At 35.0% G+C, this 72,089-nt stretch overlaps 4 protein-coding genes and 1 long non-coding RNA gene across 12 annotated transcripts in view; all 5 read left to right on the top strand.

Annotated features, from left to right (window-relative positions):
• The window catches only part of hpn (hepsin), a 40,566-nt gene extending 33,386 nt beyond the window's left edge, over positions 1-7,180 (top strand). Inside the window, 2 exon segments of one of the 2 annotated variants that reach the window (NM_001098187.2) lie at positions 824-988; positions 2,992-7,180. In NM_001098187.2, coding sequence (NP_001091657.2) covers positions 824-988; positions 2,992-3,045 — 219 coding nt within the window. In that variant the 3' untranslated portion in view covers positions 3,046-7,180. 2 annotated transcript variants of the gene reach the window in all.
• Positions 7,181-10,134: 2,954 nt separating this feature from the next.
• Positions 10,135-16,449, top strand: LOC147833486 (uncharacterized). Its single transcript, XM_087288264.1, has 5 exons — positions 10,135-10,497; positions 10,903-11,078; positions 14,761-14,905; positions 14,986-15,108; positions 16,311-16,449. The coding sequence occupies exons 1-5, from the start codon at positions 10,386-10,388 to the stop codon at positions 16,346-16,348; spliced, it is 594 nt and encodes a 197-aa protein (XP_087144390.1). The 5' UTR covers positions 10,135-10,385; the 3' UTR covers positions 16,349-16,449.
• A 5,855-nt stretch (positions 16,450-22,304) lies between these two features.
• On the top strand, positions 22,305-29,837 carry fxyd11 (FXYD domain containing ion transport regulator 11). 2 transcript variants are annotated; one of them, NM_001282018.1, is given in 7 exon segments: positions 22,305-22,364; positions 27,185-27,228; positions 27,923-27,955; positions 28,412-28,426; positions 29,096-29,170; positions 29,275-29,299; positions 29,428-29,837. In NM_001282018.1, coding segments are annotated over 6 exon segments (210 nt in total). In that variant the 5' UTR covers positions 22,305-22,364; positions 27,185-27,194; the 3' UTR covers positions 29,456-29,837.
• A 2,601-nt stretch (positions 29,838-32,438) lies between these two features.
• Positions 32,439-56,580, top strand: fxyd3 (FXYD domain containing ion transport regulator 3). 4 transcript variants are annotated; one of them, XM_087285698.1, is made up of 9 exons: positions 32,439-32,580; positions 34,524-34,558; positions 48,983-49,033; positions 49,123-49,158; positions 49,254-49,277; positions 49,423-49,497; positions 50,351-50,387; positions 51,012-51,055; positions 55,934-56,580. In XM_087285698.1, exons 3-9 carry the CDS (start codon positions 49,000-49,002, stop codon positions 55,951-55,953), a joined length of 270 nt encoding a protein of 89 aa, XP_087141824.1. In that variant the 5' UTR covers positions 32,439-32,580; positions 34,524-34,558; positions 48,983-48,999; the 3' UTR covers positions 55,954-56,580.
• A 10,294-nt stretch (positions 56,581-66,874) lies between these two features.
• On the top strand, positions 66,875-71,880 carry LOC147840411 (uncharacterized). Of its 3 annotated transcripts, none has more exons than XR_015512216.2 (7): positions 66,875-68,351; positions 68,655-68,710; positions 69,275-69,334; positions 69,441-69,508; positions 70,133-70,247; positions 70,512-70,623; positions 71,641-71,880. It is a non-coding gene; the product is annotated as an uncharacterized LOC147840411 (long non-coding RNA). The 3 variants fall into 3 exon arrangements; XR_015512215.2 differs by having other exon boundaries at positions 69,438-69,508; XR_015512217.2 differs by lacking the exon at positions 69,441-69,508.
• The last annotated feature ends 209 nt before the right edge of the window (positions 71,881-72,089 follow it).

Here is a 72,089-nt window from a genome sequence, read left to right as displayed (position 1 = left end):
GTCAGTCAGTCAGCACGTAACCTTAAAGGGTTAAACAAATGACGCACAGCACTACTACTGTTACAGAAAATTTCGCGTTGTTATAATTCACTTACCTTTTAAAAAGTCTTGGTGCAAATATCCTATAAAAAAATTAAAATTCGCTATTAAAATAAAAAAACAGAACTGAAAAATTTGAATAAAAAGCTGTTATGTAGCCGTGGCGGGATCAATTTTGGCATGGCGCAACGCCAATCGAAGAATAAACGTAGCGGAAACTATAGTAGTTCATGTGATTTTTGTGTAGGTCACCAGCGATCTAGGGATCTAGTGGTGATAGTTACAGCCATGATGACAGCACATAATATTTAACTAGATATTTCTCAAGATACTAGTATTCAGCTTGAAGTGACATTTAAAGGCTTAAATTAAAGGCAAATCATTCTATATAAAGCTGGTATGTTCTGTAGACAAAAAAAAAATATTATTGACCTTAACATGGTTTAAAAAAAATTAAAACTGCTTTTATTCTTGCTGAAATAAAACAAATAAGACTTTCTCCAGAAGAAAAAAATATTATAGGAAATACTGGGAAAAATCCCTTGCCCTGTTAAACATCACTTGGGAAAATTTTGACAAAAATATATATATATGCACAGGAGGGTGAATCATTTTGACTTCAACTGTATATGTATATTTTAATTCTTTTATTATATGTATCTTTGTCCTATCACTGTCATTCTGTTGCACTGTGGAAACTTATGTCATGAAAACCAATTCCTGGTATGTGTAAACATACATGGCATTAAAGCTCTGTCTGTTTCTGGGTCTGCTATAAATTCAGGGGGACAGCGGTGGACCTTTCGTAGCAGCAGATGTGCTCTCTAAGACCAGCCGCTATCGTCTGCTGGGAGTTGTAAGCTGGGGCACAGGCTGTGCTATGGCCAAGAAGCCTGGCGTTTACACACGTGTGTCTCGCTTTCTGCCGTGGATTTCAACTGCTATGAGGGTGAGTGATGCAGATGACCAATCATCATAACAGCACATCTTTCAGTAATGCAGTTATCAGATGCAATTTTTTCAGTTGCAGCAGATTTTCCACAGATTTTCAGTAGGCTTAGCAAGATCATATGACATTACCAGGCTTTAAATAACCTATTACTTTATTTATACAGAGGGTAAAATGACAGTAGCAACCATCCTTGACCAATCAACTAAACAAGTTTACTTTTATCTGGTGCATGTTAATTTAATTGCATGACCAGACCATGCAAGAACGGTGTATCAGTGGTTGGGGCTGTCGCCTCATAGCAAGAAGATCACTGGTTCAAGTCTTGGCAGAGTCAGTTGGCATTTCTGTGTGGAGTTTGCATGTTTTCCCCGTGTTGGTTTCCTCCCGGTGCTCCAATTTCCCCCACAATCCAAAGACATGTGCTAAAGGTGCACTGAATAAACTAAATTGGTCATTGTGTATACGTGTGTGTGTGTGTGTGTGTGTGTGTGTGTGTGTGTGTGTGTGTGTGTGTGTGTGTGTGTGTGTGAATATGAGAGTGTATGGATAATTCCCAGTACTGGGTTGCGATTGGAAGGGCATCCACTGCATAAAACATATGGCAGAATAGTAGGTGGTTCATTCTGCTGTGGCCACCTCTGTAATAGAGACTAAGCCAAAAGAAAATTAATGAATGAATAAAAGCATGATAAAACACAGTATCAGTTAATATATATAAAAGATATTTTACATCTAAATGAGACTTAATAAGGAAATGTATTTATTTGTTTTTTAAATAAACATTTAATGCCGGCAGCTATGTCTCTGCAACTCTCACACGGTTGCCCACTGAAGCTAAGCAGGGCTGTGCCCGGTCAGTACCTGGATGGGAGACCACATGGGAAAGCTAGGTTGCTGCTGGAAGTGTTGTTAGTGAGGCCAGCAGGGGGCACTCAACCTGTGGTCTGTGTGGGTCCTAATGCCCCAGTATAGTGAAAGGGTCTCTATACTGCTCAGTGAATCTTTTAAAAGAGACGTTAACAGAGGTCCCGACTCTCTGTGGTTTTTAAAAAATCCCAGGATGTCCTTTAAAAAAAAAGTAGGGGTTTAACCCCGACATTCTGGCCAAATTTGCCCACTGGCTTCTGTCCATCATGGCCTCCTAACCATTGGCTTCATCATTCTGTCTCCTCTCCACTAACTAGCTGGTGTGTGGTCTGGTGCAATATGGCTTCCAATACGTCATTCAGGTGGATGCTGCACACTGGTGGTGCATAAGGAGATTCCCACAAATATGTAAAGCGCTTCGAGTGTCTAGAAAAGTGCTGTATAAATGTAAAGAAATCATTATTAATATTATTATTATTAATGTATGGTGAGAATACAGAGGAAAAAACAACTTAGTGACTGAAATTGGGTAAAATATTCTATTTAGTAAATTTATGAATTGTTCGGACAGGAATGTTTATAAATCATGAGGTGTAACGTCATGAATGTTAATTAATTATTTTGCACAGTAGTACAGGAGACATGCATATAAAAACTATTTACTGCTCTTAATGTCTTAATAACCTATTTTTATGACACGTATGCTTCGTTTTATAATAAATGCTCTCTCATTTTAATTGTAGTGGGTAAAACACCAATGCTCATTTACTGAAAAGGAAATTACATCATATTTCATATATGTACTTTGATATTCTAATGCAAACAATTTAAATAATAAAATAAAATAAATAAAATAATTTTATTTTCTTAATTTAGAGTAAGTTGTGTATAAAATAGGCCTATGATATAGCAGGAATTATACAATGTAAACTTAAGTTTCTCTCGTGTTTCCTTTTTTAATGAATCACAGAACCTAATGATTCTGTCTGTCCATATTTATACAGCAAAAACACAATTTATTGGTGCAAATATTAAGAACATCACCACAAAAATCTGTCAAATTTTAAATTTTATAAATTGTCCTATGAAATGGAGGGACTGATTTATGTATAAACAAACTTTTCTCTCCATAGATGTATGAGAATTCCCCAGGAGTGCACAAAATGGCACGAGCCGCCACACCATAGTAATTCACAACGGAACATGTTGTATTTGAGACTGAAGTATTGATGTGTTGCTGGGATCGGTCTGAGATCAGACGTCTGCTGTGGATCAGATGTTTTGAGATGATCAAACTGGCTCAAGGACATTTGGCTAATAACTTTCGCTTGGTCTGACCCAAGGAGGGCCTTGATGATGATGAAGATGCTGTACTTTGGGTTTAATATGTTTATGAACACCTCATTTGTACAAGACCTAAAACCTTTTCCTGACATCAAAATGTGGCAGATACAGTATGGAAATTACTCATTGAAACTTAAAAAAAACTTGCTTTATATAGAGATGGTACTGTTTAAAGGTTTAGTATTGGTTTGTTTTTGATAGAAGTCTCTCTCGCTCGCCAAAGCTGCATTTATTTGCTCAGAGTACAAAAACACAGTAATATAGAAAAATTTGTAAAAGATGTGAATATGTTGAAAATGTTAAAATGATCGTCCAGTTTGATACTTGTTTCAGCTTCAAATTGTTGTGGAAACTATTACTTTTTAGGATTCGTTGATGAATCCAAAGTTCAAAATAATAGCACTTATTTGAAATGCATTTTCAACATGAAGCTTTTTTACTGTAACTTTTGATTGATTCATCGTGTTCTTGATGATAAAAATAACATTTTAAAAATCCTTTACAATATTTCAGTAATTTATTTTAAATAAAAATGTAATTTTCACTAAAGAAAGTTTTGAATATTGATAATAAGCAAAAAAAATCTTAATAATCAATAAACCAGCAAAAAACAAGAAAAAAAAATCTTCAAAATAAATAAATCGGCATATTATAACTTCTGAAAGATCCTGTGATACTGAAGACTACAATAATGATGCACTAAATTCAACTTTGCATCACAAGAATTTAAAGTTTAAAATGTTCACATAGAAAATAGCTGCGATAGGATTTATACATATATAATATTCTGTTTTATTACATTTTTGTTATTAAATATATTAATTCTTGCTGAGCAGTGGACTCTTTTTTTAACTCAAACATTCAAAAATAACCAATATCAAACTGTTTGAATGGTAGTTTATATGAAAAAACATTCAAGGATATTTTTATCCTATTTGTCCTGTAGGTTTGTACAGACTGTAAGGTAGCAAGACGGATTAAATCTGTGATCAGTTTCAGCTCTAGTTAGATCTAAATTTCTGTTTTTCGTTCATGCATCTGAAAAAATACAATTAATATTTAAGAAATAGAATGCTCCAGAAATTAAATAAAGTACAATGTGTTTTAGCACATTCGGAGATCTAAGAAGTAGGGGTGTGCGATATTGCCAAAATCTAAGTATATCTAAATATTTTTTTGTAATGATTAAATTATATTTTGTTGAATATGTGTGTTGCACTACAACCTTTTAGGCCTCTCATTGAGAAACAAATATGACACTAAAACCATCAATAGGTGATTGCAACTCCAATGCTGAGCCCAAATTCACTTACTTAAACTTAGTCTTAAAACCATCAACCTTATTTGTAAAGAAAAACATACTTTGAGTGGGTAACAAAAGAGTATGCAAGCATTGAGACATACTACCTGCTCATTCTTAGATCATTTTGTTGTTTAGTAACATGCACTGTCAATCATAATGAAACATCATCCACATTCTTTCATATAAAATGTCCTAGCATATACTAAAGCAGCAGCAGCAGATTGATCTGCCATTCATGAGTCTTTCATGTAGAGAAATCTCCTCAGGTGTTTGCTTATTTGCGCATTTAGAAGTTAATGGCCAAACACGCCTGAACAAAGTTCACATTGTTGCAGATGAAATATGAAGAATACGAAGAGCGATTTAAATATTTTCCAGCTTAGATATTAATTAGCATGTAGTCCTTCAAGCAGCTTTACCAAAGCCTCTCCACTTAACAGTCAGTCTCATGCATCCACCATGTTTGTAGTTCAACACTTTTTTACCCACATTTGTAGTTCTAATTGAATTCATGTCTGATGCGCAATGTATTGTTGGCAATATTAGCCATAAGAGTAAGCACAGATCTACATTTCCAATTTCTACCAGAAATAGTAGACCATCCAAGTAACTTTGAAATACTCAAAACATCATACTACGAATTGGGACATACCAATTCTATTTTCGAATACTATTTAGGAAATAGTATGTGAATTTGGATGCAGCACTTGTCATAATGAGTGATTTAATTGATGACTCTTTTTACGAGCTCAATTAATTAAAAAGCAGAATCATTCAGCAGCGAAACACTACAGTGTTCTTCTGAGACGCACAAATGTTCTGCACCACCTTTAAAGGACAGTTTTCTTGTGCAAAACAGAAAAAAAGAAGAAAATAAGTATCACATTTGTGATCACACATGCTATGACTACGTAAGTGTGATATTACTATGATATATTGTAAATATATATTACAATAAACAACATCGAAGAATATTTTTGGTTCTCGTAACTTTAAATATAGTCATTCTAACAGGCTTCATGTTGCAGTGAATGCTTTTGATCTTCGTTTATTTGTTTGCTAGTTTTTTTGCAAAGTAAGTGACATATTCAATAATGTCTTACACTGTTAAGAAGTACAATTTTAATATCATAGACCAGTGGTTCTTAAACTTCTTTCACCAAGTACCACCTCAGAAAAAAAATTGTCTCTCCAAGTACCACCATAATCAGTGGTATTGAAATAAAGTAGGGTAGTTGGCCGAATTAAGCAGCTACAGCACTGCACAGTTCGAAAACGATGCAGAGTCATATTCATTCAACGACATTATATTCCATACAAAATATGAAGCTGATCAGTCAGTTCTTGTCAAGTGACTCGCGGTGCAGCATTCTGAAAAGGTAGGATGTTTTCAACTGTGCACGCCTGGAATACACAAATGCGTCATGCTGCAGTACTCATTTTGCTAGCCTGTGGGTTGAATTGTGGCACTCAAGTGACCGAGATGTAACGAGAGAATACGGTCATTTTTGAAAATAAAATATTTTTTTTTTAAATGAACGATCGTTCAGACTTAGATTATAAATAAAACGGAAATAATTAATGATTTTTTGTGCGACCCGGTACCAATTGAACTATAGACCATTGCTTGTTTGTGGCCCGAGGGTTTGAGACCACTGCTCTATCAAGTATCTGCTCTGCAAGCACCACACACCTCTTTCTCTAGTTCTGCACCAATTAAATAGATTTATAGCAGCTGATGATGCGATGCACTAAAGTAAACATTTTACGCACATCGCTTTGATCGTAGGCTTTAGAGAACAGCTAATGCTGATCACATTGGTGTTATTGTACGAATCAAATTCATTGCTCAGTGATTCCTCCGCTCACCACTAGAAGTAAGCTTTGAGAACCTCAGTCATAGACAATAAATATCACACACCCCTACTGACAATAACTCTCGCCTTTATCTCACTCTTCAGTATTTATCTCAATTTTGTTTACTAGCGGTACACCTACAGTATAATAATATTATTAATAATATTAATAATAATAATGAAGCATATAAATCAAATCTTTATGACAAACAGAAGTTTACTGAATAATACAGGCCTTTGTCAAATGTGCCATGATGTACTTCAATAGGTTTTATAAAAGTAAAATGGCCAGAACGCTGACATTTATAAATGTTCGTTGAAAATGTTCGTTTTTTTTTTTCTTAAAAGGAATAAAAAGCAATAAAAACCAAAGACTGGTTCAGAGAGCAGTATGCATAAACTCTTTGCTGTGGCAGTCAGTATTGTTGCATTTATTGTTGTCACTGTTGTACATATAATGGCTTCTTTGCTATGCAATGCACTGTTTAATTCAATTGTATGTCTAATTTTATGTTCAGCTGCTACAGTGTGTGTTTATCCAGATGTTGTATCATAACATTGAGAGTAACATTTGTAGTAATTTGGTAATGCTTTAGGTCAAATATTACGACAATAAAACATACAACTTAGCTTTTATTCTGTGTTTATGCTTCTTTTTCTGTTGATGAAACTAACCGAGATGAATGTGTGTACAATATTGAAATCCTGATCAGCGATTTGTTCAAATTTTTTTTTTTTCAACAAAATCTAAATGTTGCACCCATAATATATGACTCTTAATAAACACTTAATCTTTAAAATAAAATTTTACAGTACTAATGTTTGTGCTTTTTAATTTAGAATATAAATACAATATTGATTAAATGATTGGGTGCACACAGCCGCCCTGCGAAGAAAACTCATTTCAGCCGCTTGCATTTGAGATTTTGTTCTTCTGGTTATGAGTTTTGAGTGAGAGAAGGTAGAATTAATGGTAAGTAGATCAAGAAAGGTAGATTAAATGGTAAATTAAGAGCTTTGACTTTTGGCTTATCACCTTCTTTACCACAATGGGCCGGTACATTGATCACATTACACTAACCATTATATTCCATCCTTCCCTCAATTGTGAACACAAACCAAAGATACTTGAACTCCCTCACTTGGGGCAAGGACTCTCTTCCAACCTGAAAACGGCAAGCCACCATTTCCAGGTGGAGCACCATGGCCTTGGACTTGGGAGGTGCTGATTGTCAACCCTGCTGCATCCCTCTCAGCAGAAAACAGTCCCAATGCAGGATGAAGCTCCAGGCCAGATTAAGGCAACAAGACAAAAACTCTGCAAATAGCAGAGATTAAATCCTGTAGCCCCTGAACCAGACACCCTCCAGCCCAAGAATAATGAACAGTACCAGTGACAAAGGAAAGTGCTGTCAGAGTACAACATTCACAAGGAACAAGTCTGACTTGGCAATGCAAACTGAAGGACACCTTCTCCGAGACCACAAAGCACATGTGGACAGGGAACACCCAAGAAACCTCAACAACACTAGAAAGGGCCTAGAGCTGGTCCAGTGTTCCACAGCCCAAACAAATACTACATTGTTCATCCTGAATTCATTGTTTTAATATTGGGCGAATTCTCCTGTCAGATAGATTGAAGAGATCCTCAAAGTATTCCTTTTAAGATCTGACAACATCTTCAGTCGAGGTCAAAAGCTCTCCACTTCAACTGTAAACAGTTATGGTGAAGCACTGGCCACCAGGTTATTGGGTCGTTGATGTGACTAGCACAAGAATAGCTACGCCAATAATGGAGTTGGAGACCATGGACCACTCAGTGCAATGGCTGTTTCTCAATTCCAAGAACGCAGAGAATGGACTTGCGTTCTTGTGGAGAGCGGTCTTGCCAGGTGTCCTCGGAAGAATGAACTCAGGAGACCGCGAGGGCAGAGAACGCGTCCTTTGAGAAATGGGATGCTGCGTTCTTCCTGATGGTCACATGACCTTCACATGTTTTAAATGGTAAATTATTTAAACATTACAGCATTCATACAACGATTTATTGTTTTTCCCCTTTTCAAAATATATACTTTGCATAAAAACATTATAAATATATGTTGCACAATATAAATAAAACTGATTTTAATACGAATTTCAGCAAACAAACAACCCTTAATGTGTTTATTCCTTTACTAAGATATCCATGTTAATGTTTATTTTCACAGTTTTATTTAGGGAAACTCCTGAGGTAAATAAATGATATCCCTGAACTTTAATAATAAATCTAAATAAAATTCTGCGCTTCCCACCTCCAGTCGCAATGACTTCTGGGACTTCCAGAGCGAGTTCGCTGCTCAAGTCTGCATCAGTGCGTCCTCGATATCAATAACACATCCGGGAAGTTTCACGCGTCCTCCGTACTTGCGGTCTTGAGTATTGGAACTGAACTTAGGCAGCTGATGATGACGTTGCACGAGAACACGAGGATGCAAGACCGCTGAAGAACGAATATTGAGAAACAGCCAATGTCTCCAGCCTCCATAAGTATTGGGTCAAATTTCATCCAGAGGTGAGAGTTGAATTGCGGCCAATTACAGGGATATCCTGGTCGAAAATAGTCTCTAGGGTGCTCAGGACCTCAGACTGAGCTGAAAGCTTATCTTCCAACAAGACAGTGACCCTAAGCACACAGCTAAAATAACGAAGGAGTGCCTTCACAACAATTCTGTGACTGTTCTTGAATGACCCAGCCAGAGCCCTGACTTAAACCTAATTGAGCATCTTTGGAGAGACCTAAAAATGGATATTGGTTTACCATCAAACCTGACAGAATTGGAGAGGATCTGCAAGGAGGAAAGGTAGAGGATCCCCAAATCCAAGTGTGAAAGGCTTGTTGCATCTTTCCCAAAAAGACTCATGGCTTTATTAGACTGAAAGGGCGCTTCTACTAAATACTGAGCAAAGGGTCTGAATACTAAGGACAATGTGATATTTCAGTTTTTCCTTTTTTAATAAATCTGTAAAAATGGTCAACAATTCTTAGTTTTTCTGTCAATATGGTGTGCTGTGTGTACATTAATGAGGAAAAAATTTATCTAAATGATTTTAGCAAATGGCTGCAATATAGCAAGAGGAAAAAATCTTAAAGGGTATGAATTAGGGCCAAATTTAAAGGTAATATGTAATTTAATGTATAGTATAATACAACTTATAGAATGTTAATTACAGTATTCATTTTTTATTAGCATTATTAGCATTATATTGCTTTATCAGGTTCCCAGAGATGGGTTGCGGCTGGAAGGGCATCCACTGCGTAAAAACTTGCTGGATAAGTTGGCGGTTCATTCTGCTGTGGCGACCCCGGATTAATAAAGGGACTAAGCCAACAAGAAAATGAATGAATGAATGCTTTATCACGTTACAATGTGGATTTATATTAACACGTATATGGGCATGACGACACAATCATGTTAACACATTTTGCTTCTTATTTTCGTAATCTATCTTTTGCATTCTCCCATTAAACCTTCATTAAAGGTTTGTGCAAATGATCCCACCACAAATCAAATTCAAATGCATCTAAGAGAAGTCTTTCATTCACACACACATACACACACACACACACACACACACACACACACACACACACACACACACACACACACACACACACACACACAAAAGGTTCAACAGGACTAGTGCTGTGTGGAAAAAATGTGTCTTTCTGGCTGATGTAAATTTCCATCTTCACTGTTTTGGCAGTAAAATGCCTTATACTCAAATAGGAGTTTGGTAATGCATGGAGGAAGGGAAAGCATAAAGAAATCAGTGCTAAGCACCAGGAAGTGTAAAGAGAGCAGTGCTCACTGCTGTAAAACCTGGAAAAGGGTATGTCCCAACCCAGACTTAAAACTTTCTTGGAAAAGCTCCTTGCAAATGAGCATCCTCCAGGGTGGTTTACATCGCAGTGTCTGGTAAGAAACAGCACAGCTTTTATTTGCTCCCTTGGTGAGCCATCGCTCGACAGACTGGACCAGCTCAAATGGCTTTTCGTGGTCCTGCGACTGATCAAATGGGAAGGATGAAGATCCAAACCATCGTCCGTCTGACGTGCCTTCTGCTTTTAGTGGTTCAATTAGCTTCAATTACTAAAGGTGAGCTTCATTTCAATGTTTACAATGAAAAGAGTGTCTTATATTCAACTTTCAATCAGTTTATGATCATTGACACTTAAACATTTTAAAAGTTAAATAATCTGTTGAATTAATAGAACAACAATATATATATATATATATATATATATATATATATATATATATATATATATATATATATATATATATATATATATATATAATATTAAGACGTTTGTGTTGCTCAGTGGCTTAAAATGAGATTATTTTGTATATTTTTTCACATCATTTAATGCTTTGTATTGTATTTTAGAGTATTTCGTGTATAGGTGTAGTCCTTGGAATAGTCAAAAAGATCACGATTTCTTAGTCAAATGAGCAGCACTCCTCCTTACGCTGTGATTATTGCTTCTCTCTTTTCAATAGGACAAACACCCATTGTACTTCCCAAAACTTTGACCTCAGAGAGTGGGAAAACTGTCATCTTTGAATGTGGCTACAGTGGACTAAACAATGAAAAAATCTTGTTTTACATGATGGATTCAAAGCTTAATGCATCCGTGTCTTGCCCAGGAGACAAAACCAAATACATACCAGAAGAGGTGACAAACTGACTTTAAATCACTCACATTCATGGCAGAAATTTAGACATGTCTGCTGAAATTATGATGAACTTACTAAGTTGCTATTTACATCTTTGGTCTACTTTACATTTCTGAACATTCATGTGCTGCATACTGAAAACCACATTTCATGTTCGAAATATGTCCAAAATGCTTTATTGTGGATTGATTGATTATAAATAACCTTTAAATCAAAAGTCTAAATTAACTACATTTGGAAAATTCTCAAAAATTCTTCTCATGTTGAAAAATAATTGGCTTAAATGTTTAAGTAACTCTGCATTTTGTGTTAAAAATGTTTAAGTCAACAGTGTGTGTGTGCGTGTGTGTGTGTGTGTGGAGTTTCGGTGCAAAAACCTCTAAATGCCATTTGAAAATTTCACTTTCAGAGGTTTTTGCATCTGAACTCTTTATATATAGTGCATCCAGAAAGTTCTCATAGCGCTTCACTTTTTCCACATTTTTAATGTCACAGTCTTATTCCAAAATGGAATAAATTCATTTATTTCCTTGAAATTCTACACACAATAAACCATAATGACAATGTGAAAAAGAGTTTTTGAAATTGTTGCAAATATAATAAAAATAAAATAGCGGAAAAATTACATGTACAGAAGTATTTACAGCCTTTGCCATGAAGCTCTAAATTGAGCTCAGGTACATTCTGTTTCCGCTGATCATTCTTGAGATGTTTCAGCAGCTTAATTGGAGTTTACCTGTGGTAAATTCAGCTGATTGGACATTATTTGAAAAGGCATAAACCTGTCTATATAAGTTTCCAGGGTTGACAGTGCATGTCAAAGCACAAACCAAGCATGAAGACAAAGGAATTCTCTGAAGACCTCCGATACAGGATTGTCTCAAGGCACAAGGCTGGGGAAGGTTACAGAAAAATTTCTGCAGCTCTGACAGTTCCACTGAGCACAGTGGCCTCCATCATCTGTAAGTGGAAGATGTTTGGAACCACCAGGACTCTTCCTAAAGTAGGCCAGCCATCTAAGCTGAGTGATTGGGGTAGAAGGGCCTTAGTCAGGGAGATAATCAATAACCCGATGGTCACTCTGTCTGAACTTCAGTGTTCTTCTGTGGAAAGAGGAGAACCTAACAGAAGGACAACCATCTGTGCAGCAATCCACCAATCAGGCCTGTATGGCAGAGTGGCCAAACGGAAGCCACTCCTTGGTAAAGGGCAAATAGCAGCCTTCCTGGAATTTGCCAAAAGGCATCAGAAGGACTCTCAGACCATAGGAAACAAAATTCTCTGGTCTACTGAGACTAAAATTGAACTCTTTGGAGTGAATGCCTGGTGTTGCGTTTGGAAAGAACCAGGCTAATAGCATCCCTACAGTGAAGCATGGTGGTGGCAGCATCATGCTGTGGGGATGTTTTTCAGCAGCAGGAACAGAAAGACTAGTCAGGATAGAGGGGAAGAGGAATGCAGCGATGTACAGAGACATCCTGAATGAAAACCTGATTCAGGGTGCTCTTGACCTCAGACTGGGGGGACGGTTCATCTTCCAATGACCCAAAGCACACTGCCAAAATTTCAATGGGGTGGCTTCACAACAACTCGTTAAAGGGCCATGAAACCCCCTCGTTTCAGCAGGGTGTTTTCACACCTCCACTTTGGAAAAAGTCAGAAAAGTGGGGGTGTCCAGCTCTGTTTAGGGGGGAGTGTCGGAGGAACTAAAGTGGGAGGGTGTGGGAGTGTCTATTTGGGCACGCGCGAGTTTCAGTCAAAATACACACAGGAGAAAGAGATGGTGTTTAACCTACATGGACATCTGTAGTGGAATTATTTGCCAAATTATTAACTGGTGGACTTTAACTGCAGTTTGGCTCTTTCATTCAGGGAATTCATTCATGTCCCTCGCGACAAACACGATATTTGATTCGAGGATCTGCTCTAAGCGTGTATTTTTCATGCAATGTTTTATACCGCACGGTGAATGAGAGAAAAAAAAACCTCAGCATTTCCCGGAAACTTAGACGCACACGGCAGGTAACGTCAGAAAGCCGCGTGTGTTATTCCGGTCACAAAATGCGGTGCTAACATGTTTGCCCTCAGTGCAATAGTTAACTTAATTCGATACGAACAAACTGAATAAACAAAGAGCACTGGTCGCTCACTTACCAAATCTGTAGAGACAGAACAATCACCAGCAACTAGAGCCGCGTCTGAAGAGAAGACTACATCCGGAATCCGGATCTCAGCGTTTGCAGATGAGAACAGCTCTCAGGTAAACAATAATCCTCCTTAGACACGTAAGTTATTGTTGTCGCGCGTCGCGTACACTGTTAATCCACACGTGAGTCTGAGCTCTCACAGAGAGAAAATGAAAACGAAACTTAACTGCAGCAAAATTTAAAAGCAACACTTCACGCTTGTTTTGCCAACACAACGTGGCGTCTCTGTGGTGTAAAGACGGTGACAGTAATGAATATTAATGAAGTTGCACAATAGAGCGCGCTGATTGGTTTGAACCAAGGCTTACTCATGCATTAATGCATCACACTGTAAGACGTAATAAGGCACACTCTGGCACAGACGTCCAGTCTGCACGCTGGAATACAACGCTATTATGTCATGACCGTGACGCAGCTTCAAAAATTCGTTTCAAACAGGAAGTACGAATTTGCTTGAAATAACGCAAAAACAACCAATTTACACTTTTTAGTGAAATATAGGTGTCCTAATAGTGTTTTTAGCAGTGTGGGACACATATACGACTGTCAATAGCTCAAAAAATGTGTTTTGGTGTTTCGTGACCCTTTAAATGTCTTTGAGTGTCCCAGCCAGAGCCCAGATATAAATCCTATTAAACATCTCTGGAGAGACCTGAAAAATGGCTGTACACCGCCGCTTCCCATCCAACCTGATAGAGCTCGAGAGGTAATGCAAAGAGGAATGGGCAAAAATTCCCAAAGACAGGCGTGCCAAGCTTGTGGCATCATATTCAAAAAGACTTGAGGCTGTAATTGCTGCCAAAGGTGCAAAAACTCTTTTTTCACATTGTCATTATGGGGTATTGTGTGTAGAATTTTGAGGAAATAAATGAATTTAATCCTTTTTGAAATAAGGGTCTAACATAAAAAATGTGGAAAAAGTGAAGCGCTATGAATATTTGCCAGATGCACTGTACTTGCCGTATATACAGAGTATTGAAAGTTTAAAGCAATGTGTTTGCTACTTTTGTACTATTTGTTTTCAGTAAAATCACTGTCCATTGAGACGATTCTCTTTTCTTTTCTTCGATGCGTTCAAAATAATGAACACATTCTCTCATTCTCACATTCTCTCATTGACTGCGTGATTCATTGTGACTACTTTAGTTTTAACTTTACTTTAGTTTTTTTAAAGCTAATTAAACTAGACTGTAACTTTCGCTAAATAAAAAAAATAATGATGTCAGACAATTAAATACACAAATTAAAAAACAAGTATATACAACTTTAGCACACTTTTTTATTTTGGAAATAAGCTGTAATTTTTCTATAATGTTTCCCTTTAAATATTTTACTGGGTGTCTTCTGTAAAGCATGGTAAACATGATCAACATTTTGCCATCATTTATCATTGGTCTGGAAATAAAATACTAAAAGAAATATTTAGCAGTTTTCCTTTGTAAACATTAAATTTTACTAATTCTTTTGTCCTCAGTCAATGAGAGCCTACTGTACGGCCCGAACAGTTGGAGTGATAGCTACTTGGGAGCTTGCAGGGATAACAAAAGATGACAACGGCACAGTTTTTTTGTGCAGAGTCAATGGTCAGAATGACACAGTGGCATACCTTTATGTATATGGTAAGTGAGCTCCAATTAAAAATCTCTGTGAGCAAGAGAACAGACGGTTTCATTAATGTTTCTCTGTGTTTGTGTCTTAGAAAATGACTCCTACTATGCTAGACTCATCGGCTACGTGATTGGAGGATTTTTAGCTGCCCTCATTACCATTGTTGTGGCTTATATCCTGTTAAAAAGATCTGAGAAAGCACAGCGATGCTTCAGTAAGTTTACGTCTTGTACAGTAAAGCTCCACCTTTCATTTAATCAGACATACAGTGCTCAGCATACAAGTACACCCCTCATTTAGGTTAATATTTTCTATAGGAAGCTCATTCATTCATTTTCTTTTTGGCTTAGTCTCTTTATTAATCCGGGGTCACCACAGCTGAATGAACCGGCGACTAATCCAGCACGTTTTTTTGCAGTGGATGCCCTTCCAGCCGCTCTACTGACAGACGCTGGCGGTTGTGGTCTTTATCCTCCTTGTTAGAGTAACTGATTCCCATGCAAAGAATCACTAGTTCGATCCCAGGTCAGACCGGGTTGGGTGCAGTAAGACCTTTGGGTTTCACATGGGGGCTCATCCGAGATAGGAGTGAGGTTTAAGGGGGTGAGTGTAAAGGAGGCCAGCTAGCAAAGTGCTAGCAAACTCACTCCTCTGACGTCAAGAGGTACTCTAGCAACAGACGCTAGAGGCCGTGCACTTTTTCCTTCTCATTAAAGCAACCGACTCCCATGCAAAGCATTGATCAATAAAAGACCACTGGGTTAAAATTATCTACATTCGCTGAGAAATGTTTGTTTTCAAAATGGGGTGTATTTATGTGGACCACTGTATATGTCATATTGATCAGTACTAAACATTTAAATATGCAAACCACCCAAAAATGATACTAGATGATCATTTACTCACTGTTTTTTTTATGTATTCATATATATATTTATTTTTGTTTTTAATTGTTGACTTCTATAAGTAATTTACACGATGCAGTTAAAAGTCAGTCATGGCCATAAAATCTACACGTAGAAACTCACAGCGTCTATCATCTTTGTTTGATTAAAATGTGTACATTTAGACACATTATAGTGTAAAACATTCCATAAGGTTCCTAAAAAATAATACTTTTACATTTTTTAAATTATTTCAATTGAGCATTAAACAGACAGGCCTTTTGTTGTGATCTCTTTAAGATTAAATTGAAAATATTCAGAAAACAATTAAATGAAAAAATAAGTGGAAAAATAAACAGAATTCCATGTTTCCTTCATTAATTGCATTTTATGAATGAGTAAAGACCAGGTTTCATTTTTGGGTAAACCATGCCCTTTAATTGCATCAATTCATAACAGTAAATCCCTAACATAATTTACAGTGACGTGTTGGTCGGTTGTTTCTAAAATGTGTACTTGTTTTGCATTTTAGGGTCTGTGGGTGGAATTCAAGATGATGCTACAAAATAACACTCTCACCCCTTTCATGCTTTAGTTCAACAACTACAGATGTAAATGGGTAATAATAGTCATATACTGAACCTCACATAATGTATATAAATCTCTGCAGGCAGTTACTTTCTGTTATGTAATTTTAAAGAGAACGCTCTATTCCTGCAGATCTCATTATGATCCACTAGAGGGCGCCTTTCTTTCTTTCTTTCTTTCTTTCTTTCTTTCTTTCTTTCTTTCTTTGTCAGATTAGTTGCATCCTTCATTTGGTCACTGTTTATATTTCTTGTAACCTTTACATTTATCTAAAATAAGAGTATAAGAGGGACTTTTTTTGTTTGCTAATACACTTCTATGCAACAAACCACTAATGTTTATCCTAGATAAAAAAGTTCAGGTTATTATTAATCTGCCAATTAAAGAATGGTCAAGCTGTAATGGTCATACTGTTTACAATTGGGTGCTTCCTTTGATTAATGTCTTAACATAAGTAACACAGAACTGTAAGCTAGCTTTTTACTAACTGGCGAAAATCAGCAGGACACAAACTGCGTTTTTGGTTTGTAGCGAGTAGATCAATAGTAGACGGGTCAATATTGACACAGGTGCGTTCTGCACCCTGGAATGAGTGTTTCCTTTCTCCTACAGTACGCTTCCCATTGTAAATATCAGTCAGTCCATGAGCATTTATGTTCTTCTTTTTTTTCGGAAACTGTGTTTAGCCATGTTTTACAGCTTTTGTAAACAGACAAAAGGTCACATTACAACACGTCTCATTCGGTCAGATTTAAGTTGGATTTTGAAAGTAAATGTCAGTGTGTTTATAACTATTAAATGTATTAAATAACTATTAAATAATTTATTAAATAACTATTAAATAATACTATTAAATGTATTTAGAGGAGGAAAATGATCAGTACTTCATTACAAATTTAAGTTACACTGTAAAAACAAATTGCTGCCTTATATTGTTTAGTTGAATCAAATTAACGTTTTCTAATCATCTGAACTGACAGCAATCAAACTATAATATATAATATATAACTATAATATATAGGCTATATTAAGCTTTGGATAATGAAGCCTGATTAACTTATTAAAATAAAGTTAAAGCAGCATAAAACTGTAAAAAAAAAAAAAATGTTTAGAGTGTGTATTCAAATTTAAAATATTTGTCATTTTTATTTAGACCCTTGTTGTTCTGTTGTCCTGCACTTCGTTTTATTTTCTAATAGACCCCAATTGATGTTTGAGTAAACTTGTTGATTTCTCTTTTATAATTTCACTTTTTAAAATGATTGTAATATTAGTTCTCTGATTTAATCAGTGGATGGATATTATCGGCTGGTACTCTCTGTTCTTTCAGCTTGTACTTTCGTGAAGGTGATTATCTTGTAAAGAGATTTTTCTCTGAGGTCAGTCTGACTTCAGTATGAACATTTTAATTATTAAAATAAAAAAAAACTAAAAATGGAAATGGAAGAGTGTTTTTTACTCATCAAAAGTCAGAGTGTAAAAACAGAGTGAAATTTGTCCTGGTGGTTTTATTTTTTATTTTTACACATTAAATTTGGTATTTAAAGTGTTTGGCAAAACATCTCATATTCATCTCAAATTTGGCTTAGTTTTAATATTAATTACCATATTTGCACTCATACACTGTAAAAATGCTGGGTTCCACATAATTGATACATATTGTCTCACTTCAGGTTGATTAAGTTAACTTAATCGCTTTTAAAAATTTAAGTAGACTGAACATTAAGTTGTCCCAAAAACACAAAAGAATTGTGTTGTTTCAACTTATTTTAAATAGTTTGAAAAAGCTGCAAAATATTGTGTTTGTGTGTATTGCAAGATTAATATGGGGATCAAGTTTTTCCAAGATACCAAAATATACACAACAAAATAAATTAGTAAATAATCCATTTTGAGAAATGTCACCTTATAATACCAAACAACAATTTTAACATGATTTTTTTAATAATGAAAAAAAAAGCCTGGCCATTTTGCCATTTAATTTTCCTAAAATTATAATTATCTTTATCATGAATAGGATGTAATAAGCTTCTGAGTGTTTCTGTGGAATATCAGATGACTGTTCCTCTGCTCTGTGTGTTTGCTGAGGGCTCCAGAGAGCTGCTCCTCCCTGACTCTTAAATACTGCGGTTAGCAGATAGTACTTCTTTTTGAATGGTCTAGGAGGGCAGATTTTTGTTCTTTGTGTGATGGAAATATTGTAAAACATCTTTCTGAACTTTATTGGAACTTATTGCAATATGTATTTACACTGCTCAAATTATGTTTTTTTTTATATAGGTAAATGCAAAAATATCAGACTTTTTGTATTATTTTAAAAATATTTCCCAAGTGATGTTAATTTAATTGTTTTCTTGCTTCTTTTAATTTGCCTGGAATAAATGCAGTAAAAAACAGCTGCAACTATTTTTAAGCTCAATATTATTTAGCCACCTTAAGAAATTATAATGTTTTTGATTTTCTAAAGAACAAACCACTCTTGTCCAATGACTTTTAAGTGTTTAAATTGCAGTTTAAGCTGAATACTAGTGTCTCGGAAAATAACTTGTAAATATTACAAAATAACTAATATAAAAAATTACTTGTAAAATATTATAATATACTGCCATAATAGCAAAGACAAAAAAGATAGTTATTAGACATTCCTCCGGTTGCACAGACAATGCTTAAGGATAGTCTTAGATTAAATTGCATGTTTGAGCTGTTTTAACTGAAAATAACTTGCAGTTAGATACCTTAAAATACCTTAGTGGCATTGTTCTGTCTCTAGAAATCACACCAATAATGTGTTTGTCTGTTTTTTTACAGCATCTTTATAAAAGTGGCTTTAATAGGATAATTTAAATAAGTTCTTAAGAAAAAAAACTTAAGAAAAGTCATGAGAAACTGTACCAATAATTATTAAAACTATTGTTTATAAATGTGTTGAAACTATATTTATTAATCAGAACTTGGAGGGCGACACGGCAAGAAGGTCGCTGGGTCGAACCTCGGCTCAGTTGGCGTTTCTGTGTGGAGTTTGCATGTTCTCCCTGTGTTCGCGTGGGTTTCCTCCAGGTGCTCCGCTTTCCCCCACAGTCCAAAGACATTTGGGACAGGTGAATTGGGTTGGCTAAATTGCTAAAGTGTGTGTGTGTGGATGTTTCCCAGAGATGGGTTGCGGCTGGAAGGGCATCCGCTGCATAAAAACGTGCTGGATAAGTTGTCTGTTCATTCCGCTGTGGCGATGAAACTGAATGAATGAATGAATCAGAACTTGGAAAATAATTGAAAAAATGTAAATTTCACAGGAGGGCTAATAATATTGACTAAATATTGTGTTATACAATTAATAATATACATTTTTTTAAATATATATCTCTTTTAAACAATCTCTCAAAACATACTCTGCAAAAAAAAATCACTTACTTAAAGTTTTTGTCTTAATTTCTAATCCAAATATCTAAAACTTCTTAATCAAGAAACCGTTAATAGACGAGACAAAAATGTGTCTTGTTTTTAGAAATAAAAAGTCAAAATTAAGTTTTTTTTTCATAAAGTAATGTAGGGAAGTAAGAAATAATATTAAAATAATATTATTTTGCTTGTCATGTTGGCAGATTACTTGGCTTGTTTACTTAGGAAAAACTCACTGAATTTTGACTCATTGCTGAAAACAAGACTATCTTTCTTTACTTGTCTAGAAAATTCTTCTTGATTTAGGAATTTGTAGATATTTGGACTAAAAACAAGACAAAAACTAAATTAGAAATACATTTTTGTAGTAATGGGAAGTTCGGATCATTTTACTGACTCGGATCTGAACGAGATGAACAAATCTTTTTTTCCCAGTCATTTCGTTAATTTGGTTAAATTTTCCAAAATATTATTAAAATGTTGCGAATTGCTTCCAAACACATCTACAACTAGCCCAAAAGGTTGATCACACAACAAATCAGTCACAATTATAATACTATAAGAAAGATAAAATAATAATTCAATATTTACCTGCTCTTTTGTCTATGAAGGTATTTTTATTTCTTTGCTCAGCTCACCTCTTCATGTCTTCAAATGTCAGTGGTTCGTTCACGTTACACTGACAGTCACATATAATCTTAACCAATGTACACAGTCTGAGCCGATAGGAGCTTTTTAGTCGAAGTCTAGTTTTAGTCTAGTCCTATAGCCTAATTAGTTCACCTTTCAAGTCTGCTGGTTCTTGAGTCGTTCGTTCATCACGTGCAGAGGCGGACTGGGACTAAAAATCAGCCCTGGCACTGTAGCCACACCAGCCCACATTACTACACTGACACAGCCCCACGCAGGGACACGCATATTCACTACTTATTTTGGTGTATAGATGTTCAAATAATATAAGCAGTACCATATATGTAATAGATATTAAAACATGTAATGTATGTGACTGGAACAAAAACAAATTTATATATGCGATCATTCATTCATTTTCTTTTCGGCTTAGTCCCTTTATTAATCTGGGATTACCACAGCGGAATGAACCACCAACTTGTCCAGCATATTTTACGCAGCAGATGCCCTCCAAAGTGCAACCCACTGTGAAACCCCTATACAGCACATTCACATACATGCACTACGGACAATAAAGCCTGCCCAATTCATTTACAGCACGTGTTTGGACTTGTGAGGGAAACTAGGAGGAAACCCACGCGATCATGCAAACTCCACACAGAAACACCAACTAACCCAGCCGAGGCTCGAAAAAGCAACCTTCTTGCGCCCCTCCGCTGCCCTCTTTTGAGACTATTTCTGTTAATTTTATGCATTTGGCAGAGTTTGACTTTTTTTTTTTTTTTTTGCTTTCTCTGAGCTTTTCGGCACCCCCTTTCCTTTTTTATGGTCCATCTCTGACAATTAGCTTGTGTTGCACTTACTGTTTGTTTGACATTCTAGCCAGATTTTGGATCGGCCCATCTCGAAACCAGCCGCTCATTGCTGATTGGGCCAATGCTTAACATTTATTATTATTATTACTATTAGCATCATCATCATCATAATACTCACATCTTGCAAGAGATAAAAGCTGCCTGCATGTAAAAACAATACATATTAAAAAATAAAAAAACATCTGACCGGCCCACATTTAAAAAATGGTCCGGCCCTTCTGGCATTTGCCAGAATTGCCAGATGGCCAGTCCGCCCCTGATCACGTGACAGAATGACTCAAACCCGTGGACTCGAGAGATGAATGGATCAATTCTTTTTCCGGCTCTAATCGCATAATATTGGCCCGTGATGAATGAATGACTCAGACCCAATAGAGGACTCGAGAGATGAATGGATCAATTCTTTTTCCGGCTCTAAACACATATGACTGGCTTCTGCCTTTCCGCGATAAACGACTCCAAAGATTTAAAAATGAGCGATACCACCTGCACAAATGTGCGCACGCGCAGATGAACGAATCACTCCCTGAGAGGACTCGTAGTTCCCGAGTCATATTGAAGATTCGTTTAAAATGAACGAATCGTTCATGAAGGACCCATCACTAATTTTTTGCAATGTATATTTTGCTGCTATCAAAGATAATGTGCTAATTTAAAATAAAACATCTTCAAAGGGTGACAGAGCATGCATAATATCAGAGTACCATTTACAAAAGTTAATGGTACTCTGATGGTACTTAATGGCACTCAGTTAATGGTACTTGATGTTGGCCCATAGTGTCACATTACTGTCGTCCAGAGTAAAGGACATCAGCTTTAATCCGCAGTGAAAGTTGAAAGGACAGTGATTTGCAGGTGTGCCTCCATCTTTAATCTGTGTGTAATTCATCAACAGAGAGGTCATGTTTTGGGCTAAACAGTGGACACGTGATGCACACACCCCATATGCATCCATCTGATATGCTGCTCTTTGTTTATGTGTATACAACGAGGAGGAGTTTTCTTTTAAGGTTATAGGAAAGACAGAAAGGTTGTTTGATAGTAGCCCACCTGAGGAGCCTCATCCAACATCTACAGCCATCAGTTCCTCTTCAAAGGTAAGATCGGGATCAGGATTTTACTGGATCGGGTTGAACGTGATGCGGAAATGATTCAATGAATGTCCTTTGGTGTTATTGATTAAACTTTACATTGAGGAAGATTTTCATTAATGTTTGATTTGCCGCTGATCAAATGTATAATCCGAGATCTGAGGTGTTTGATTAAAGTTAGTAATTATAAGATAATGATCATGTTTGAGAAAGAATCAGGTTGAAAGATCAAGGTCATTTGATGTGGGGTCATTTTGAGAGTTTTGGTTAATAAAAGACCTGTAAATTATTTATTGTAAGGTTTACAGTTCACATGTTTGACATTTTTGTTTCATTTTACTTTAGCTAAATTACACTAAAATACATAAAACACTTTTTACTGTCAGCTATTTGCTAAGAAATAATGTTTTTTATTTAGTTGAACTATATTACTTAAAAAAGACAATACATTTCTATTTAAACAAACTTATTTCAATCTCAAATGAAAAACAAAACAAAGAGTAAAATGAGCTCAAACTTAAAACTAAAATTAAAATATAAAACCCGTATACACATTTACTCTAGATAAACTAAAATGTTTGTTTTACCAAAAACACATATTACAAAGACTTTCAAATTGAAATGAATACAGAAAATAAAAATAAAAATTGTATCTTATTTATTAATTAATATTATAATAATGTTTGATTCATTGTTGATAAAATACATAATCATGAAAGGTCAAGGTCATTTGATATGGTTATTATGGGCATAAACAAAATATTTATTGAAAGGCTTAACTACAGTTCACAAAAAAATAAAGTGTTCAAATTCAGTAAAATGAGTTAAAATTAAAAGTAAAATAAAATGTAAAACCCATATAGACATTAACATGAACTAATTTTTTTTTTTTTTACCAAAAACACAAAATTACAAAAACAGTCAATTTTAAATGAATACAGAAAATAATCTAAAGCATTCAAAATATAAACAATTGTATTCTCATGTATTAATGAAGATCATAGTTAATGTTTGATTCATTGGTTGAAGAAATACATAATCATGAAAGGTCAAGGTCATTTGATACAAGATCATTTTAATATTTGTTGTATAGAAAGATACATAAATACATTAAAATATACACATAAAAGTACATAAAAGACCTATAGATTACATAATATATAGTAATATATATATTAATATCAATAAAACAATAATTAATACATGAAAAAACACTCGATTTAAAATGACAAGAGCTACCCAATCATTTAAAACTCATTTTAAAACTCCCCTAGAGTTGAACAGTGTATTTTACACTACGTAATCCATTCAGCCAATCCCTGGGTCTGTAGGAGCACATTTAGCCTAGCTTAGCATAAATAATTGAATCAGATTAGACCATTAGCATCTCGTTTAAAATTTTAAAAATTCTATATTTTTCAATATCATTGCACCTGCTGCAACAATTTTCCTTGAATTTTATGCCAGAATAAGGGTATAGTTCCTACACATTTCAGCCTAGAAAATAGCAACTTTTCACCTATTGTTGGTATTAGTGCACAATGCACTGTAACTACAAATGCATCAAAGCTTTAAATAGAAACAACCATCTAAACTTTCTCTTTTTTTACATTTTTATTAAGATTCGAATGGTCTAATCAGATTTAATGATCTTTGCAAAGCTAAGCTAAAAGTGCTTTCATTCAGAGACTGACTAAACGGATTTTTAAAAATGGTAAAATGAAACTCTAACTCTAGGAGAGATGTACAATGAGTCTTTTTTCTAATCGATTGTCCCTTTAACACACAATTTTAATCATTTTAGTCTGGCTTTTTAATTTCAAAAGATGAATTTAGGCAATAAACGGCACCGGGGTCACGTGTGGTCAGTGCGAGGAAGAAAGTGCTGAGCTAGAGATCAGAGATGACTCAAGACCTAGAGGAGGTGGGGCAGCAAACTTTCCAAAACACCTCCAGGCATTCACGGGTACACCAGCAGTGTCCTAGGACGTGCTGCGTCCCGACTGCTTCGACCCGTCATTCTGTGTTTACTTTCAAAACACCAGCACTGTTTTCTCTCAGCGGCACCTACAGCTGGAGTTTCTTAACAAACATTCCTTGTTTCACTGCGGGCCTGAAGATGGGAACGGGGCGGATAATCATCTTAATTACATGTGCTGTAGACAACACTCACATTATGCTGTATTATACTAATAGAGGATTTGAAGATAAAACAGTTTATTGTACTTTATTTGATTAAAAAAATATATAAAAATATGTTATGTGGATGTTTCCCAGTACTGGGTTGCAGTTGGGAGGGCATCCACTGCATAAAACATATGCTGGAATAGTTGCCGATTCATTCCGCTGTGGCTACCCCTGATAAATAAGGGACTAAGCCAAAGGAAAATGAATGAATGAATGTATTGTGGACATTTCCCAGTACTGGGTTGCATCAGAAAGGGCATCTGCTGTGTAAAACATATGCTGGATAAGCTGGCAGTTCATTCCACTGTGGCGACCCCTGATGAATAAAGGAACAAAGCCGAAGGAAAATGAATGATTAAATGAATGTTATGAGGATATTTCCCAGTAATGGGTTGTGGCTGAAAGTGCATCTGCTGCATAAAACATATGCTGGAATAGTTGGCGGTTCATACCAATGTGGTGACCCCTGATAAATAAAGGGACTAATCCAAAGGAAAATGAATGAATGAATGTTATGTGGACATTTCCCAGTCCTGGGTTGCGGCTGGAAGGGCATTCACTGCATAAAACATATGTCGGAATAGTTGGCAGTTCATTCCGCTGTGGTGACCCGTGATAAATAAAGACTAAGCTGAAGAAAAATAAATAAATGAATACTATGTAGACATTTCCAAGTACTGGATTGCGGCTGGAAGGGCATCCTTGCATAAAACAAATGCTGGAATAGTTGGTGGTTCATTTTGCTGTGGCGAGCCCCAATTAAGGGGCCGATCACACCGAACGCACATTTACGTTCCAAAAACACAAGGCACACCTCACTGCCTTTTTGTTGACAAGAAAAAAAGGAGCGTTTTTATTTCGCTAGGCAATGACTGGATTAGCTGGGTATTGTTCGAGAGTGTTACTGTTGATACTAATGTTTTCTATAACGCTTCATTCATATGGGGCTTCAGCGTATACGCTTAACTGAAGGCGTGTCTGAAGTTGGGGCTAACGCGGTCGTCATAGCAGCGTCAGCTAATGAAATTCAGTCAGCAATAGGCCACTGTCTAGCTGGTGTATTTGCATACAGTGATCTGATTTGTGGACACTTCCGTCGGGTGTGAGGCTTTATTCAAACCAAAATTACCCAAAATTAAAACTAAAACCATTCTTATTAATACAATAAATATAAAAAATATTAATAATAATTTTCATATTAATTTAAAAAAAGTTAACCAGTTGCCAAAGATTTCTTTTCTTGATAGCACATGTATTAAAACAGCAATAAAAAAGCAGTAATAAAACTAAAATGAATAAAAAAACATATGTAAACATATGTCAAGAGTTCAGATGCAAAAACTTCCATCTGAAATTCTCCTAAAATGAGTGTTTTTCTCAGCCTCCTGTGTTTTTCTTCAAGTATTTCACTTTAAAGGAAATGAAAATAACTTATTTGTCACTATAAAAGTAACATTTCTGAGCCTACATGAGTCGGGGGAAAATGCTAATTTTAGAAGAAAAAAAAAAAACTTTTCATGTACACATTATACTTTAAAGTAATACAAATCTAAAGTTAAAAATTTTTACTAACATTTTAAAGTTTTAGTAGTGTATGTGTCATTTTAAGCTATGAAAGGGTATCATTTACAAGAAGAGAACATTTTAGTCTTTCTTGACATTACTTTGTGATTAAGAAATTTACTTGCGTTTCTGAGCGAAACTGTTTCTTTATAAATTTCCTCACTCATTCTGTACATGAATTACTTTTACTATTGATTACAATGTATTGATTTATTTTTTGGCGAGGCAGTGGCGCAGTAGGTAGTGCTGTCGCCTCACAGCAAGAAGGTCGCTGAGTCGCTGGTTCGAACCTTGGCTCAGTTGGCATCTCTGTGTGGAGTTTGCATGTTCTCCCTGCCTTTGCGTGGGTTTCCTCCGGGTGCTCCGGTTTCCCCCACAGTCCAAAGACATGCGGTACAGGTGTATTGGGTAGGCTAAATTGTCCTTAGTGTATGAGTGTGAATGTGTGTGTGGATGTTTCCCAGAGATAGGTTGCGGCTGGAAGGGCATCCGCTGCGTAAAAACTTGCTGGATAAGTTGGCGGTTCATTCCGCTGTGGCGACCCCGGATTAATAAAGGGACTAAGCCGACAAGAAAATGAATAAATGAATGAATGAATGATTTATTTATTAATTTTTTCTTAATAAAATGCTGACAGTTCTTTTGCATATAATGTGTGGCGACAGGAGCTGCTAATCTCCAAAATTATGTTTAAATCATAACAGTGTAATTTATATCCTCATTCACATATAATCTACCACTTCAAATAGACCAAATAATTTATATTCACAGTTTAAAAGAACTGAATCAGTTATCCGAGTCATTTGAATCCTAAATCTGAGTCATTTGATGTAAATCATCTGTTTTGTTCAAAAGAAATGATGGTTGGCACTGAATATTAATGCAGTCATGATTGTACCGAATTAAACTACAAGTAAACCTTGAGAAAGTTTTAAAAATCACTTTTAATTTTTTGTGAATCACTTCTAAAAGATTATTGTAGGGTGTTTCTGGTCAATTTGAAGATCCAGTCCCTATTGCTTTGAAATGAGAGCATGAGTAAATGACACACATTTCCTGTGTTTGTCCTTGTGTAGGAGGGGCAAAATGAGCCAGCTCACAGAACTAGTTCTCCTAACAGGTAAGTCAGGATTATTTGTGTATACAGTAAAGGTCACAGACAGATCTGACCTTGAGCCTGAAGGTCAAACTTTCAATTAGGGCTTTTCAGCCACTTTTACAGTAGATTGGGACTTTCTGACTTGAAGATACATAAACATGTATATATATATATATATATATATATATATATATATATATATATATATATATATATATATATATATATATATATATATATATATATATATATATATATATATATATAGTATTTTTTAATTAATCATTCTTAAATTATATGATTAGTAAAATATTGCATTGTACTTATTTATTATACAGAACATATGACATCCTTGTTTGAAAATTAAAGTTTAAAGTTTTTAAAACAAGACTTCATTTTACTCAGAGTATAAACTGTCATGTTAAATGTTGTGATGTTATGTTACGTTATGTAAAATGTTATGTTAATGTTACATGTTATACGTTATGTTAATGTTATGTTATATGTTATGTTAAATGTTATATGTTATGTTGTTATGTAAAATGTTATGTTAAGTTAATGTTATGTTAATGTTATGTTGTTATGTTAAATGTTATATGTTATGTTAAATGTTATATGTTATGTTATGTGTTATGTTATTTGTACTGTTATATGGTATGTCATGTTGTCGTGTCATTTTGTCTCTGTGTTAACACATCTTTATTGTCATCTGCAGTCTTCTTGGCACTGTTCAGTCGAGCAGAAGCAAGTAAGTCAGAAGTAGTTTTTTTTTTTTAAATTGCTATTAACTCTGGTATTATTTTCTATTTTGTAATTATTTTTGTATTCAATAAAACGAGAAAACATAAAAACAATTGCTCTCTATACTATGGCACTGTAATGGATTGTGAAACATACATCAAATTTGATTACATTTTTGATTTTCACTGCCTAATTTGACCTGCGTATTTATATTTCTTTCCTCTACATTTTTTTCAATTTGTTTATTAATATTTATAGTGAAATCAGTGCAAACTATTGATGTAAAATATTTACTGTTTTTTTGTGTGATTATTTTATTACGCTAAATACAAAGCATGTTCGTTTTATTCACAACATAATCGTAACTTAATTTTGAATGTAATTATTAAGCATTATTAGTCGTATGCATTGGGAACTGGCATCATTTTGTTGATAACCTTTCTCCTCTTTTTTGGTTTTGCAGATCCTTTTGTTTACAGTAAGTATCCTGATGCTCATGACTTCTAAATATAATACAATACATAAATTGGGTCAAAGATGAAATGTGTTTTTGAAGCATGGAAACAATAAAAGTGTGATAATACAACAACAAATATTGAAATTTAGAATATGTGCTGTTCTTCACAGCAAATATAATGACTATCATACATAATTTATGAAAGAAACTCGCTAAAATGTCATTAAATGTAACAGCAGTTTATAGATGTTTTCCATCAAGACAATTTTAATAATTTAAAATATAATCAAAATTAAGATGATCACTTTAAAGACTTAAACACACTGTAAACACACTGTAAAATGATCTGTAATTGAATAGTTTCTGTATTTGGAGGTTCATAAGTGCTTGCCATTTATTTACGGTTGTGAATTTTATTATGGAACCTGCTCTGTCAACTTTTGGTGTTGAAAATTCAATTCTACAGTTAAACAATGGGACTTTTAAGACTTTTTAGTATTTTAAAATAATATAATGTATAAGAACTAATACATGGAGAAATAAGTATGTAAATAATAAGAAAATGTAGCTTTGTAGATTAATAGTAGCTGAATTGTATGTTGATAAAAGTAATGGACTTAAGATCGATCCCTGAGGTACACCTGTCTTGACGTTGCATATCTGCTGTTTTTTTTTTTTTGTATTTTTTAGACTATGAGGCGCTGAGGATCGGGGGTTTGGTCTTCACATGTGTGCTTGTAGCAGGAGCTGTTACAGCTCTGTGTTGTAAGTAGATCTCAAATTGTGCACATGTATTTTCCATTTATCAAAAACCACCTGTTTTTACATCATATGCTCACAGAAAGAGTAACAGATTGCTCTCTTCACAGGGGGGCAGTGCAAACCAAAAAGAAAGTAGGTCACCTGAGCTGTCGGTCACACTCGTGCTTTTAAATCGCAGTAAAATGATGTACATTTCAAGATCACAACATTTTTGGGGAATTTTTGGTGGTGTTTTTGAAAATATGCATCTTATTTGACAGGCATGATGATGACGCAAGCAAAATCTAATGATTATGATCTGGAACTTCATCAGCTGAAAACTTTCCGCTGGAGTTGTGATCGAGTATAAGACACTTTTTTTTCTGGTCTATAATCTACAGGTGGCTTTCTAGCTCCACTTTTCCCCCTTGTAATTTGTTATGTAGAATTTCCATTGTTTTAACCAAGTAATTTTTACATTGATCACAGATCCTGCCCATAAATGCTGAGCTCTCTTATTTTGAATTTGTAGATTCATTATATAAATAAGTTAAGCAAATCTCTTCAAGTGACACTTTAATAAATATTCTCAGTGATGGGGATGCAAAGCTACATTTCATTTGTAAGATATTGTTACCTTGGGGTTTAAACGCTGTACAACATGAAAAAAAATAAAAATGTCAACCTAAAAGTGGTAGTTATCTTGTTTATTTAGGTCAAAACTTCTATTTAATATCACTAAAACATTCATCAACTTAGATCAAGTTTTATTGGTTGGATTATATACTAGGGATGTAACGGTATCAGAATTTCACCGTACGATAATACCTCGATATGAATGGCACGGTATGGTATTTATTGAATAATTTACAGGACAAACAAATCTAATGAAAAGACTCGAAAAAGGTGCCAAAAGTGTTTATTTACCTTAGCACTGAACATATCAATGACATACAAATTAGCCATCTATCTGTAAGTTTCGAAACAGGAACTTCAATTTTTCAATTTTAATAACAAAAAACTATTAAACCATATAAAAAAAATAAAGTTTCAATTTAGTATTGTTGAAAACTCATCACATTCAACATTTAATCACGCACTCACTTAGATAGAGATGGGTTTTTAAAGGAAAATTATCATATAACTATAATCTGGTAAAAGCTGGGATCTCTGGGCATGTCCCCAGCAACAGAAAAAAAACCTCTCATTTGGGACTGAGGTTTCTGGGACAGAGAGATATGATTTAGCCAAGGTTGACAGCAGTGGGTAACGTTGTGCATTGTCTTTCTACCATTTGAGAGGACAAGCCATGAGTGAGATAGAGGTCTCTTTGCGGTACAAGTCAATGTCTGCATCAATCTAACAAGTGCGCTGTGTTCTGCAGTCCCCATGACTGTTTTTAGTCGTATTCCCCGACTTATATTTCACCACAGTCTGGCAGTGCCTGCATATTGTTTTCTTCTTTGTCTGTCACCTTTTCTCCTTTTTTGTATCTTTTTAGAAAGAAACCGAAACACTTCCACACATCCAAATTAAAACTTTAGATTGGATCATTTCCAGCTCTTTTTCTTCCCCGCTACTAGCAGCACACTCCATTTCCACATTACTGGATAGTAACAACAGACCGCAAAGGATGATGGCCACGCCTAGGCTGATGGGAATTGTAGTTCCCGCTACCTTCCGTTCACTTCATTCGCCTAAGCAAATTTTTCTCAGAAATATAGTTTTATTGAGTCATGCGCCTACGGTAATATTGAAAAAAATTACTATTGCACTATGATGGTATTTACAATATTGTTACATCCCTATTAGATACCGTACTTCCAAGTCAAAAAACACAGATTGTTTTTGCAGCTTGAGTCATAATATTATTTTATTTATTTTTAATATTAATATTAGTGATTATAATAAGATTTTAATATTATATTTATAATATTTTATACATAAAATATATTTTATTTTTCAGATAACTTTCAACACATTTCATGGACTGGCATGTTTTGTCTATGGAGGCAAATTATAATGTTGTTTCTCACACAAAACAGACACAAAACATTTTAAAATATTTAGAAGTAGTCGGCTATACAGCAATTGTTAAAATATGATATAAAATAACATTATTGAAATAATCAGTTAAATTTAAGCATTTTGTATCAAGACAATTTTTACAACAAATAATAATTAGAAAAGAAAAGCAACACCTCACTCAAAACACGTCAAAAATGGGAGTAGATTTGATGTCAAAACGACATCAAAATGACATCTGACACTGGCGTCAGAAAACATGTCCTGTAATTGAATTTTGATGCCAATGCTGGATAACAATGCTGTTTTCACATTAAGGTACTTTACATGCATTGTAAAGATACAAAATCCAGTGTAAATTTGGAATTGAAGCATTCAGATGAATAAAACTTTACTGTGTTGTTATTTTGTGGCCAAAAAGGTATCAATGTGTGGAAGTCAAATGGATACACCAAGGCTTTAGCATAAAACCGATTTGCATTTTTTTTTTTTTTTTAGTAGATGTTTTTAGATGTTGTTTATATATTAACCCCTAACTACCCCACCAAGAAAAAAATGTTTGAATTGCATTTCTTAACACCTAACGTCACTAGTTACCACACTCAATGCATTTTTTTTCCCCAACACATCCCATAATTTCTAAAATATCAGCCACAACCAAATGGTAGATATGTCAGTTTCTGGTAAAAGTCCTGGACTTAATACATACACTATGAAAAATCTGAAAATATGAAGTGTTAGACCAATTTATTTTAAAAACAATATTCAAAATAAAATAAAAAATAATATTAAATCACCTTTATTTTTTTCCAAGTATGCCATAAACTATTTCAGATTCTCATTTAACATGCTTTCTTGTTTGTTTTACACAATAAAACCAAAATCAAGTGTTGCAGTGCAGCAGGATTATGTTTGATTGTGTTTTTGTAAACCATCAATGCAGTTAAAACAGTCAATCTTTAAATTACTTTAACAGTCATTAGTTAAAACAGTAAAACATGATCAACCTTTTGGAACAGGGGCAGTCAAAGGGTTAAGGTGCATGTTAAGTTAAAAAAATGCCCCTTCGAAAGCTATTTCCAGATGCAACTATCACCCCTCAACAGAACTGTTCGTTTCTGACCCTGGGCTCTACTTTTACAAACTCGGGTCAAATCAATGTGTCCACCCACTAGCATAAAAAATTCAGAGCGAGCGTGCATGACAAACAAAAAAATGATCAGAGCTGCTCCTCCAGAGAAAAGATCCTTCATTCAAAACTCAACCCACTCAGGACTGAGCCAACCTGTTGAGCGTATGGTTTAGGGTGTTGGTTTAAGTCTACATCCGATCTTTAAGCGCGTTACGGGTGGATCCTCCACAACCACGCATCAAACTTCAACCTTTCAGTGTCTTTCTGCTTGATAAAGGTGAGTAATGAACTATGAATGCCTTTTTAAAGCCTCTATCCTGAAACATATGTTATGGCTGATGAATTTATTCAAGTTTTTTGAAGTCATATATGATATATTTAAGCATTCAAAGACTTTAAAGGGTTGTGTGAACATACTTCACTTGGCGTTCAAGGTAGAATCTTTGAGTTATTTGAGAACATTTCCAGCTGTTAGTCTGTAGGGCATTCATTTACTGTACTTGAAAGGTACAGTAATAACTAATAATGTTTACTGTTTTACTAAAAAAAAGAACACTAATACATACTGTGCTGACTTAAAATAATACAAATTTGTGACATTGTAATCTTAGAAAACTACCAAAAATGTTCCTTCATGGGTTTTTTCTGATTTATTACCAACTTTCTCCTTAAGTAGTTTTATAAGTATAATATTATGAGTGTAAAATATGATGTGTAATCTGTACAATGTGTAACATATGATGATCTGCAAAGTGATTCGATTTCTCAGCCTTTTTTCCCCTCATAAAGGTTTCCAGTGGGCACATAGGTGTGAAAATGCAAATTTTCACACCTATGTGAAAACCTTGACCTCGAATTAATATCAAAATGACATTTAACATTGGCATTAAAACAATTAATTTGAGACTGTCCTGTAATTGAACTTTGACGCCAATGATAGATTATTTACATTTGAATTTTTGGCATTTTATTTTTTAATAAATTTGATGTCATTTTGACACTAAGGTCCCTGCTGGGTTAAAAAAAAAAAAATAAAAAAATAAAAAGCCAATCTATTTCCAATCTATATCGAAATCTATTTCCAGATACAATTCTCACCCCTAAACAGAACAGTTAATTTCTGACCCTGAGCTTTAAAAGTACAAGTTTCTGATTTACTACCAATTGTTTTCTTAAGTTATTCTATAATTATAATAATGTGTAAAATATGATGTGTAATCTGTACATTGTGTAAGATATGATGATCTGCGAAGTGATTTGATTTTTCAGCCTCTTTCAGTCGATTTTTGAGATTTGAGGAGCATGATTTAAAAAAAAAAAACTTTCTGTCCACAAGAATTGACTATTGGCCAGGATTGCAAAAAACAAAATCATGTTAAAATAGTTTTTACATTTATTTGTGAGTTTATATATATATATTTTTTTTATTTAGATTTATAATATGGTCTCAGACTTTTGGAGTTCACTGTACAAGTTGGCTTTCATTTTGAATTACTGCAGCTTTTCAATGATCATCTGAATTTTATACCTTCATCACTGAATCTGAACAAAATCCAGTTACACTTTAATAAAATAAACCCTACTAGAGCTAATAATCAAATATTATTTTAGTTATATTCGCATTTCAACAGCTACTAACTCATTTTACTAATTCAGTCCTTTGCAAACATACATTTGTGAACATTTGAATACAGAACATGTTGGTAAAATCATGAGTTGGAGTGTATAAGTGGATGAAATCCAGTTATTCATGAAGTAAACACATCTAACGTTGTGTTTAAAGTTAGAGATGCACCATGACAACCCAAGAGTCTCAAACCGAGTTTTGTTTGGTTAATCTTTCAGCTTTTACAACCAGTGATCCAGCTTTCCATGACAAAATATGGAAAAGCTGACACTCCTGGACATATTTTAGACTGAAAATAGTGTTTGCAACAGACTAAGATGCAAGTGTTAAATGGAAACAGACTTGTGTTTGCTCAATGGAACAAAGAGACAACACTACTGTAAAGGAATAGTTCACAGAAAGTGAATATTCTCCCCTCATTTACTCACTCAACTTGTTTCTAACCAGCCTGAGTTTCTTTCTACAGTTGAATACACACACAAAAAAACTGATATTTAGAACAATGTTGAAAACGTGTAGCCATTGAGTTGTATATTTTGGAAGTCATTGGCTACATTTTAAATAATCTAAATATCTTATTTTGTGTTTAACAGAAAAAAGAAACACAAACGTTTGGAACTAATTGGAAGTGAGTAAATGTCCATTTTTTGGGTGAACTATGCCTTTAACAACTGGAAAGGGCGGGATTGTGGTTTTAGAATGGTGATTCATTTGATCAGAATGTCTCATTCCTTCCTGCACCACTCGATGCACATGGAAAGCAGACACGTTGAAATCGCTAGTAAACTTCAACGCAAACCAACGTTGAGAAGTTTTCCTGTGTGGTTTTGTCTGTAAAAAGTTTTTCTACATATCCATTTTAAAGCAGTCTGTGTTACTAAAGGGCATCGGTCAGCGTGTTTGTGCTGGAGTGTGTAATCATACAATACTTCAAAGTACACAGCCTGTTCTCAAGGGTGGAATTTTGTTCCTAATATAGCCGCAGTCTGGATTCCTGTGTACATGGCGTGCATCCTTTGTGTGCCATGTGATTGTGTCAGACTCTCTTATATGGAGTCAGGGGTGTTTTGGAAGAAGTAGGTGAGAACAAATGTGACTTAACTCAACACTCACGCACTTCTATAAATACATACTGCATGTATATCACATGTTGCATGCATATACGTGCGTGTGTTGTGCATTTCAGCCTAGTATTTGTCAATGCCACCTGGTAAAGAAACACAACATGCCTATGCAGTGTCCTACACACTGCAAAAATACTCTTTTTAATTTGAGTTTTTGGTTAATAACTCAATAATAATTAATAACTCAAGGAGCATTTTCTAGACAAGTAAAACATATTGTCTTGTTTTCAGGAATAAGTCAAAATTAAGTGAGTTTTTCCTTAAAACAAGTAAAATAATCTGCAAATTGGGGTGAACAAAATAATCTTATGTCAAAAGTAAAAACAAAATTATTTTGCTGACCCCATAGGCAGATTATTTTGCTTGTTTTATGGAAAAACCTCACTTATTTTTAGCATATTATTTTTGAAGACAATACCTTTTGCTATTCTAGGAAATGCTTCTTTATGTAAGAATTTTGAGATATTTGGACTAGAAACAAGACTAACAATCTAAGTAAGAAAAGCATTTGTTGCAGTGTATTGTTGTTTAGGTTGTCAAGTACTCGCTCATGCTCATTTACTGAATACAAAATCCATATATGCATCGTTACAGTTTTCACAAAATCTTATTTTTGTAGTTTGCACAGGAACGATAACAGTATTGATTTCAACAGCTGCACATTGAAACCCTTTTTAAAACCGAAGGCCCCTAAAATGTTGCCATTTAACCAGTGTTGTATAAAAGCCAGCTGCTTCTCTCTTTCTTCATTACAGAATATTAAATTCGACCTCCACATCAGCAGCTGCTCGCAATAATTACTAGACTGATCAAATTAGTGCAGAGGAGGAGCCGTGGCCATAAACTAGAGATTTGTCATACTGTATCTTTAGCCAATCAAACTAGGGCTGCACAATATATCGTTTCATAATCGATATCGCTGTGTGCATCCGCAAGTCACACTGCAAGATATGCAATGTTGAGTCTGAATTATAGCTGACCAGGAGCTACAGAGCACATATGATTTAAAGTTTAACCATAATAGTGTGAATGCTTTCATTTGCATGTGTTTTAAAGCCCGTGACTGACCATTTCAAGAGTTTAAAACATTTGGACAGAAATATATATATATATATATATATATATATATATATATATATATATATATATATATATATATATATATATATATATATATATATATATATATATATATATATATATATAAGTTTATATAAATTACGATCATATTATTATGTTTGGAGGTCTAACAAACAATAATTGTATTTTTTGATACATGTAAAAAAAGAAGAAAAAAAAGGTCCCACTTTATTATTAGTGGCCTTAACTAATGTCTACTTACATAGGATTTAATAGTTTGTTAAAATGTACTTATTGTGTAAATACATGTATTTACTGTGTACTTATGCTTGATTAAATAAATTTATGTAATTACATCTGTAATTAACTTTTGTAATTACATTTATTAACACACTGTTGACCATCCCTTACACCTTAACCCACCCTTAAACCTACCCATGCCACCAAACCTGTTCATAACCCAACCTCTATCCCAACTTAAAAGCACCACAAGTGTTCTCAAATACATTATAAACACAGTAAGTACATTGTAATTATTTTTTTGATGTAAGTACATAGTAGTTAAGGACACTTAATATAAAGTGGGACCAAAACAACAACAACAACAACAACAACAACAAAAAAACATACTTAAAATTTTTGTCTTGTTCAAAGCAAAAACAAGATTATTTTACTCACTCCATTTGCGGATAGTTGTGATTGTTTCAACTCTTAAGTTTGACTTATTTCTTTTAAAAGGTAAAAACAAAATGTTTTTACTTGATCTTTATTCAGAGAAGTTTTTTTTTTAGATATTTAGACAGGTAACAACAACATTTTTCAGCATTGTGATTATTCAATTTCTGCACCTGAATACTGTTAAGCAGGTCGCACACCAGAAGCGCCGCGACACGGCGCGTACATGACAGATTAAAGTATCGCACACCAGACGCGCACATTCGAATGATATTTAACATGAAACTAATCAGATGGCGCTCTGTGGCGCGGCTGAAAAATGAACTGCGTCCTGAGCCGTCGCCGGGCGCCGCCGACAGCCGCCGACTTGCGGCGCCGGTGTGTGTATCCTGATAGAAACCTATGTTTAGAATTCTAAAATACGTGTCGCTGCGTGGCGCTGCGTGGCGCTGCGCGGCGCGCCGCCGAGCGCCGCTTCTGGTGTGCGACCTGCTTTGGACTTAGAAAATTGTTAAATACAGCTATTTAAACCATCTTGTAAAACTGTGCTCATAGCGCAATTTTTAATTGCAGGAAAAATCCAATAAATCACAATATCAGATTTTTCAATATTGTGCAACCCAAAATCAAATGCACCAGTTTATTAATTTTTAACCCTATTAATACTGAAATCTAAAAGGCTTTCGGAGTTTAACAATGCATGTGTACCAATATTAATAACAGCCTGCATACATTTCAACAAGAAAACCCTAAAATCTCAGCCAAAACTATAAACAATGTTTAACAATCCAACTAACTTGAAAAATGATAGAGGAAATAATAATCCATTATACAAGCAATTATAGTTTAACATTTAATTTAACTAAATGCTAAATGTGATTAATTCACATAAAATATACTGTAATAAAACAGAGCTTTAAGATCAACAGATAAAACGTTAACAACTACTGCAATATGAAAACTTACTGAGTTTGTGTAAACCTATACAAATACACAATCAACTATATTAATTAAATGGGTAGTTCAGCCAAAACATAAGTAATCTGACATCATTTACTCACACCTCTCTTTTTCAAAATCTATTTGAGTCCATGGTCATTTTTTCCCTAGTATGGAAGTCATGCCAACAACCAGTACATCAGTATATCCTAAATATTTTAAATAATTTACTCCACCTTCACTTATTCAAAACCTACAGTATTTGAGTCCATGGTAATTTTAACCAACTATAGAAGTGCAACCAGCATTCTTCAAATGAGCAATATCACATGAGTAGATATGGTTGTATATCAGCACTGGTGGGAGGCCCATAATCGTGTATATTAAAACAAAATCAAACATGGAGAGTCTCAAAAAACCTTGTGTATGAGGAACTACTTTCTTCCTCATTGGATTCAAATCATAAGCTGACAGTTAAACAGCTGAGCAAGCATCTTTTAAACTTTAGATCTGTAGTGTCTGCTTTTTGCTAGCTGTGGGCGGAGTAATAAACAAAGGGTAAAGAGGCTGTACGGGTGCTGATATTACTTAAATATATCACGGCTATCAGCAAATCAGATTCGAGAACCAGACAGAACTGTTGTATAAAATAATTTACTGTATTTTGTGTTCAACAGAAGATGACTGTCTATGTACTACTTTGTATTTATAAATAAACCAATATTCTGATAGAGCTGTTTCAGCACTCAATTAAACTCACCGTCTTGATGCAATGGGTTAACAGATTGACGAGGTAGCCCAGAATAAAAGATTTTAAGAAGGTTGCCATGGGGTGGCTAGGAGGTCTCAGGGTATTCTGGCTGAATGATGATAGAAGGCTCCCTGCTGGACCAAATCAAGAGCAAACCATAATAAATCACTTAATAATAGCAAGACCACTTCACAACCCTTCTGAAAAAAACAGCTTAAACCAGCCTAGGCTGGTTGACTGGTTTTAGCTGGTCGACCAGGCTGGCTTTAGAGGGGTTTTGGCCATTTCCAGCCTGGTTTCCAGCCATTTCCAGCCTGGTCTTAGCTGGTCAGGCTGGGAGATGACCAGCTAAAACCAGCTTGACCAGCCTAGCCAGGCTGGGAGCCCAGCCAAAACCAGCTATGTCCATCTTAAACCAGGCTGGTCAAGCTGGTTTTAGTTGGATTTAGCTGGTCATTTTCCAGCCTGACCAGCTAAGACCAGGCTGGAAATGGCTGGAAACCAGCCTAGAAATGGCCAAAACCCCTCTAAAACCAGCCTGGTCGACCAGCTAAAACCAGCCTAGGCTGGTTTAAGCTGGATTTTGCAGCAGGGAAGCCACAAAAATGCCACAAAAACGATAAAATTTCCATAATAATAATAATAATACATTTTATTTAAAGACGCCTTGCTGACAACTCAAAGACATCGTACAATAAACAAGAGCAATAGAACAAGAAAAATAATAAAAAAATATATATATACACTCAATTAAGTATTAAAAGTCATCTTAAATAAATGGGTTTTGAGTCTTTATTTAAATAATGTGAGGGAGTCAATGTTTCAGATGGCAGGGGGTAGTGAGTTCCAAAGCCGGGGAGCAGAGCAGCTGAATGCTCTATTGCCCATAGACGATAGACAAGCAGAGAGAACAGACAAGTGGAGGGAGGAAGAAGATCGCAGGGTGCGAGAAGGAACAGAAATGTGGATGAGGGCAGACAAATATGGGGGGGGGGATGACATTGAATGTTAACATCAAGATTTTAAAAATCAATTTGAAAATGAACTGGTAACCAATGAAGCTGCTGCAGGACAGGGGTGATGTGATGAGAAGAAAGGGTTCTGGTGATGATATGGGCAGCTGAGTTCTGGACCAACGGAAGTTAACGGAGGGATTTATGAGTGAGACCAAAGAGAAGGGAGTTGCAGTAATCTAAACAAGATGTGACAGGGCTATGGACGAGAACAGCAGTGGCATGAGGGGCAAAAGAAGGGCGGAGATGGTTAATGTTGTGTAGGGGGAAGTAAGCAGATCGGGTGATGTTATTGATGTGAGAATCAAAAGATAGGGTGCTGTCAAGGATGACACCCAGACTCTTAACCTGTTTGGAGGGATAAATGGAACAGTCATCAATAGAAAGAGCAAAGCTGTCAGTTTTGGAGAGAGTTGATTTGGTATAATATGCAAACTTTCATCTGTGATTTTATGTACACCTATACACATTATCAACTATATAAATAAAGGGATAGTTATACTTATATCGTAAAACAGGGGTCACCAATCTTGGTCCAGGAGGGCCAGTGTCCCTGCAGGGTTTAGCTCCAACTTGCCTCAACACACCTGACTGTGTATTTCAAGTATATCTAGTAAGACCTTGATTAGCTTGTTCAGGTGTGTTTGATTAGGGTTGGAGCGAAAATCTGCAGGACACCGACCCCACAGGAACAAGTTTGGTGACCACTGTCCTAAAAATTACCTTTGCCTTTACTTGTTCAAAACCTACAGTATTTGAGTCCATGGTATTTTGCTCCTACTATAGAAGAGCAAGCAATATTCTTTAAAATAACTTATTTATAAGGTGCTATGTGTACACTATGTGTGCATTAGTGACTATTTACTACTTTGGATTTGTTAATAAACCAATATTCTGATGGAGCTGTTTCAGCACTAAATTAAACTCACCGTCATGATGCAATGGGTTGTCAGGTTGTAGAGGTGGCTAGGTGGATGAATGGTTGGATGCTGCAAGGTGGCTTCCTGCAAAAATCACAAGCAATTCAAGATTAATCTCACCCATTCGTCCCAAAAATGCTAAATATACTGCCATCCACACCAGTGAACGAGAGCATTCTGCAATATGTACGAGGCAGTCACTGGGAAGGGACGCTAGTGTACAAGAACTAAAAGATACATCTTCATTTCTTAATTATTTCTAATCAGTGCATATTAGTAAGCTACTTAAAATGTATACAACTGTTTGCTTTAGGGTTGTACACAAATGGCAGTGTGTTTTCTTAAAGTACAGTACACAGACATTTTAAATTTGAAAGCTTTTTATCCAAGTAAGGCCCGCTCCAGCCTATACAACATCCATTTTAGCTGTGCTCAAATAAACATATGAAAAAAAACATATTTTTTTCTCTCTTAGACCACACTCATACAATTAACTTATTGTTCCATCTTGCAATGCTATTAGATGGCAATGAACTCTAGACAACTTGCTTTGAAGCACAGCATCCTGTTTTACTAAACAAGATAGTTAAGTAAAATGCCTAAAATGTTTTTCCCCCTGTGATTAATATTATATTTATAAAGATTTTAAAACTATATCTTTATCATTATAGTTATCATCCGTGCTGTGAATGGGCCTGTCCTGTGCACAGCAAAATGTAATACTAGGGGTTAGTGACTATGAAACATTTTATCCAGGCACAATACAGGTATTCAGACTTGCCCAGGCACCAAGAGTGAGCAAATTCCTTGGCTGTCCCATTTAAACTTTCAATTTCCTGAGTAAGGGTTGAATACTAGTGTGGAATAAAGAGAGGTTTAGAGATGGTATTGTTCATTGAATGTGTTATGGCATCTGCAAAGAAACAAGGCATTACATTGAAACAGCGAAGGCTGGCTTGTAATGTGAGATGAGGAAGTGATGTTAAACACCGTAGGACACAATTCCTCATTCTTTCCCATGACTCACACACACACATACACGCACACTGGCAGGCCAACGTGACCGTACCAGATCACAAGACATTCATTATTATCTCCATGCACCCTGGGTGATCCACCCTGGCAGGAGGATGCCAAACTGTTCGGATTGTCCAAGCCAAAAACAGTGAGATGAAACACAATTCTTTCAGCTCTTTAGTGGTATTGTTGCATGAAGAGATTTAAGAAGCATATTTAAGACTCCCTGAAAAGATTGTAAAATATAGAGATCAGTTTTTTCTAGCCAGATCATTGGCAGAATTATCTAGGCACTGATTGTACTGGAAAAGTACCTATCTGTATGTGCTGTTCACTTACTGAATGTAAAGACATTCAGAAAATTATAAGTGAGGCCAACAGTCGATTACCATTTCACTACATAAAATAATAACTTTAAATAATTGTAGAAACATTAAAATTAAATAAAAAAAGTAGTCGAGCACACGTTACATCTGCAATCATAAAGTTTAGACAAACACAAACATGATTTAACTGCTACTTTTTCATTCAAACAAAGTTAATTTTGAGTAACTTATGATTCAGACACAACATCGGCAGTTACTGTTTTTGTAATCCCAACATAAAGTATTACAAACTAATTAAAAAAGAGCTGCATGTTCCCAAAATAGTGGCGTTTCAAAACTTTACCTGAATGAATCATTGTTGTTGAATGACTCGGTTGAGAATGATTCAGTGACTCGCTCTTTTACACAAGTTATGATTGCTTGTTGCCACCTGCTGCCTCAACTGTGTAACTTCACCAATGCTCAAAATATGTCTTAAACAAGAATGCTGCTCTGATCGTTAAATGTTTTTTTTTTTTTCAAATATCTGTATGTTAAACGTGCATAGCATGCTAAACAGCAAAAGTTTGCTATTTTAGCAAAAGTCAACCTTCTTTGATTTGATTGGTGATCTTTGAGTAGTCATCTTTTTTTCAAGAGTCAACTTTGATGCTCATGCCTGATTACAGGGCGAATCCAGGCAGATAACGTTTTTCAAAATTGGGGCTACATGGTGGCTCAGTGGTTAACACTGTCACCTTGCAGCAAGAAAGTCACTGGTTTGAGTCTCAGCTGGATCAGTTAGCTTTTCTGTGTGGAGTTTGAATGTTGCCCCCATGTTGGCATGGGTTTCTTTTGTGTGCTCCGGTTAATAATTCTGACTTCAACTGTATATATTAACTTTCCTTCTGCTTAGTCCCTCTATTCATCAGGGGTTGCCACAGCAAAATTAACAGCCAATTTATCAAGCATATGTTTTACACAGTGGATATATATGCCTGTTTTTAGTTAAGCTCCATCAGATGAGAATTTTTTCAAGCATAGGATCATTCATAATCTCTTCACAGCAATGTATCGGTCATTTTCCAAAAATTCTGTATGCGTAAAAGTCACTTCTTATTCCAGAAGATTGCCTGAACACAATTTACGGTATTATTATTTTTTTTAATGGTTTGTTCATATATCATCTTTACAGAAATTTGCAATTTCCGGCAAAGCCTGTGTATAAAAGGCTGCTGTCAGGAACTATTTTTTTCTAGTGGAAGAATACCAGGATTAATGTATGCTAACAAAGTAACATATTAATAGGAATATTTTTGGCTGATATTTATAAACGCTAACTGATTATCTCCTGCTGGCGACACGGTGGCTCAGTGGTAAGCACTGACGTCTCACAGTAAGAAGGTCACTGGTTCGAGTCCCGGCTGGGTCAACTTGCATTTCTGTGTTGAGTTAGCATGTTCTCCCCAAGCTGACACGAGTTTCCTCTGGTTTCCCCCACAATCCAAAGACATGCGCTATAGGTGAATTGAACTAAACTGTCCATAGTGTATGTGTGTGAATGAGAGTGTATGGATGTTTCCCAGCACTGGTTTGCAGCTGGAAGGGCATCCGCTGTTTAAAACATATGCTGGATACATTGGCAGTTCATTCCACTGTGGCGACGCCTGATGAAGTAAGCCAAAAGAAAATGAATGAATGAATTTATATGGTAACTGATTCTCTCAAGACCTGCTGCATTCTGTGATTAAGATTCTTTCATTTAAAATGAGTCCTTCTTGACTTATATGTTACACAAATAAATAACAGCATATGAGATTAAGTAAATTATGACAGAATAACTCACTGTTCCTCTAATCAAACAAGCACCTGCTTGCAAATTAAACGTCCTCCTATACTACACAAAAGCTAATTTGACTTGATTTGCATAAACAAAGGGTCAGGCCTTCAAGCTTAAAGGGATAGTTCACTCAAATAATAAAATGTCCTCACCATTTACTTTTCCTCATGTAGTTTTAAACTTTTATGAGTTTCTTTATTTTTGTTCAACGCAAAAGAGGATATACTTTGAAAAATGCTGGTTGATGGTACCCACGGACTTCCATAGTAAGAAATATATATATATATATATATATATATATATATATATATATATATATATATATATATATATATATATATATATATATATATATATATATGAGCAATATCACACGAGTAGCAGTGGGATATGGCTGTATATCGGCACCGGTGGAAGGCGTGCGTTGCCCTTAGTGCCTTAGTGCCCTCACCAGTGCCGATATACAGCCATATCGCACTGCTACGAGTGTGATATTGCGTTTATACAACAGTTTGACAGCATAATTGTGTATATAAAAACAAAATCAAACATGGAGAGTCTCAAAAACCCTTGTGTATGAGGAACTACTTTCTTCCGGATTCAAATCATAAGCTGACAGTTAAACAGTTGAGCGTGCATCTTTTAAACTGTAGATCTTTAGTGTCTGCTTTTTGCTGGCTGTAAGTGGGCGGAGTAATACACAAAGGGTAAAGAGGCTGTAGGAGTTCTGATATTGCAGAATACCGCACGGCTATCAGCCAATCAGATTTGAGAACCAGACAGAACTGTTGTATAAATACATAGAAGAGAATGAGTGTCATACAGAGACCAGCATTTTTTTTAAACATCTCAAACAGGTTTTGAACAAGTGAAGGGTGAGTAAATGATGGCAGAATTTTCATTTTTTGTTGAGCTGTCCCTTTAAGAAGTATAGGCCTACAGTATGATTACATCTAAACTATAATGGCACAAAACAGTGCATGTGTGTTTGGAAGAAGAAACGAGATAATTCATGTGGAAGATAATATGAAAACAGACTCAAGGGATTTATTAAACCTCTTGGAGACTCTCTGAAAACAAAAAAAAGCTCTAGATTAGCTTTTGCCTCACGCTGGCCCAGGCTGATCTGATCAAAGAGCAGAAATACTGGACTTTATTTTGTCTCAGCATGTCTCTGGTGAACCCATTATTTCTCCCCTTTCTTCGCCACCATGTTTGTAAGTTGAAGGTGGTGAGTGTTACATCATCTCGTGGCGTAGGGATGGGCAAAACATTCCCTCTGGTCTCTGGGAGACGAAATGGAAAAATCCTTGCTAAGCTCCATAGCGCTGTTCCAGCATGTTTAATTACGATGTGATTCAACATCTACATCTGTCAGAAGACGTAAATCTCCATGCACTTGGAGAAACACGCGCTCTTTATATGGAGGGGTTTAGCACTTTCACATGTTTCCTAGCAGCTGAGATGTTCCAGGCGTTGTTGACATTTGATCCAGGTCTGCTTTGTGTTTTCAGAGTGGCTATTTGTTGTGTTTAATCAGATCAGACGCATTGGCAAGGATCGTGATCATTTGATTTAAGCCCATTTTTGTTGATGTGAAGCTAGAGGAGGACGATAATTCAGGCATTAAGGGAATTCATGTTATATTTAGAGCATAAGTGGATTGTGAAGCATAATGGGAATTATCTTTCGTGTACGACGTAAAGGACACATGATCTGCTTTCCGATCATAATGTTGTCATTTTCCTGGGTTTAATGGCAAAATCTTCAGCTTACAAATACAATCCATTTTACTACTATACCAGGGATCACCAAACTTGTTCATGTAGGACCAGTGTCCTGCAGAATTTAGCTCCAACCTTAATCAAACACACCTGAACAAGCTAATTAAGGTCTTAGGCATATTTGAAACACCCAGGCAGGTGTGTTGAGGCAAGTTGGAGCTAAAGCCTGCAGGGACACCGGCCCTCCAGGACATAGATTGGTGACCCCTGCTTTATACTATGATCTGACTTTAGTGAGGAAAAGCTTTTGAGTTTGTGCTTTTGATAATGATTGGATCATGAAGTCAGGTGATTGAAAGGAGGAATTTAAAAAGTTACAGAGCTTGGGATGTCATTTTTGAGATGTGGAAGTTATTTATATAACTAATGATGTGCTAATATTGATGATCAGTGTTGATGTAAAGTTACTTTTAGATTTACTATATTACAATTTTAAGCCTATCTTTAACCTTCCTGTCGTGTTCTGGTTAAATCGGGCCAATTTACAACTTAAAACACTCCTAAATGTTCTGTTTTACATTTAAATGCAACAAGGCTTTATGATATTCTCCACATTATGCATTTGATCAAACTCACCAGCATCTTAATTAGGTACACCATACAAGAACACGGTTGGACCCACTTTTGCCATCACAAATACCTTAATCCTTCGTGACATAGATTCAACAAGGTACTGGAAATATTCCTCAGAGACTTTGGTCCATATTGACATGATAGCATTAAACCATTGCTCCTGATTTGTTGGCTGCACATCCATGATGTGAATCTCCTGTTCCACCACATCCCAAAAGTGCTCTATTGGATTGAGTTCTGGAGACTGTGGAGGCCGTTTGAGTACAGTGAACTCATTGTCGTGTTTAAGAAATCAGAAATGAGATGATTCACGCTTTGTGACATGGTGTTTTATCCTGCTGGAAGCAGCCATCAGAAGATGGTACAATGTGGTCATAAAGGGATGGACATGGTCAACAACAATACTCAGGTAGGCTGTGGTGTTGACACGATGCTCAACTGATACTAATGGGCCTAAAGTGTGCCAAGAAAATATCCCCCACACCATTACACCACCAGCAGAAGCCTAATCTGTTGATATAAGGCAGGATAAATCCATGCTTTCATGTTGTTGACACCAAATTCTGACCCTACTATCCGAATATCGCAGCAGAAATCGAGACTCATCAGACCAGGCAACGTTTTTCCAATTTTCTATTGTCCAATTTTGCTGAGCCTGTGCGAATTTCAACCTCAGTATTCTGCTCTTTGCTGACAGGAGTGCCACCTGGTGTGGTCTTCTGCTGCTGTAGCCCATACGCCTCAAGGTTGGATGTGTTGTGCATTCCGAGATGGTCTTCTGCAGACCTCGGTTGTAACGAGTGGTTATTTGAGTTACTGTTGCCTTTCTATCAGCTCAAACCAGTCTGGCCATTCTCCTCAGACCTCTGGCATCAACAAGGCATTTGAACCCACAGAACTGCCGCGCACTAGACATTTTCTCTTTCTCTGACCATTCTCTGTAAACCCTAGTGATGGTTGTGCGTAAAAATCCCAGTAGATCAGCAGATTCCGAAATACTCAGAGCAGCCCGTCTGGCACCAACAACCATGCCATGTTCAAAGTCACTTAAATCCCCTTTCTTCCCCATTCTGATGCTCGGTTTAAACTGCAGCGGATTGTCTTGACTATGTCTACATGCCTAAATGCATTGCTTTGCTGCCATATAATTGGCTGATTAGAAATTTGCGTTAACGAGAAGTTGGACAGGTGTACCTAATAAAGTGGCCGATGAGTACATAAAAGTGATGATCACCTCTTTCATTGCATTTTGAGTGTTTTAGTCAACCTTGTTACTCCTGTGGTGTTCAAAAGTGAACGCCATAAAAAATGAATGGGTATCCAGACTATTCATCCATCAGACTGTAAAACATCCCATATACTGTACACCACCCCAACTCACTCACTATTTGTATTTTTAGTGCTGTTATTTTATGTCCAAGTCTATAAATTCATGTTAAACGCAACTTAGAGACATTGTTCACTGCTAAAGAATGTTGAATAAAAATTTGGTTTTTGTTCTAATTTAATAGCAGTTAAAACACTGCAGTATGAGGTGAACACGACAGCAGGAGGGTTTAAAAAAAAAGCATAAATAGTATTCAAAAAATTACGTTTACTGTTTGTTCACATTACTTATTTAAATTGAGTTAAACAACACAACAAAGAGTTTTTTGGGGGACATTTTAATAGTTTTATGTTAAATCTACTTAAGTTTACTTAATTCCTTTAAATAACAATCTCCCTGCTTACCAAAGATTCTCTTTAAAGCAAAAATGGGAATCAGACTTGGAGTGTGCTTACACCGACAGTGATTGGATTACTCTCTTAGAAGCATCACAAACTGTATTGGTATCCACTAAACACAGACAAATTGTATTTAATATTTTGCATAGAACATATTACACCCCCTATAGACTAAACAAACTTAGTTCCAAGACCTCTGCCATGTGTCAAAGGTGTAAGATATCTACTGGGACACTTCTTCATATGCCCTGGAGCTGTCCAGTTTTGGAGACATTCTAGAAGTTTGTCATTGCAACATCCTCGGGAATATCCTATAATCAAATTGATCCAGATCCTAAAATTTGGATACTAGGTGATATTAGTTCACTTCAGTTGACCTACCACAGCAGCTATTTTATTTTGCTTGCAAGCACTGCAGCTAAAAAATGCATACTTCAAAAATGGAAATCTGTGAACCCCCCTGAGAAAAAACACTGGATCAATGAGCTCGTATCTTATAGTACTCCTGAGAAAATATTGTATTCTGTCAGACAAAAGCCTACCGACTTTGATTATATTTGGGGACCATTTCTGGACACATTACCTCTGTTAGACTTTAATAACTGATTATTTCATATAACTATTGTTAGTTTTGCTAGTGTTTTTTGTTGTTTTTACATTCTCTTATTTTATGTTATTGTTTTAATTTAATGTTTTATCATATATGTAAATGTAATTTATTTGTGCATCATTCTGGACATTACTGTTTTTATGTACCATTATCATCAACCATTTCAACTTTCTTAACGTAACATCAAAATGAGAAATGTTTTGACAAAATTTGTGACAATTATACCTTGTATGGATGGGGGGGTGGCAGGGTGGGTTGAATTTGTATTTAAATTTTTTATTTTATTTATTTTAATTTTTTATTTTTTTGTTATTATCATTTGTCTTTGCTAATTGTTAAAAAAAATCCTGATATTACTTGTAATTTCACATTCTACACAATGTTATGTATACTGTCAATAAAAATACTTATCAAAAAAAAAAAAAAGTTTACTTAATTCTTTGATGGTGTACCAACACAAATTGATTGTGTGGAACCCAACTCTTTTTTTACAATAAACATAACATACATTCATATTAATTTTTTAATTAAATAAGTGACTCTAAATTGTAATATACATGACTTTTAAAGTAACCGTTACTGTAGCTGTTGATGATAGTGTATAAGCCAACAATCTGAATTACGATTACAGATTTCATGTTGATGCATATTACATGATAGTATTGTTTTTAATGGAGACCTTATTTTGTATTGCAGGCTAAATCCACATTGTTATGATGAAATCTTTGGCACTAGTGTTCTTGACATGTAAGTTGATTTTTTTTTTTAAATACTGTCTTGTGACTAAACCTTCTTAAGGTGCTATTTTGATGATAAACTTTATTGTGCTTTTGTAGTTGTGCCCCTTGTGTTGGCAGAGGGTCAGCAGACCAGTAAGTCTTCTCAGTTTCGTTTATTTATGTATATGTAGTGATAAAACAATGTTAAATTAAAATTAAATGTTTTTTTTTTGCCTTGCATTTTGCAGCAGAGGATGATCCCTTCTCTTTTGGTGAGGTTTTTTTTTTTAATATTTAAATATTTTCTTTACATTTTAACAAGCAAAATCTGTCATAAAACTTTAAACTTTCTATCATAAAAGTATCATATTACGTTTTTGAGATTATTTTTTAGGTTTTCATTCTGTCTCTCTCTAGATTATCACAGACTGAGGGTCGGAGGTCTGATCTTAGCAGCAGTTTTATGTCTGATTGGCATCACTATTCTCCTAAGTGAGTTTTTCACTGACTTTTCCATTTTGTTTTTGACGTAACCAACTAATTTCTAAACTAAATGAATAAGTTGGATGAGCACAAATCTTTATGTTTGTTGCAAGACTGAAGACATTTTTCTGTAATGTAAGCATGAATCCTTCTGAACAGATTTTTTTTTTTTTAAAAACTTTCATCAAGGGATTCATTTAGGACTGAGTAACCATAAATAAAAATTCAATAGATTCATCAAAAATGCTAATTCATTTTCAATTAATTGCTCAATCATTGAAGTGATTTGTTCAAAACTCAATATTTGTTTTGTGTTTGTTTAGATCTGTTTAACATTTTATTCATTTTAATGGGGAATGTTTGTTGAATTATTTATATTAGGTAGTTTTTTCCCTGTTTATTGAACTGATCTAAAGCTGACACATTTAACTTGTAACAACAAATCCTGAATCTGTGCTCACTGAAAAAAACCCACTGGATTTTCCTAAATTATTTGCATTGACAATAAATTAGATGATTGGCAACACAGAAATGCATACATACTATAGTCATGTTTCTTTTTTTTTTTTCTTTAAATTTTGAGATAATAATAATAACCATTCATAATAATGATAATAAACTTTATTTTTATAGCGACTTTAAAAGAAGCATCTCAGCATTTTTCATAGATATAAAAAAATACAAAAGTAAATATACATGCAAGAATACATGCATACAAAATTAAAAAACAAAGCAACTATAATAAAAACATAAATTCTATTAAAAGCTACCTTAAATGTTTAAGTTTTAGGTATAAAATATTGCCGTTTGATCCACTCTACTGTACCTGATTAAAACATCTTGTGTTTTGCCATTATTACAGGTGGCCACTGCAGATGCAAGTTCAACCAGGACAAGAGGTATAATGAACTTGTACATTATTTTCCAATACAAAAAACTAAATCAAGATGACATTAACTACATTAAGAAAAAAGGGTTATACAATTTTACAATAAAAAATAAAGAAATTAAGCAAGCTAATCCTTTAAAAATGCCAAGTGGGACTTGTTTTCTTTTTACACTAAAGGGTAGTTCACCCAAAATGTAAATTTACTCAACCTCAGTTGGTTCAAAACCTTTATAGGTTTCTCAAAATAACACATTTTAAACACAACTGAAAACCCGTAGCGATTTATTTCTATAGTAGAAAAAAAGATTAAGTTAATGGCTACCAGTTTTTAACATTCTTCCTCTTATCTTCCTTTGTGTTGAACATAAAAACAAACTTTAAATAGATTGAGTTAGAATAGAAATTAATATTTGAGTGAACAAATACTTTAACTTACATCACCGACTTTCTTAAATTCTGTCTGCATTTCTAAGAACTTAATATCCTATGTAATTTTTGCTTGTTTCTTATTTTAAGAATGTTTAGACATTTTGTAATGCAAACCAATGAAATATGAACATTTTTGGTAGTGTTCTATACATTAGAGGACAGTGCAGTACATAAATTTACATTAAGCACATCTCTGTTTTGATAGGAGGAGGACAGGAAGTAACGCTCAAGCAATGCTCAACGACACAGGTATGATCACTGTCATCTTCCTAAACCAACACATGGTCTATAGAAATACATGGTTTAGTCTACATTATAGATATACACCTTCTAGGTAAAAATGAAAAATGGGCAGTACAAGAGCAAAATGTTTGTTCCTTTGTACTCTTTTTTTTACATTGAGATAATATTGACAAATAAAGAATTATTTTCATGCAGTTCATTGCACAACAGCAAATACATATCAAAAAAACAAGGAGGACGTGTATCTGAAGTGTACTACAAAATGTATTTCCAATTCTCAAAAATGTATGCAGCACCCTCTAGTGGATTTGTCATCTGAAACTTGCAGCAAAATATGCACAGCAAAAACGCTTTTCTTACTTTTTTTTTTTTTATCTCGTTTCTAAGCCAAATATAAAAATAATCTGTTAATGGTGTAAGTAAAATAATCTTATGTCAAAATGATAAATAAGATTAACTTAACACTTAACTCATTGGCAAATTATTTAGCTTGTTTTAAGAACAAGCTCACTTCATTTGGGCATAATATTTCTGAAAACAAGACAATGCTATTACTTTTCTAGAAAATGCTTCTTGATGTAGGAATTTGTTGATATTTGGACTAGAAACAAGATTTAAAATCTAAGTGCAAAAATGTAGGCCGAACAGTTCACAATCAATAAACCACATGATAAAAAATCTGTTAATTATTAAAATTTCGTTTTATAAAAATTGAAGACAGAATTATTAGCCCCCCTTTTAATTTTTTTTTCTTGTTTAAATATTTGCCAAATTATGTTTAACGGAGCAAGGAAATTTTCACAGTATGTCTGATAATATTTTTTTTCTTCTGGAGAAAGTCTTATTTGTTTTATTTTGGCTAGAATAAAAGCAGTTTTTAATTTTTTAAAAACTATTTTAAGGACAAAATGATTAGCCCATTTAAGGTATATATTTTTTTGATAGTCTACAGAACAAACCATCTTTATACAATAACTTACTAACCTGTTATCCTAACCTGCCTAATTAACCCAATTAAGCCTTTAAATGCCACTTTAAGCTGTATAGAAGTGTCTTGAAAAATATCTAGTACAATATTATTTACTGTCATCATAGAAAAGACTAAATAATTCAGTTATTAGAAATGAGTTATTAAAACTATTATGTTTACAAATGTGTTGAAAAAACTTCTCTCCATTGAACAGAAATTGTGGAAAAAAAATAAACAGAGGTGCCAATAATTCAGGGAGTGAAAGTGATATTTAGTGACATTTTAGTAGTTTGAAACAATATATTGTATAAGAAATTATGGTCCCACTTTATATTAAGTGTCCTTAACTACTTTGTACTTGTATCAAAAAATAAATACAATGTACTTACTGTGTTCCTAATGTATTTGAGAACACGTGGTGCTCTTGAGTTGGGATAATAGGGGTTGGGTTATGGACAGGTTTAGTGGTATTGGTAGGTTTAAGGGTGGGTTAAGGTGTAGGGAATGGTCAGCAGTGTATTTACAAATGTAATCACAGAAGTTAATTACAGATGTAGTTACATACCGGTATTTAATCAAGCATAAGTACTAAATAAATACATGTATTTACACAATAAGTACATTGTAACAAACTATTAATTCCTGTGTTAGTACATATTAGTTAAGGCCACTTAATATAAAGTGGGACCGAAATTATATCCAGTAATACAACGGAAAAAGTACAGGTGGTTTATTACCAGGTTTAGCATCATTAATTAAATTAAAAACAACATAGAAAAATCACTTCAAGCTATTAAAAATTTCAATAAAAATCACTTTTTCAAACTTGTCAACATCAGCAGTTGTTGGAGAATAGATCAAGGTCACGTAATGCAGTTCAAAAGCATAATGAATGAATAAATATATATAGACAGCTATTTATTTACGAATAAGTTTACAGTGCGGCAACATGAAGCTGATAATATACAGTAAATCAGCATTTCAAGTTCCCTTACAAAACCTGCCACAATAATTCATGTTGTCTGATGGCCGTGCGCTGCACGTACTGTATGAACCCCATCTGCTCATTATTGCTGTGCCAGTGCCCTGTGTGTGTGTCGCGGTGGGCCCGTATGTCTGGTCTCCACAACACCACACACACACCGTTTCCAGGATGAGTCATTTATTTTCCCCTGGGCGTATTTACTCTCCATGATCCCTGAGGGTGAGGCCGGAGAAACAGGATACAAAGATGCATGATGTAAATATTTTATCCAGTATCTTATTTTCTATAGCGAAGATGAAAAGAATTGGCATTTAATTAAAGGCTTTTGCTAATCGGAGCCGAGTTTGAATAATTAAACGGGGTCATTTTGTGAGTGTCAAGTTTTGCTTGATCTATTGAGATTGAAGAGGTCATTGTAGAATGAAAACACACTGTTACTTTCCTTTCCTGAACTCAAAGCTTCCTTTTCAAGGCAAATGTTTGTTTTATTTTAACTAAGCTGCAGGAAATTGTTTTGTAGTTATAAAACTTTCTTATATCAGACAAATGAACTGCCATAAAAAAATATTATAAGTAGATTTCAGGAATAAAAAAGATATACTATAGGGGGAGAGAGGGGACGAGCATAACATTTTTAATAAAAAAACTCATTTTAAAGGATAATGTTAAGCAGAAATATACCTTTGCTGTGGTTACTAACTCACAAAAGTGCTCTATCAAAATCAGGTGTTATTTGGGATCAATGCAGAACAACTCCAACATAACTTCACTTTAAACTAAAGTTGCACATTGTTAATTTTGACCCCGTCAGTAGAGAGGGAAGTACCACACAGGTTGGTCAAAAGTAACAATACTTACTAGATTTACTGGCTTAATCTTGTTTATTACAAATATTTCTGACTATAACCTTGTTAATGTTCATCGCAAACTTATTTTGTCCTTTATTTTTGCAAAACATTGTAAGAGCTATACTTTAATTGAATATAATTTATTAATAGTGCTCTGATTCATGTAAAGTTAAACATGTTTAGTTGTGTACAATTGTTGATTTCACCCCTACTCTTTTGTTTGTAATGGTTTGCTCTGCCCTTATTGGATTGTTTTGAGTTATATTACAATATAGAAAAGTGAAAGAAAGAAAGATGGAGCTACACGTTTTTTGAGCGGAGTTTGTTATTGCTAGAAAATTCATTAATCATATTTAAATGGAAAGAAGCCAGAGTCGCTTTATTGCTAGATTGATTTTTGAAATTCTGATTACAGAATACATTAAACTGCATTTTCAGTTTCAGTTCCATCAAATGTTTCAAAAGCAACCCAACAATGCAAAATGTTCACATTTCCAGATATTTTTTAAAATATTATTGGCAAAATTCATAATTTTTTTTTAAAGCATCTGACTCCAAACACTGCAAAATGTGGAAGTGAAAAATAAGGTTTGTCTATTAGCAGTAGGACATAAATAACAGTGTTACCTTTATCCGCACAGGAACTCTTGCCATTTAAACCTGATTTGCTTTTAAACTGAAAAACTTCGAGATAAACTATGTGTTATTGCACTAAATAACCTGTAGATTGATCATTAGTGTAATGCATGAAAAAGGAAACACAACTTGTAATAAGGAAAAAATAACCACTACAATAATTTACTTTTTGTTACTAAAAGCTGAAATTTGGAGTTAACTGTACACGGTACCGATATCAGGTGATATTTAGCAGCTCCATCAAGGGTTGCATGCAGAATGTGTTGTTATAGCCTGGAATACAGATGTTGTCAGGGTTTCAAGAGAATCGATTTTGTTACTTTTTATCCCACGTTTCTTTCATTCCTGCTTTCCCATATAGTCCCATAGCCAGGGGGGTTTGAATGACCCACCCCCCATTGACAAAGGTCCAGAATTTGTCCCATACATGAGCTCGTTTGTCCTATTTTGACTGCTATGCCATCATAAATTGTAACCCATTGAAGATGAGTCGGCTGTCACTTCAGCGAGACTTCTGATAATCAATTTTGGTCAATGTAAACAATTATTACTGCTGTGCAAGAAAACATACAATCTGATGCAAATGAAGTCATCTTTCACTGATGAACCTATTGTATTGTTGTTAAACAAAGAAAACATTCACAAGTAACTTTTCTTCTAAATGTTGGGCCAAATAAAAAGTCGCAAAGCACCAAAAACAGACCATATTAAAGTGCATTTTAATACTAACTAGGCTATTGTTGTTATCTATAAATTTTCAAATTGACTTTTTTTACAAGAGAGGCTAGAATTTTTTTTTTATTTATTATTATTTATGTATTATTCATATGACCAAATCCTGAGAAATAGTTTTTCGATAAAGGCTATAATTTAATGAAGCTATAGTTTTTCATTAAAACCTTTAACAGATTCTATTTTTTTATAAAGATGCATTATGTAAAAAATGTGTATCAAATTTTTAGGAAATATTTTTGGTCCACCAAAAAAAACAAAGTTCTGGAAATATCAGTAAATGCAGTATTTAAAACTCTCTTAAAACTCTCAAAAAAAAATTTGACCCTCTTACCTGGCAGACTTGCTTTAATGAAGTATTACAATATGATGTTATAAATAGATTCCAGGGGAAAAAAATATATTTAATTATATTTTTATACATTATTATATTATATTATATTATATTATATTATATTATATTATATTATAGTTACACAAAAACAATGCACAAAAGAGTTAAGTAACTTTTGACACAAATATAATGTACAGAAATAAATTTGTAAAATAGCACAAAAATACTGAAATCTCAAGCATTTTTTGCACACACACACACACACGCACACGCACGCACACAGTTTAAATCTAACAGTATACAAAATACAAGTAGAAAAACCATATATTTCATCTAAATAACTTAAATTATTTTAATTTCAACACTTTCTCTTTTACAGCGAGGGCGAGTGAATGCTAAAAACCTGCTGACCTGAACCAATCAGAGGAGACGGTCCCGCCTTCTTTCATCACATGTGCTGGTTTATCAGAGGAATCATTTCTCTTTAAGACGAGGAACCTGATAGGATGATGGTTTTCTGTTTTCACTCTGTGTTTGCTTCAGATCATACAGGAGGAAAGAGAAAATCCATTTTTGTTAAATGCCAGATGTGTCTTTTTAATATCAGTTAATTTAAACCAATTACCAAAATCAATATAAATTGTTCTGTTTTTTTATCCTGTCAGAAATTGTATTAAGTTATGTTGGATGTAGGTACAGTATGAAAGGGAAGGATTTTTATGTGGCTTGATTCAGTCTCATATGGAAACCTTTAATCAAATATTACTGTAAGCTGTAGTAAATATTACACTATTGCATTATATATGAAGTAGTTTACTGTTCAGAATTGTTTTGAGTAACTAGTTCATGCTGTCAATGCTTATAAACGACCCGTAATATTTACATTGGGGTATTGTCATGTGCTTGTTTTTTAGCCCACTGACACGCTTGTAGTATTACAGTAAGAGTTTGTTTTTATTTGTTGTGTGGAAAATTTGTCAGTATCGGTCAAACATGAACACTAAAATAAACCAAAAGTCTCTAAAACACCTGTATCAATGTTTTCTGTTCTCCGTCTCCAGCTGACTGACACCCTGCCGGCCGCTTCTCAAAGCCACTATAAAGATGTGTGTGGATTTTGCATGGTTTGCAAGGATTGCATTGGATGATTTAGCTTTAAGCTTGTTATTCCTCACATTCTCTGTTAAAATGATAATTATGACGCTAGATAAACACTGTGAGAATGTAATAAGCTTAGGTGGAAATGAAAGAGCAGTCAGAAGGGCTGAAAAGTTACTCAACAGCTCCCTCTATTGGTACTATAGTATTCTGATACAGATTTTTTTATTAAGCATTACACAGTAACTATTATTCACACACGTTAATGAACTTTGCAGAGTTCAAAGAGTAACATAAATACATAAATGATTAATATAACGCTAGATGGAAATGAAAGTGCTAGGAAAGAAGCTAAATAAAAGTGCATTCAGAATGGCAGAAAAGTTACTCAACAGGGCCCTCTGCTACGTTTTATTAACCATTACATAGGAACTATTTTTCACATACTTTAATGAACTTTGCAGAGTTCAGAAAGTAAAAAAAAAAAAAAAAGTATATATATATATATATATATATATATATATATATATATATATATATATATATATATATATATATATATATATGATTATTACTATATGAAGCTAGATGGAAATAAAAGAGCAGTCAGAATGGTTGAAAACTTACTCAACAGCGCCCTCTGCTAGTGATTATTTAAATAAACCATTACATAGGAACTATTTTTCACACTTTAATAAACTTTGCAGAGTTCAGAGAGTAAAAGAAAGATATTTAAAGCTAGATGGAAATGAAAGAAGCTAGAAAATAAAAGTGTTAGGAAAGAAGCTAGAAAATTAAAGTGCAGTCAGAATGGTTGAAAAGTCACTTAACAGCGCCCTCTGCTGCTGATTGTATTTTATTAAGCATTACATGGGAACTATTTTTCACACACTTTAATGAACTTTGCAAAGTTCAAAGAGTAAAACATAAATAAATGATTAATATGAAGCTAGATGGAAAAAAAGTGCTTGGAAAGAAGCTAGGACATGAAAGTGCAGTCAGAATGGTTGACAAGTTACTCAACTGCGCCCTCTGCCACTGATTATTTAAATTAACCATTACATAGGAACCATTTTTCACACACTTTGGGCCCTATCATACACCTGGCGCAATGTGGCGCAAGGCGCGGCACAGTAGTCTTTTGCTAGTTTCAGCTTGGCGCAAGAGTCGTTTTGAGGTGTTGCGCTACGCTGTTTAAAAAGCAAATGCATTAGCGCTCATATGTGTGCCCATAGGCGTTCCGGTCTAAAAAGGAAGGCGTTCTGAGGTTTTTACAACTCAGGTTTTTTGAGCACACTTTGTTATTATTGTTCATTTATTTGTTTGCTGGAAATTAGAACTGAATTTAGAAATAGTTTTGAAACGAATATTTGCGCTTAACAAACAAAATTATTTATTTATAGACTAATTGATGTCTGTGCGTAAAGGTTTCCCTATCCAAGAGCGAATGTGAAAGTAGATCCATTATCTCTCATTCTTACGCAGTAGATGCTCTGTTTAAGTTTTCTGTTAAAAAAAAAAAACTGTTAACTGTTTGCTAGTGAAATGCTAATTTCTTCCACTGGCGCGACACAGCTGGCTCTTGAAGGGAATGGGAGATGAGACTCTAATTGGTTTATTCTCAAAACACACCTATAACTCATTAAGAAAATAAACTCAACCCCTTTAAACCATGCTCCACAGCGCAAAGCAGATTTTCCCGTCCTTAAATTAGCAAAAATGCGTTCTGACATGCTCTGAAAGCGTTTGCGCCCTGCGTTTTGGACCGTCAAAATAGAGCCCTTTAACTTTTTTTAAAGGGTTTAGAGAGCCATAAAAATAAATAAATCAATAAATGATTAATGTGAAGCTAGGGCTGCCCGATGGCACAGTGGGAAGCATGTTCGCCTCACAGCAGTCACTGGTTTGAGCCTTGGCTGGTTCAGTTGGCATTTCTGTCTTGAGTTTGCATGTTCTCCCCATGTTCGCAGTGACTTCCTCCGGGTGCTCCAGTTTCACCCACAAATCCAAAAACGTGGTAGGTGAATTGGGTAGGCTAAATCGTCCGTAGTATATGAGTATGAATGAGCGTGTATGGATGTTTCCCAGTGATGGGTTGCAGCTGGAAGGGCATCCGGTGTGTAAAACATGTGCTGGATAAGTTGATGGTTCATTCCACTGTGGCAACCCAAGAATAATAAAGGGAATAGGCTTAAAAGAAAATGAATGAATGAATGAATGAATGAATGAATATGAAGCTAGATGGAAATGAAAGTGCTTGGAAAGAAGCTGGGAAATGAAAGTGCATTCAGAATGGTTGAAGTTACTCAACAGCGCCCTCTGCTGGTGATTATTTAAATAAACCATTCCATATGAATTATTTTTCACACTTAAATGAAATTTGAGTTCAGAGAATAAAACATAAAATACATAAAGGATTCATATGAAGCTAGATGGAAATGAAAGTGCTAGGAAAGAAGAAATGAAAGTGCAGTCAGAACAGCTGAAAAGTTACTCGACAGAGCCCTCTGCTGCTGATATTTTTGATTGACCATTACATAGGAACTATTTTTCACACACTTTAAGGAACTTCGCAGAGTCCAGAGGGTAATAAAATAAAACATAAATGATTAATATGAAGCTAGATGGAAGTGAAAGTGCTAGGAAAGAAGCTATTAAATGAAAGTGCAGTCAGAAAGGTTGAAAAATTACTCAACAGCGCTCTCTGCCACTGATATTATTTTTATGCAAGAATGCTTGTTTGGTTAGTCTAGCTTTGATTGGACCATTCTCATGGTAAGCCGAAATAACAAACTTTTCTGGGAAATAAGGAACTTTCATGGGGGAAAAACGAGGCATCTGGGCACCCTTATGGAGGACTAAACGAGACTACTCAAAACTCTGAGCTACAGCCATTCCAAGCCATAGTTTAGAGCAGTGGTCCCCAAACACTGGGCTGCGGACCGGTACCAGTCCGTGGATCAATCAGTACCAGGCCGCACAAGAATGAATTATCTTTAAAAGGTCACGAAACACCTAAACACATTTTTTGAGCTGTTGACAGTCGGATATGTGTCCCACACTGCTAAAAACACTATTAAGACACCTATATTTCACTAAAAAGTGTAAATTGGTTGTTTTTGCGTTATTTCAAGCAAATTCGTACTTCCGGTTTGAAACGAATTTTTGAAGCTGCGTCACGGCCATGACATAATAGCGTGTATTCCAGCGTGCAGACTGGGAGTCTGTGCCAGAGTGTGTCTTATTACGTCTTACAGTGTGATGCATTAATGCATGAGTAAGGCTTGGTTCAAACCAATCAGCGCGCTCTATTGTGCAACTTCATTAATATTCATTACTGTCATATTATTCATTAGTGCTTAGACTACAGACACACCACGTTGTGTTGGCAAAACAAGCGTGAAGTGTTGCTTTTATAGTTTGCTACAGTTAAGTTTCGTTTTCATTTTCTCTCTGTGAGAGCTCAGACTCACGTGTGGATTACAGTGTACGCGACGCTCGACAACAATAACTTACGTGTTTAAGGAGGAACATTGTTTAACTGAGAGCTGTTCTCATCTGAAAACGCTGAGATCCGGATTCGCTTGTAGTCTTCTCTTCATAAAGATGCGGCTCTAGTTGCTGGTGATTGTCCTGTCTCTACACATTTGGTAAGTGAGCGAGCAGTGCTCTTTGTTTTTTCAGTTTGTTCGTATCGCACCACAACCAAACTTTAACCTCGTGTAGGGTTTTTACCGCATTTTGTGACCGGAATAACACACGCGGCTTTCTGACGCTACCTGCCGTGTGCATCTAAGTTTCCGGGAAATGCTGAGTTTTTTTTTTCTCTCATTCGCCGTGCGGTATCAAACATTGCATGAAAAATACACGCTTAGAGCAGTTACTCGGATCAAATATCTCGTTTGTCGCGAGGGGCATGAATGAATTCCCTGAATGAAAGAGCCAAACTGCAGTTAAAGTCCACCATTTAATAATTTGGCAAATAATTCGACTACAGATGTCCATGTAGGTTAAACACCATCACTTTTTCCTGTGTGTTTGTGTGTATTTTGACTCTGAAACTTGCGCGTGCCCAAATAGACACTCCCACACCCTCCCACTTTAGTTCCTCCGACACTCCCCCCTAAACAGAGCTGGACACGCCCACTTTTCTGACTTTTTCCAAAGTGGTGTGAAAACACCCTGCTGAAACGAGGGGGTTTCATGGCCCTTTAAGTTGGCAGATAAAGTAGCTGCATTTAAAGCCAAACTGAGGCATATTGGACAAGTTTCAAACATTAGCGGGGATTTTGTGTGAGACTGAGCCTGCGCCCTCACTCACCAAGCTGGTGCACAATCATCAATCTTCACTGTTAAAGGAGTTTGAGCGCTACTTCCCAACCTCAAAGGACCCACAAACGGCTAGGGAATGGATACATGACCAATTCGTCAACAAATCAGCTGAATCCAGCATGTCCGTGCAAGAAGACCAACTGCTGGAGATCGTAAATGACGGCGGCCTTAAAACAGTGTTCAGGACAACAACTCTGCCGGTGTTCTGGATTAAAGTAATGGGAGAATACCCAGAGATCGCACACAGCGCTGAAAACCCTGTTGCCATGTCGAGATGTACATGATATGTGTGTTCTGGCGCTCACAGGCTGTTTCACTGGCACACGCAAAGCTTGAAGGTAAACAATCAACGGCTTTTCATAAGCATCTTATCGATAATTATTTACACGGTTGGCATTAAGATGAACATATAAACATTATCTGCCTAATTTCTATCAGCTTAATGTGTCTGGAAAAATATTCAAAGGCTTTTATTCTTATAAACCGCGCGGACGTGAACGCGTCTGACTGTTCTGATTCGCTAAAGCAGATGTCTCACGTCAGCACGTTCTAGACGTGCACACGCTCTGTTACAGTTCATATAGACCAGTTTCTTCTTCCTCCAGATCATAACATGTAAGTGTCACTAAAATTGCGGTCTCTGAACTGAATAAGTGCGTTTCTGAACTGCCAATCCTCTGATGTCTGCTTTTGCTATGGCCACCATCAGCTGTTCCTCACACACGGTGCGGTCAACATTCTAAATAGTTCAGCTTTTACCACTGTGTGGATTAATACTAAATGCGTCTCATTGTTATTACTTGGGGTTAGGTTTAAGAGTAGAGCAACTGCACTGATTTATTGTACTCCTGCATTGGGTTCTTATATACTCTCTGGCTGCTGTCTCGTGTTGAACGCAGTTGACCAATCGCAACAGACTGGGTCATCGGACCAATCACCGCAGATTAGCTTCATGCTAAGGACGGGTTTGGGAACAAATGAACCGCTGATCGATTCATATGGGAGTCGCTGAAATATTTAGGTAAAATAAACACATATTATAAGACAATGAATATGTTTTTTGACTTTGCACGCATATCATCCTGTTGTTGGAGACCCCAAAACCAAAATATGACCCTTTTTAATGCAAATATAGGGGCTCTTTAACTTATACATTTACGGTTTTCCTTAAAAAAAATAATTAAACATATCACATAAGAGCACAAGTATTTTTTGCAGTCATTTGAGTAGGAAGGGATACAGTTTATAAAAAGCCAATTTCGACCACACATCACAAAGAGTAAAAGTGCTGGAAAATGCAATACTATCTGACTGCAGACTAGCATGTGTAAGCTGAGAATGAAATGTCAGACACAATGCATCCAATAGAGTTAGTAACTTTAATGTCACTAATTGTGACCTAACGGTGTGCCCTTTAAAAGCATTGTATGCAGCTCAGCTTGCATCTGCACCTGGTCATTTCCATTTAAATTATGTTTTTTTTTTTTTGTTTTTTAAATGGTTAAGAAAATCCTCAAATGTAGAGGTTTGCTTATTTGTGTGCGCAAGCTATAAATGCATGCTGACTCTTCCTGGCATGAGCTGGTTTGAGGTTAGATGTTTTGCATGCATGAAACCACAGAATGAGAAAAGGTTTACCACCTCACTGGCGATAAACCCTTCTCTTCCACTTCCTTTAAAGACCTCTCAAATGAAAGTAGAAGACATTGCAGAACTAAAAAAAGTCACCTGAAACAAAAAAAAAAAAATCGGTTTTGTAACACGCAAGTGCAACAGAGTTGAGGATCCATGTGCAGTGTTATTAAGAAGTAGTCAGGCAGGCAATGGTACAGGTAAAGCAAAGATAGTCCAACATAGTCCAAATGATTAGTCCTAAACTGCTTCAGCTGTGTGTTTGCAATCAAGGGGCATCTGGACCTGTTGTTTGAGTGAAGTGCATGATGGCATTTGTAGTTCATTAAAGTGGCAGATTTGTAGTTCTTTAGCGATCCAGCCAGTGCAGACTGCTGGTGACCGTGAAAAGTTTTTAAAAAGGTGGGTTGTTACCTATCCGTTATATTCCATAGAAACTGAAAGGAAGAGGGGGGAGGACACAATGCTTTGGTATGCTGGTTGATATATTTTCCTAATATATCTCAAACGAGAATTTAATTAGAGAAATTATTATTATTATTATTATTATTATTATTATCCAAGTGGGTCTTCCTGTGTTTGCCTGGGTTTCCTCCAGGTGTTCTGGTTTCGCCGCACAGTCCAAAGACATGCGCTACAGGTAAATTGAATTAGCTAAATTGGCCATAGTGCACTCAAATAAAAAATTGTTGAATGAACATGATTTAATCGTGGCACCCTTTATGCATCTAATCCAATCAAGTAAACCTGAACTGCTTTGAACATGTTGTATGAACACAAAGCACATTTGTAGATAAAACATGGTTTCAATATGTCAGTCTAACTTCTTTGCAACTAATTGACTCAAAGTGTTTGTATTGTGTTATTCTAATTAAAATGATTCTAACTTACTCAATGTAACACTAAAGCTTTACTTTAACAAAATTATGTCTTGTTAAATCAGCTAGATAAATGTCTTGTTCAATATTGTTGTTTAAATTCATTCATTCATTTTCTTGTCGGCTTAGTCCCTTTATTAATCCGGGGTCGCCACAGCAGAATGAACCGCCAACTTATCCAGCAAGTTTTTACGCAGCGGATGCCCTTCCAGCCGCAACCCATCTGGGAAACATTCACACACACACTCATACACTACGGACAATTTAGCTTACCCAAGTCACCTGTACCACATGTCTTTGGATCACATTTGAACAAATTTCTACTTTAATATTCTGAAAATGTTATATAATATCAAAATTGTAATATGTAATATAAAATGTATAAGAAACATTTAGCCAACAAAATAACCTTGGCTCTTAAGAAAACTGATCCCCAAGCAATACCTGTAGGACGTTAACATCATTTTTTTTTTACCAATTGAGTTTAAACAGCTTTCTTCACTTTGGTACTCCTATTCAAAATGTAAAAGTATAAAATGTATTGGAAACATATAGCCAACAACATAACATGCATAACATTCAAGCTCTTGGGAAAACCAATTCCCAAACTGTGCCGAAAACATGCGGTGATACTTCTTCTTGTTGTTTTCGTATGGTGACATCCAAACGCACTACCGCCACCTACTGATATGCGCCAAGTGACTCTCCAGAGTGAGAGTTGTCGATTTGAAGCGTCTCAGTCTCATTGAATCAACATGTTCTGATCAAATTAATTTGATTATTTCTTGATTCAGTTTCAAATAACATGAATTAATCATTTAACATACGTAAACTTAATTTGTTCTTTTCAATCTGACAAATTTTTATTTTGTAAATCCAATACATGCCTAGTTGATTTTTTTGAGTGTGTATGTGTGTGAATGCAGGAGTGTATACGTGTTTCCCAGTGTTGGGTTGTGGCTGGAAGGGCATCTGCTGCATAAAACATATGGTGGATAAGTTGGTGGTTCATTCCGCAAACCCCTGATTAATGAAGGGACTAAGCCGAAAAGAAAATGAAAGAGTGATATTTATTTTTCTGAGACTTCTTCTGGGCTAATCATCCATTATAATATTGGCTAAATTTATTTAAAATCATGTACCACCAACTGAACAGATTTGAAAGTGGCTAATTTAGGAAATACTTCCTCAAAAGAAAGTTTTACTTGGGGAACCAAAATGACATTGCTATAGATCACTTTTGAAACCTTCCAATTTAAGGGTAATAAAAATAATAATAATAAAAGTGCATTTTAAAGTATACAAGTGCTAAAATGAATAAGATATTGAATTAAATAATTTATTAATTTGACCTGTTTACAACTGGAAACCAGACATAATTCAAAAACAAACACACTGTCATCATTTTCTTAACTCTTTTAGTTTCTTTCTTTTACTAAACAAATTTATTCATTTATTTTTCTTTGGCTTAGTTCCTTTATTTATCAATGGTCGTCACAGTGGAATGAACTGCCAACTACTCCGGCATTACACAGCGGATGCCCTTCCAGCCAAAATCCAGTACTGGGAAACACCAATACTCTCTCACATTTACCCACGCACTCACACTATGGCCAATTTAGCTTACCCAATTCTCCTATAGCACATGTCTTTGGACTGTCGGAGCACCCAGAGGAAACCCACATGTACACGGGAGAAACATGCAAACTCCACACAAAAATGCCAACTGACCCACCCGGGACTCCAACCGACGACCTTCTTGTAGTGAGGCAACAGTGCTAGCCACCGTGCCACCTCAAATGAACACAAAAGCAGATATTTTGAAGAATTTTGTAAATCAGTAGTGACCTCCATCATATTTCTTTCTCATGAATATTAATAACTAAACATTTCCATCATTCTTTAAAATATTTCTGTCAATAATCATTTGTTCATTCTTTTTTTTTTCAGTTTAGTCCCTTTATTAATCTGGAGTTGCCACAGCGGAATGAACCGACAACTTATCCAGCATATGTTTTACTCAGTGGGTGCCCTTCCAGCCTTAACCCAATACCGGGAAACACCTTTACATTCACACACATACATTACAATACAGAAGATTTAGCTCATGCCTTTGTACTGTTGGGGAAACCGGAGCACCAGGAGGAAACCCACACAAACACAGAGAGAACATGCAAACTCCACACAGAAATGCCAACTGACCCAGCAGGGGCTCGAACCAGAGACCTTCTTGCTGTGAGGCAATCGTGCTACCCACTGCGCCACAATGACACCCAATTATGTCAATATTCCTGTCAATAATTATGTGAGAAACAAGAAACTCATAAAGGTTTAAAACCACTAGAGGGTGCGTATATCTTTTTATTTAGACAGACCACCCCTCTAAATTCACAAATGGCCACACCTGCTCCACACCTGCTCCTATACGTGAAAAAATAAGATAGATAACTAGGTCGAACAACATAATCAAAACTAACCATTCCTTCCACATTCACTGCAGGGAACTGTGCAAGTAAACGGTGGTCCCTGTGGTTCTCTGTTACCACAAAGGTCTAGTTACCGAAAAATTCTCTTGATCTTCGTTCTAAAGACTGAAGAGACGTAGAGTATACCTGCAGTGTAGAAGGAGTGTGGACGTCAGACATGGCTGAGGCTTTATCTCCAGCGTATCCTGAGTGTGATAATCCTGCATTTCAACATGACTGTCATCAGCTTCAAGCAGTGTGGCATGAGCCAGTGGTCCTCGTGCAGCCCCCTGAATACATAAGGCAAGAACCACCGGCTAAACCTGTGCCAGATTACACCTGTTACTCCATTTTTACCTCACTGTGGTGTTTGTGTCTGGGGATAGCCGCCCTTCAATACTCCAAAGCTGTACGTATACATTTATTTACTTTGGATTACATATTTTTGTATTTTTCATATTTTTTGTGTGCAGAACTTTTATTGAAATATTGTGATATATTAGTCATTGTAATGTAGTCATTTACGGTTGAATTATTTTAAATTTAAATGCCACATGATCCTTCAGAAAGCATGACAATATGTTGCTAAAGAAACATTTTCATCACAGCTGAATATTCTTATGCTTTGTGGACAATTTTAGAGGGGCTATTTTTAAAGTTACTATTTGTGTAATGGGGAATGCATCTGATCAATCTATCTAGCAGTTGAAGAAAGATCACTATATTGAACTATAAATTTATAATATAAATATGAAATGTAATAATAATAATAATAATTTATTATTGTTACTGTGCAACATGAGCAACTTTATGGAGTTTTTAGCTTGTATTTAAAAAAAAGATTTTATATATATATATATATATATATATATATATATATATATATATATATATATATATATATACACTGTAAACGATTTCTGTTGTTTTCACGGTATTATACTGCATTTCTCAACAGTTGTTTACTGTATAAGCTGTGCACAGTGTGTTACTGTATATATTGCTGTTTTCACAGTATGATAATGTATTCTCAACATTTCCATACTGTGAACATGATTAACAGTATGCTACTGCAGATTTTACAATGAATTTTGGGAAAAAATCAGTTACTGTGCATCTAAATACAGTACTGCAAATGACCATGAAAAACTCTACACACACTTTATATTATTATTATTATGTTTATTTTATTTTTTGACAGTATTTTGTGAAGAAAAATAAAATAATCAGTTTCTTCAGACTGTTCAGTGCATAAAACTGTCCCCTGGTTTTCCATATTTGGGTGTACTGCACCTTAATTTTATAAGGTTAACATGAAAATATTAAATCATTTTTAATCAACATAACTTTGTGCTTAACCAAAACGTAAACTGGAACAAAAGTATTTGATTCATCATGAAACCAAAGTCAGCTTAAATGTCATAATGACCAGCCTGCTTTAGACGGATTCATGAGGTTTGGGCACCCGTCATCACCATGGAGGTCACATATCTCCGCATTTTCAAAACAATATTTTAAAATACCCACCATCTCTATAAATAAACCACAGACTTGAGTTTAAAACCATTACATTCCCGCATGAAAAACGGTTAAAACTAAATTTTATAACACATTCATTATAGAGCCATCTAAGACCGGGGCAAGTCTCACATGTCTAGCCGATTATAACCTCGTTTCGCCGGATACATGAGTGATGATGGACACCCTGGAGGTCAGAATCTCCGCTATCGGCAAAGCACGCTTAAAATTTACGCATGATATCTATAAATAAACCACAGATTTGAGTTTGTAAGAACTACATTCTCGCATGAAACACTGTTAAAATTTCATTTCGTGACATATTAAACGCAATATTTATAATATTAGCTGGGCTTTCTCATCCGCCATTACCATTTGCTTGTTGATGTGAAATGAATTCTGGGAGAAAAAAATATATATATATATTTATATATAATTCTCAAAACACTTCAAACGAACTTTATTCTTATTGTCAATGTCAGATATATGTAATAATTTCGCTGGTAAAGTGAATAAAAAACAATGTTACCATATTGTAATCAATATCACGTTTGCACTGGTTCGGTTCAGCACTCGAGCAACTCTGAATCGTATTGAACCGAATTGAACCGTTTGCTCGGGAATTATTTGATCACACGTGTTCACAAGCACATTCAGCAATATGCAATTAGTGTATAAATGCTTGTGGCCAAGCAGTATAACGAAATAGTAATGAATCATATACAAAAAGGAATCGGTTTTAGGCGGATTCGATTCTTTACTGTTCACTAAGGAGCCGATTCATAGAACCGAACGGACACGACTCGACATGCAGGCAACGGCTCTCCTAATTTGAAATTCACCTGTCGTCTTTCATCCAGCGAATTCATCCTCGGTAAGTGTTTTAAAGTCAAATTCTGTCCGTTAAATGATTGTTTTATAAGTATTTCTGTGTATTGTGTGTGTAATTTAAAAGAATTAACTAAGTGACATTAGTTGTAGGATGTTATGTCACGCTATCCGTTAACAAACGGTATTTTAAACAAGAAATAACAGACGCCAGGCGGTCATTGTAGTGTTTGCGAGGTATTAGATACAGTGAGTTTATCTTGACTGAGTTTTTGACCATACGTTAAGTTACCTGAAAAAAACATAACTTTAACTTATTGTAACTGCATTAATGAATTCTCTATTTCAGCACAACACTGAGATGAAGGCGAAGTCACCATGAAAAGTTAAACGTTTACCGTTAAGGTAAGCTCTGGTCTTCACATAACGTTAGTCATTATGACTAAGCTATCATTATGGTGAAATTTTTCAACTGTAAGTTAGTTATTTAAACTAAACTCATAATGAAATGAGTCTTAACTGTTTTATTAAATGGAGCTGAAAATTAAATGCAGTTGAATTATTTTAAGCTAACGTTAATATTAACAAAATACATATTAATTGTCTATTTCTCAATAATGTTAATGAGCTTGATTTATAGTGTGTCATTAATTGTACATATAATTTTTGGTGTTCAGGTGTACCTGAAGTGAGTGTACGTTCTGAGTACACAGATATAAGCCAAAGTCATTATCACTATATATATATATATATATATATATATATATATATATATATATATATATATATATATATATATATATATATATATATCCATCCATCCTATTCTAAGAGAAATTGATGGGGTCAGAGAATGATTTGTGTACAGATGTATTTTAACCCCATACAGATTGGTATGGTTGTACCATAGATTTAGATTAATTAATGTTAAGTCTTATTTTACTCTTATTATATTAATCTGTTTTTCAGCTACAGTAATTGATGTTGAAAAACTGATGCTACCAATCTCTCCTCACTTGATTATTCAAGGTAATGTTGATGTCTTCCTCATTTTGATTAGATTTTTAAATGTCAAGTTGTTCACAGATTTGTTGTGAGGAGTTTCATGTACAACCTCTTTTTCTTCTTCCAGCAGTTCCTAAGATAAAAAAAAATCTGGTGTTAAAACAGCCAAGCCTATGCTATCTGCCTACCAAGTGCTGAGTAAATATTAGACAAACATTTTTTTCTATAACTGTTGTCTTTGTGTTTATTAGCAATTTTACTGGGTGTATGTTTTTTTTTTTTTTAAACAGCCTGGAAACTGTAAGTTTAGTTCAATATGTTATTTTATGCTATTCATTTTTGTGTTAACATAGATTGCATGGTGAAGCTATCGTTTTATAGTGGGAAAATGTAAAAGAGAATCACTGAATACAATGGCATAATGATTCTGCTTGTTCAAAGAAAGTACTTGATTTAGTTTTCCTCAAGCGACACATCAGTTTTTATGACTATTGCTTGACACTTGAATTGAAGGGACAGTTCACCCCAAAATGAAAATAATAGCATCTTTGGCATCCTCCACTTGTTTCAAAATAGTTATACATTTAATTTGTTCCGTTGAACACAAACTCGTATTTTTTAAAGAAATTTGGTTCAAATATGGATGTCAATAGTTACTGGTTACTAACATTCTTTAAAATATCTGCTTTAGTGTTTAACAGAAATTTAAACGGATTTAAAACACATGGAGTAATGGTGGCAAAAAAGTTAAATATCCTTTTAAATATTTTATTCTGAGACTTATTTATATGTGTCTTGTCTTTTGCCATATTGTCTTTCTAGCTCAGATTGTGATGAACCTGGAATGTGACACCAGTTACTCTTAAGACAAAAACCGAATAAAGCACAGATGTGGAGGGATTTGCAGCCAAACTAACTGGAGGGAAGGAACCTTTAGGTAAAAGCACCTGCTTTATTTAGATCTGAAGTATTTTATTTGACATAGAAATTTATTGTTTTAATTCTAATTTAAAGCAAACAAGGTTGAGCACCCCTGGTCTAAAAGCTCAAAAATGCTGTTTCCGTGATAAGGTTAAATGTAGTTGAGAAATAGATTCATTAGGATCAATGCTTAAATTAAACATTTTCTTCTCTCTGTAGACCAAACATGTTTACTATCCCTCACATTTTAATAAATTGTTTCTGTTTTTGTTTCTTACAGTGTGGGTGAACATACTACCTGGATGTCCAACAAAGGCTGCACAAGAGCTCATTTGATAACACATATTCTGTCCTGTCTACATCTCTGATGACCTGGAAGTGCTTCGACATCAGTGAGTAATACATCTTTATATTGTCATGCATACAGGATTTCTGTAAGCTTAGCTTTAATGTTAGTTTGTAATCAGAATCAAATTAAGTATTTAAATTATTCTCAACGTTTTACTGATGCTGTGCACAGTAACGTCATGATGATTTAGTTTGAGGAAATGTCACTAGAGGGTTTGTATAAAAAATAAATAAATAAATTGTATGAAATGACTCGATAAAATGTTTATTTGTCTCGCTGACATGCCAGACTGCTCTTTAGTTCTCTACTCAACTTTAACACATTTCCTCGTGTCGCTGAGCCTCTCTGCAGATTTTGCCAAAAATGAATGCTTAGTGATTACTTTGTTTTATGCAAACCAAATATCAGTAACTCATCATTAGCATTATTTTTAAAAATCACCCACGGCTTTCATGTTCTCTAACGCAATCTTATCTGTAAGTTAGAAGTGGATTTATACGTGTTAAAAGCCTAAAAGTATTTAATTAACATTAGTCACGTTAAATTAGATTATTTTTATTTATTTAATTTTAAATATGTAGCCTCTTAAAGTCAGAATGAACTGTGTTTACCCCTCTTAAATCCGTGGAAGCACTAGTAGTGTGATCATGGAATCAGATATTCGAGCTATACAGAGTCGGACATTAAGTTAAGATGAGACTTTATTTTTTACACACCTGTGTGGACACCTGACTAGCGATCTTCAAGAACAATGCCCGCTGATCTTTTCCCCATTAACGTTAGTGTAATTTCGAATTGACAACAAACTGTATTTCACCAACAAAAACTATTTAAAAAACTGTTATATATATTATAACTGTTATATATATATATTTATATATATATATATATATATATATATATATATATATATATATATATATATATATAGATATAGATATATATATAGATATATATATATATAAACAACAGTGCAGTGTTTCGTTTCTGAATGAATTAAATGGTTTGAGGGATGATTAGTTTTTACTTCAGTGATTGATTTTGCTTGTCATTTTTGCAGGATCATCAGAAGTGCTCCTGCCCTTTTTCACTGTCCCTTTCCACATCATTTGGCCTTCATCATTTCCTGTCTTGTAGCAGTATTTTCACCTGTTTTTAAAATTGTGATAATTTTTGATACATTAATTGTTGACTGGTTTTAATGATCAATTGTTTATTAGTGTTCTGTTGCTTTGTTATATTGAATAATTGCTACTGTGTTAGCATGGTTTACACAATAAACCTTTATTGTGAAGTTAAAGTTTCAGTTTCTTTATTTTTCTTGTATTTCTTGAACAGTTAAAATAACACTTGTGCAATTTTTGAACATTTTTACCCATTATAAAGTAGCACTATTAAATTAAATAAAATAACATTTAATAACTGTAAAATACTATACAGTAATAATGAAAGTAACGTTAAAATACCGTAGTTCTTCATGGTAAAAATGTACAATAAAATACTGTTTTC

The sequence above is a fragment of the Danio rerio genome, chromosome 16 (assembly GCF_052040795.2).
Source record: "Danio rerio strain M-AB ecotype USA chromosome 16, GRCz13ab, whole genome shotgun sequence".
NCBI lineage: Eukaryota > Metazoa > Chordata > Actinopteri > Cypriniformes > Danionidae > Danio > Danio rerio.
The sequence above is the reverse complement of the archived record's forward strand: the minus strand, read 5'-3'. Positions and strand labels throughout refer to the sequence as shown.

Coding starts and splice junctions, on each gene's coding strand:
- fxyd3 (XM_087285698.1), top strand. CDS start 49,000: ATGATGAAATCTTTGGCACTAGTGTTCTTGACAT. Junction 49,159..49,253: donor GGCAGAGGGTCAGCAGACCA/GTAAGTCTTCTC, acceptor TGCATTTTGCAG/CAGAGGATGATCCCTTCTCT. Junction 50,388..51,011: donor AAGTTCAACCAGGACAAGAG/GTATAATGAACT, acceptor CTGTTTTGATAG/GAGGAGGACAGGAAGTAACG.
- LOC147833486 (XM_087288264.1), top strand. CDS start 10,386: ATGGCTTTTCGTGGTCCTGCGACTGATCAAATGGGAAGGATGAAGATC. Junction 11,079..14,760: donor CCAAATACATACCAGAAGAG/GTGACAAACTGA, acceptor TTTTGTCCTCAG/TCAATGAGAGCCTACTGTAC. Junction 14,906..14,985: donor GGCATACCTTTATGTATATG/GTAAGTGAGCTC, acceptor TTTGTGTCTTAG/AAAATGACTCCTACTATGCT.